This window comes from Mesoplodon densirostris, chromosome 12 (genome assembly GCF_025265405.1).
Source record: "Mesoplodon densirostris isolate mMesDen1 chromosome 12, mMesDen1 primary haplotype, whole genome shotgun sequence".
In the NCBI taxonomy this organism is placed as follows: domain Eukaryota; kingdom Metazoa; phylum Chordata; class Mammalia; order Artiodactyla; family Ziphiidae; genus Mesoplodon; species Mesoplodon densirostris.
Genome location: NC_082672.1, coordinates 13,934,486 through 14,006,574, shown reverse-complemented (window position 1 = coordinate 14,006,574; position 72,089 = coordinate 13,934,486). Strand labels below are relative to the sequence as shown.

At 37.0% G+C, this 72,089-nt stretch overlaps 1 protein-coding gene across 3 annotated transcripts; it reads right to left on the bottom strand.

Moving 5' to 3' along the window:
- Nucleotides 1-61,999: 61,999 nt before the first annotated feature.
- FBXO5 (F-box protein 5) lies at nucleotides 62,000-71,816 on the bottom strand. 3 transcript variants are annotated; one of them, XM_060114349.1, is made up of 6 exons: nucleotides 71,499-71,575; nucleotides 68,444-68,603; nucleotides 65,864-66,581; nucleotides 64,570-64,660; nucleotides 63,434-63,616; nucleotides 62,000-62,722 (listed from the first exon to the last, which is right to left on the bottom strand). In XM_060114349.1, the coding sequence occupies exons 2-6, from the start codon at nucleotides 68,451-68,453 to the stop codon at nucleotides 62,471-62,473; spliced, it is 1,254 nt and encodes a 417-aa protein (XP_059970332.1). In that variant the 5' UTR covers nucleotides 68,454-68,603; nucleotides 71,499-71,575; the 3' UTR covers nucleotides 62,000-62,470. The 3 variants fall into 3 exon arrangements, with proteins under 3 accessions (XP_059970332.1, XP_059970331.1, XP_059970333.1); XM_060114348.1 differs by lacking the exon at nucleotides 68,444-68,603 and having other exon boundaries at nucleotides 71,499-71,815; XM_060114350.1 differs by lacking the exons at nucleotides 63,434-63,616; nucleotides 68,444-68,603 and having other exon boundaries at nucleotides 71,499-71,816.
- Between the last annotated feature and the right edge of the window lie 273 nt (nucleotides 71,817-72,089).

Below are 72,089 nucleotides of genomic sequence, written 5' to 3'. Positions count from 1 at the left end.
TGTTTTTAATATTGAAATTCTGAGCATTTTGGCAATAATTTTGGCCAATAATAAAGGGGGAACTTGAGGACTAAGGATCTTCTTGGAGTTCATCTAACTCCACTGCATCTATATCACGTATAAGTAAAAAACACCCTGTTTTTTATGAACTTCAGATTCTGTGGGATTTGAGTTTTATAAGTTGCCTCTACTTTCACGTTAAGATTTTTCAACTCCTTTGAAAATTCATCTGTCTCTGAATGTTGCCTCTGTGACTTTTTCCTTTTGAGGTTTGCTACAGTACTTTTTAATACTACTGAATACTATAATGGTTATAGTTTTAAGCAGTGATCTGTTAAAAGGAAATACATCTTTCCCCAACTCCTTTCTATATCTTTGTTTACTGACATTTGTTTCATCAGTCTTTAGTTAAGTCAAACTATTAATACCTCTAATCCTTATTGCACATCATCTTGCACAAACACCAGCCTTCTACTGGGACTCTTCTTTGTTCTATAGTAATCAATATAACTACCCTACCTTATCCTATACTAGCAGAAATAGAAGAACTCACAATCCCCCAAAATACCCCTGATAGAATTGAACGGTCCCTACAGCTATTGCCATTTCTAAATCAAGTGTGCTCAAAAATGGCCATGGTGGCTGAGATTCTTTGATTTAGTTTCCCATCCCCCCAAAAGAATTCATACCTCCCTCCCTTTGGGGTTGCCCTCACTGGCCAGGATGCCTCCTTTCCTCTCCTTGTTAGTCTCATGTTATATCTCCTTCCAGCCTTTTGTTTATGCAGAACTGTAAGTTTCCTCCCTCCCTCCCTCCCTCTCTCCCTGCCTTCCTTCCTTCCTTTCTTCCTTCCTTTTCTTCCTCTCTCCCTCCCTTTCTTTATTTTTTTTCTTTCTATTAAAGCGATAGTGACCATATTGCACACACATTCTGTACCTTCCTTTTTCCATCAAAACATTCCCTTAGCCCTCCACTGAGAGTACTATTTTAATGACTGGTGTTTCACCATTTAAACTTTACACACTCCTTTTCCCCCACTTTAAATCCCTATACATTTGCTCCCTCGTTGCTCCCTCCTGCCTCTCTCTGAAAATGATGCTTCTTCCCTCTTTCTCTTCAAGTAGAAACTTTTACTCTTAATTCCATAGTCTCCAAATTTCTTCATTGCTTGGCCTTAATCCCTCTTTTTCTTTCTACTCTTGGATCCCTCAATCTCTGCAACACCTGACTCTTTGTCTAATAATCTTGGGTGTCTTCCCATCGATAAAAAAACAACTCAAAAACTTGCTTTGACTTTGCTGTCCCCTCAAAGTGTTGCTCTGTCTTTTTCTCATCACCTCCACTTCACTGATCTCATTTTATGATAACCCCAACTACTCTTTAACCTCTTTAAATCAAACTTTTGTCTCCACTCAATTTAAACTGCACTCAAAGGCACCCAGAAACTTCCTAGTTGGCCCAGGAGCCTACACTGACCCCCAGTGGCTTTTTAACAGCTCCCCTTTTCCTCAATAACCTTCAAAATATTGTGGTACTTTGCCCTTTGGGATCATTTTCCTAGCTCTCTGGCCACTCCCTCACTGCCTTTATTTATCTCTTCTTCTCTACTGGGGCCCATTTTTAACTTCTACTCCATTCTGTTTATACTTGGTTCTTTTCTGTAGCAACCAAGTAACATATCATGGAAATTCTGGGACTTGAATTCTAGTCTTCCCATCTGGGAAGTGCTCTGTTTACTATTACCTCCTACTTGTTACCAATAATTGTTGGAATGACAAGTAAAATCTGTATGAGTTGACTAGTACATATCTGTAATTAAATACCTTCCAATTTCATTAAATTTAAATTTAAGTAAAAGAGGAGAGAGAGAGAGAGAGAGAGCAAGAGAGCCAGCGAGAATGCCTTAAGTCTGGCAACTATAACTAAAAAAAGAAAAATTCTGAGACTCAAAGAGATTATTCAATGCAAAATTTTAAATGTGTGAGGGAAATAAGGACATTAATAAGAACTACCAAAAATCCATTAGTAAATAAATTCCAAGATATGCTTGTTTTTGTAATATACAAATGAAATAATTAGTGGTTCCCTTAATAATTTATAGATTTGCAAAAGTCTACCCTAAGAAAAAGTGGGAGAGAAAATTAATTTAAAATAAAATAAGTAGTTTGGAGTCAAGTAAAAATTGTGAAATAAACTAGATCTCTCTTAGGCTTGCTCCAGCAGGCAAAACAGGCTTTAATTCAATCCCTAGTTGGATCTGTATTATGAAGTAGGTAGAGTGCATGGCAACTAGGTCGTAGGGAAAATCTGCCTCACCATCCCCTGAGGCAGTTTGTTGTTCTCACATGACATTGTTACCCTTTGGAGCAAAGGTTAGCATCATTGTTATACCAAAATTATATGGCATCCTATTAAAGGGATCCTTTAGCCACATCTGTCATGAAAACAATTCACTCTATTTTTTCTGCCTCTCCTCATTTGAAGTCCTGTACCTAAACAAGTATCTCAGGTCCTAGAGGGGACCTCTCACATTCATTAATTAATTGACTCATTCAACAAACACTTGCAGTGCTTCATATGTACCAGATGCTAGACTATGCTATAATAGAAAGATGAAGAGCTGGCTGATAGATGGAAGTCTAAACAAGTGATTCAAACATTTTAGATGACCTAACTCTCTTTTGGCATTCTCCTGCCACCAGACCCGCTGTGCTCTGCCTGCCTAGGCGATACTGATCCCAAACTTCTAACCCTCCTGCAAAACAGATCTTTCAGTATCTTAAAGCCCTTACATAATGTGTGTCCATAAGTATTGGAGCCAAACTGAATATGTATCCATTTGCTGATATTCCCTGGAGTATGTTACTTCCTCAAAGCAATGAAAATCTAGGAGAATAATAACATGAATAATAACTTCACAACCAGAGATTCTCTAACAGGCAAGAACAGCCCAGTAAGCTGCAGAGGTCATCAAGCATGGCTTTTTTTCTCCCATTTTCTCCTCTGTCTTCAATCCTAGTTCCTGGCACTTGTTTTTCCTTCTCCTTATTTTGATTCCTAATGTCGTCATGTGTTTTATTACTAACCACAGTATGTCCACTCAAGTATGCCAACTTCCTGGGCAAGACACAAATTTGAAACTTTTTCCCATCCTGCTGCTTTTAACACTCTATGATGATACCATAGGGTATACTCTGCCAATATTTAGTTCTGTCTCTACCTCAAGTTTATTTAATTTAAATACTGAATTTTTTTTCTGACAAATATAAGTGTTTCAAGTTCATTAGAAAAAAATTTGAAAATTAACAAAAGTAGGGGAAAAATGACCGTTCTACTTAATTTTCCTACATATTCATAAATACTATTAAAATTTGATACACCTGCTTGTAAACCTTAAAAAGCTTATATGTTGTTTGGTATATCATTTCTTTACTTAACATAATAAGTATGCTTTCCCATATCATTAAGTAATCTTTTAAATGAAATTTTAATACGATAAAATTCTATGTGATAGGTACTGCATAATTAGTTAATTCCATTTCCTAATTAATGTTTATTAAATTTTCTATTACAAATAATTCTGTGATGAACATCCTTTAGATATATTTTTGCATAAATATAACCCCATCAACCTTGGTTGCCCACCTGCTAATATTTTCTTCTTCTTTAATAAAAGATTCCTTCACAGCAATAGGCACATTGAAAATACCCCCCATCACAGGTTGTGTAGCAGCTTGGGATGGTCATTGGACCCAATGCTGGGCAACTGGATATAAGCAGACTTGTGCTAGGTAGGATGGCCAGATAAAAGCAACCCAAATCAGGATGTCACATGCCTTTTATCCCTCACATTTCTCCTTTCTTTCTGCCTGGAATACTGGTATGATGCCTAGAGATGCATCAGCTAGCTTACAAACCTGATGGAGGAGGCCACACCATAATAAAAGTGAAGCCCAATCCTTGATGGATGTCCTTGAACTAGCTCTTGACAGGGTATTCCCATACACCTCTTACCTGAGAAACATCAACATTTTCTAATTTAATTTTGCTAAAAATTCCCCCACATAACTGTTTTTATTATTCTCCTTGAATGAGGGCTCAATAGAATACAAATATTTTTATAGAGTTTACCATTTAAAAATGTGTTCACTTACTACTCAATTATAAGACAAAGAACTCAAATAAAATATGGTCAAGGGCTTCCCTGGTGGCGCAGTGGTTGAGAGTCCGCCTGCCGTTGCAGGGGACACGGGTTCGTGTCCCGGTCCGGGAGGATCCCACATGCCGCAGAGCGGCTGGACCCGTGAACCATGGCTGCTGAGGCTGCACGTCCGCAGCCTGTGCTCCGCAACGGGAGAGGCCACAACAGTGAGAAGCCCGTGTACCGCAAAAAAAAAATATATATATATATATATATATATATATATATATATATATATATATATGGTCAAAAGATTTGAATAGACAAAAGAAAGAAAGAAAGAAGAAAAGAAAAATGAGATATACAAATGGCTAGTAACCACATAAGAAGATGGAAGATATTCAATATCATTAGGAAAACAGAAAATAAAATCACAATGAAATACATAAAAATTACTAATAAATTCTCATCTATTAGCATGGCTATAATTAAAACGACAAACAATAACATGTGTTGGCAAAGACGTGGAGAACTAGAACCCTCTTGCATTACTGATAGGAACTGAAATGGCATAGCCACTCTGTGAAACACTTTGGCAGTTTCTTATAAAGTTAACATAAATTATCCTCTGACCCAGCAATTCCAATCCCAAGAGAAATGAAAACATACATTCTCAAAAAGACATGTGCACTAATGTTCATAGAAGCATTATTCATAACATCCCCAAAGTGGAAATTATCCAAATGTCCATCAGCTGGTGCATGAATAAACAAAATATACGCATCCATGAAATAAAACAATGCAGCGACAAAAAGAAGAGAGGCACTGATACATGTCACAATATGGATGAACCCCTTGAACTGTATGCTAAGTGAAAGAAGCCAGATGCAATAGTTTATAAACTGTATAAGTATATTTATAGGAAATGTCTAGAAAAGGCAAATTTATAGAGACAAGATAAATTGGTGGTTGCCAAGAGCTGGTGGTAGGAGCTGGGGTTAACTGCAAAAGGGCACGAGTGCACTTTTGGGGATGGTGGAAATGTTTTAAAACTAGATTGTGGCGGTGATCATACAACTATAAATGTACTACAATCATTAATCTATACAGTACACTTACATTAAGTGACTTTTAAGGCATATAAATTATACCTCAATAAATCTGTTTTTTAAAACATATCCCAATATTTTCACTAAAAGTTTATTATTTCAGTTACATTTATTTGTTGTTATTGTTAAAACAATGAAGCCTAATGGTCTAGATAAAATAGGCTTAAGACACTTTGAAAATTTGTCTTAAGCATAAAAAAACTATACGTGCAAAAGAAAAATCTCATATTGCAAAAGTGAATGATGCGGCTTCCCTGGTGGCGCAGTGGTTGAGGGTCCGCCTGCCAAGGCGGGGGACGCGGGTTCGTGCCCCGGTCCGGGAGGATCCCACATGCCGCGGAGCGACTGGGCCCGTGGGCCGTGGCCGCTGGACCTGCGCGTCCAGAGCCTGTTCTCCATGGAGGGAGAGGCCATGTCAGTGGGAGGCCCGTGTACCGCAAAAAAAAAAAGTGAATGATGCAGAATAGAATGAAAGAAAGAGCCCCCAAAATGTATATGGGACAAAACGTAAAGGAAGACTTCAGTTTAGGTGACTACCTTCTGGAAATCTGTAAAGATATTTTGAAACCTTCCCAAATGGGCAGATGGCCTAAAACCTAGGTCCAAAAACAGAGCCATTTATTTAATTATTTAATCATTTTTCTTTATTTCCTTATTTAATTATTTAGCTATGCATCAGGTAGTGTTCAGCAATTTCCAACATTTGTACCCTATTAATTCACTGCTTTATGAGACATTAAAAACCTCCACTGTGCAAATGAGAAAACCGAGTCTCAGAGAGGCTCAGTCACCTCCCCAGAAGCTAGTAACTGCAAAGCAGAGCCTCATGGCAAATCCAGCATAATTCCAGAGCCAAAACCCAACTTGTTAACCTTTACAGTGTACTATTTCGCTCAATCACCATGACGATCCTGGAATTCCAGTGCCCAGAAAAGCAAAAAGCCCTTAGAAAGTAACCAATTTATATTTATCAAATGGATTTGTCTTCATACATATGAAGGTAATTATACTGTGTTCTTACAATCTTGTAGGAATAGGCTAAAACCATTAACAGTAATTTTTGTTTTAAAGATACATGGTTCTCCCATTCTCAGTTATTAACACTAATGGGAGTATTTTATAGTATGGGTCCTTCAGAAGTCATTCTGTTTTGTTGTTTTTAGCTAAAGCAACGTTCCAAAATTTAGGTCCTGACTAACTGGTACCCATTTATTTAAATTTATTTATTTTTGGCTGCGTTGGGTCTTCGTGGTGGTGTGTGGGCTTCTCCTTGCAGTGGCTTATCTTGTTGCGCAGCACGGGCTCTAGGCATGTGGGCTTCAGTAGTTGTGGTGCACGGGTTCAGTAGCTCCACAGTATGTGGAATCTTCCCTGACCAGGGCTCGAACCCTTGTCCCCTGCATTGGCAGGTAGATTCTTAACTACTGTGCCACCAGGGAAGTCCCCTGTGGCTGGTTTCTTATTACCAAGGCATTGATCTCTGGTTGTCAACTTTATTTTTCATGGCATAGAGAATTTCCCTAGAGGATATGTCTTAATATCTTGTCTACTCCAACTGCGTTACTTCTGAACATGGCTGGTTATAACTCAAAATGAAGCCAGACTATGGAGTACAGAACCAACATAGGTGTAACCACAAGTCAAAATGTCAGGTGTCAAGGAACTCACATAGCATATGCTGTGTGTCTGACCCAGTTTATTGTTGTTGTTTGAGTTTTTCTGTTTTTGTTAGGGGATAAGAGGAAGCTTTGATTAAAGCTCTTAAATTGTGAGCTAATTCTGGATGACAAAAAAATATGGCAAAACAGGAGTAAATGTTCAGAAATGAGCTGGAAATACCTGCTTGGGGTATGTTATAGAGGATGTTGAATGGTATAGAATTCTGACTTTTTCTACATGTGTAATAAAGATATAAGTCAGAAGTTATTGTGTAAAACGTAGTAGTAATTATTGTTTATTTTTACATAGAGAAGTATTTTACTCCAGAGAACATGGAGTCAAATTATTTAGAAAAATGAAATCTCCGAATTAATATTGAAGACATAACAATAAACACAGAGTTTTGATTTTTGAAAGATTTATCTATTACAAAATTAATTCACCAACTTATTTCTACATACATATTCCACAGCCACACTGTTTTCCTCTATCCAGAGTTTGTGGATAAAGTTTGGGTACCTAGAACACGAATAGCTTCAGTTGTCATATGCAATGGAACATTTCAGAATTTCATTTTTATTGGACTTTTTATGCAGAATTCACATGGTGTTGCATAAAAAATTCTGCCTCTGTGCATTTTCAATGTATTATTCTTGTCAGTTGAAGAATATTTTTATTCTCCAGGTTTAGGTATGAATTCATTTTTCCAGAGTTCATTTATCTTGATTTCTCTATCTAGTCTCATCTAAGTAGAGTTCTCTGCATTGCCCTAACGATTTAGGATATCATTCTCCAAGTGTATGAAGTGTGAGTCATTCTACTGCTAAGCTTTCTTCGGCTTTCTGGTAAATTATCAGGCACACTTAGCACACCAATTAATTGTTCTGTGTTCCAATATCTTTTGTAATTTATGAAGACTGAACCAACTTTAGCATACTATTAAAATAATGACCATTACAAAATCATGATTGTAGTTATGATTTCTAATATCTATGACTATTATAGTCACATTGGCCTTTACAAGAACACTCTGGCTCATTGCTAAGAGTTTCTTCTATCTGCCAAGAGCTTATTAATACATTAATATATTAACAAACTTAAAACAACTTATTAAGTACTTACTTTCTGCCAAGCCTTTGGCTAGAGCAAAGAGAATTCAAAAACAAAAAAGATACAAACATTTACCTAAGAAAGGATAAAATATAGTAAGATAAAAGGTCTTTTCTTAAATAATTATGTGAGCTAAACAGAAATCACCACTTGATTTTTTTCTCTCTTCTTTGCTATAGACGTAGGAAATTACTTGTTGTTTATTTTCCATGCAGAAATACTATAAGAAACTAGAGGCCATTGTCTGAATTCATTAGTCTTGTTGATCTAATTAATATATATATATAAAAGAGTGACTTACAACTAGAATTTAGAATTTTAGAATTTCAAAATGACTTTTACATGAATTATCTCATTTGTTCTTTACAAACCCTATAAGTTAAAAAAAAAAAAGCAAACCCACAGGTCTTTTCCTACCTACTTTACTAGTGAGACAAAAGTACTCACAGGGGCCAATATTACTTGTTTGAAGATATGCAAGTATAAGCCCCCAAGTCCTTTTATTTCTGATTGAGGTTTTTGTTCCAAGAGATTATATAGGAGTTGGTAGTTATACATGACAGACCTTTAATAAATATATGTTGAATGAATAATATACTTTTGATACTTAATGCCACATGTGATCAAAATCCAGTATGCTAACGTGAGATCTGCCTAGTTGAAAGGTTTTTCATCCACGACTCATAAAAGTAAGTCAAATCAGGTGCAATAAAGTGTCAGGGTTTCAGTGGAAAAATCTTTAAATTGTACTGTAAATCCAGATTAAATTAATATCTCATTAGAAAATCATATTAGATTCATCTCACAATAACAAAAATACATAAATATTTATGGAAAGTGCTCATAAAAGATATCATACAACAGAATCTTGCCATACCATTGTTTCTTCTTTTTCCTTTGTAATTTATAATGAGAGGAACTTTCGTATCATAATGCTAGGTTTTAGAAAATTGGAAATATATTTCCAGTATTTATACACTGTCCACAATGTATAAAATATCATCTGGCTCTATAGTCAATCTCCTAGGATTTTTATTTAGCATAGCTTCTGCATCTGTTAATTCCCAGTCGGTGACTCAGAATTCTTTCTCCTTCTACCAGATATCAATTACCAAGTCCTGTTTATTTCCCAGTCCTGTCAGGTCTTCTCCTATTAAACCGAAGAATCTGAGAAGCTGTGGAATGAATTACAATTAATGTCTTAGAGGAACTGTGTTAAGATTAATGAAATTATAGACTATGAAGTACTTTGAACTTTCACAAGAAAGGCGCTACAATAAATTTAGTCTTATTCATCCCACTAAAGTGGCATCATTTTACACTTTGTCAGAAATTAGAATGTGGTATAAAATCTTCCCATGAAATCCAGCTAATTGCCCCTAAAAGAATGAGTATCATGTTCATTTCTTATGACTGGGATATATCCATATACTGAGTTTTAACAACTCAGAATCTTCACTTGGTCACAAAATGTAATGGCCTGTGTCATAATAGGGACTTTATAAGTGTATGTAATGGATGGAGTATTATGTATTCAAAAGCATTGTGCCCATGGCTAAGGTTGGTTATTGAGCAATGACCCAGGATGCTCATCTCTACAACGAGGGGAAGTGTAAAGAACTGCAGTATGTAGATAAAGATATAGAAGGTGACCACTTCTTCTATCAGTCAACCCTGGCCATTTAGGGGACACTCCTTGAGTACTGGAGAGTTCTAAATCTTCTTTGTGGCACAGAAATGTTTGTAGAGAATTTTCAACAGTCTAATGATTCACTTCTATCTCTCAAAACACCCAAGACCCTCAGTTTATCATTGTTTCCAGGCCTTGTAATCCCTAAAATGACCATCCACTTATAAAGTAGTAGTTTTCTCCATTTATTTAGAAAGCAAAAATTCTCTGGGATAATTTACCAAAAGCTTCACATCCTCAAAAGGGCAACCTATTAATGACATATTTGGCAAAAACCAATTAATGCAAGGAAGGTGCATAATTTCAAATAAGCACATTACATTGATAATATAATAGTTTAAATGATGGGTCTCAAAAGATTACTTGAGTACCCCAAAGCAGGACCAGTGAGACAGTCCCAAACCATATTAACTCTTCTGAGAGCTGCTTTCTCTGTATCTCTGTCTAGAGATTGTCCTGCTCCAAACACCAACGCAAGGTAAAGAGTATCTTTAAAACAGGCTGATGTGATGAGATGCATGCTTTTACATTACTGCATTTGGTTGCCCTCAAAGTCTGCAGCAAACCTAGGAGTTTTTACCATCACATCCTTTTCTCTCAATGTGAATTTCACATGAAACTTCCATCCAAACCCACTGGACATAGTTTAATTCATTTTCTCTCAAATTTCTTACTTCACCTTCAATTTTATTATTACCATCTCTTTCCCACTAACATTTTTTTCCACTGCTCTACATTCAAATGTTTAAATTCCATTTATTACATTAGTCTCAAAGAGGATTTCTCTGCTTGCTAGCATGTTATAGTGGGTACTTTAGTCATTCCTTCTTCTATAGAGTCATAGTGCTTTGAACCTACATTTTTTTAGCTCTTAGGTTTCCACACTTTGATTATTTATTTACATATGTTTTCTAATTAGACTATGAGTTCCTTGGGTTCAGGAACTGGGTCTTAATTGTGCCATTCAGCCGTGAATCAACATTTCTTTCTATATTTAAAAGTTCTTTGAGACAAAAGGTACTCACAGTGCTAATCGGACAGTTTCTACCATAAGCCTCTACTGCAGGGAAGAAAAGTATACCCAATTTGTATTCAATTTATCATTGATATTATTAGAAAGCTGTTGTATTATGAAACAACTGTTTGGTGGCTTAATTATAGATATTTCACTTTCTATAATATAACTTTTCTAGGCTTTCCTCAAGATTTTCTAACAAAATTTCAATATCTGAAATAATGTCTTCCTTCATATATCTCCATTAAAATTTTTTTCTTTGTACATTAATACAAAACACTTAATAGCTGGCCACAGTTACAAACTCAGAGTCTGTTAGAATTTTAATAATATTTTCGTTGTGATGGTCAGACTATTCTGCCTTTAGGTGACTAATTTCGTTTATTCTTTTTTGACTTTTCACTGTTGCAAGGAAAGTTCTTATCAAATTCATTATGTGTCTTCTGAAAATGCCTCTAATATTACCCAGTTTATTACTTATTTTTTTTTACAACAAATAGCTTTACATTTTGCTCTGCTACAGCAAACTGATTGTCGTTCATGTGAAATTTGTCATGTATCTTCTTCCAGTTTCTGTTTCCTTCTCTGTCCCTGTCTCTTGGTCTCTCTCTCTAGCTCTTCCAGACATAGGGCTAGCTTCTGCAACTCTTGATTTTACACCAGTAACATGTCTTTATTTTAAATTTAAAAATATGTCTATACTTATTTTCTAACTAGAAAAATAATTTAATTATATTATAACTAAAATGTTAATAAGTATTCCCATTATATTACCAATTAAATAGATATCACTGTAACTTGTGCTGTCTGAATTAAAACCTCAAATAAAACATCACTGGAATGGAAGCAGTCTATTGTTCCTGACTGGATGGATGATGTGTTGATTTGTAATACTAGGAGGAATGCTTACCGCCTTCTTACACACACTTCCATGCAATAATATCTATATGATGCAACAAGGAAAGTAAAATGTAATCCTACCAAAACAACACAGTTGTATTTAACAGAAAAACACTTTACACTCCTTCAGATTTTAAACTTAAAAGCAAATTAGTTAAAATTAAATAAAATTTAAAACTCAGTTCCTCTGTCACACTGGCCACATTTTCAAGTGTTCAATAGCCTCAGGCGGCAAGTGGCTCCCCAACTGAACAGTGCAGATCTAGATAGTACATTTCCCAAGATTGTGGATCAATTTAATATTTCTATTGTCCACAGTTCCCAGTGTATAAACAATTATGGATTAAATTTGATATCCTAATATCATATATGATATTGTCATATATGATTGCCGCATGCTATATATAATTAAGGATGAGGTAAATGTTTACAAATGCTACAAGTCCATAAAGAAAACTTCACAAAAGAATTGAGACTTTACCTGGCATTAAATATTTAAAGGTAGAAGTGAACAGAGAAAGGGCATTCTAAGCAGCTGAGTAACAAGCCAAAACAAAGCACAGATGGGAGATGGTGCAGTGAAAGAATGAATGTAAGAAAAATCCAGATAGTTAGACTGAAGTCAGAAGCAGAAAGTCTTCAGGGCCCAGAGTGGACTTTACCCAAGAAGTAATGTGGAGCCTCTGAAAACTGTAAACAGTAAAGTTATTATGAAAGACATATTTTAAGAAGATTCATCTGGCAATGGAGTGGACAGTGTTTGGATGAAGACACATTAGAAGCGTATCACTGTAATTAAATTCTGGTGAAAAGGATCTGAATTATGGCAGTTGGTAAAATCTACTGGAGCAGAATTTGGCAATAACTTATTCTTTTATTCTTCATACATTCTTGAATAGACCATGTAATTACAAAGGAATTGGTAAATATACAAACTAAGCAAAAATGATTGAGATAGGAGAACCAGTATCTAAATATATGCATCCTAGAAAAGTAAACATTACCATTAACTGCTAAAGAAGAATATGTAATTCTGCCAACCATTCAGTGTACATTTTTTATTCTTAATAATACCACATGAGACTAAACAAATAAAATATGGCAACTAATCTTCCTAATTAATGTATCTGATTTAAAAAATTTTAACTATACTTTCCTCTCTTCTATAATGATTTCCATAAATATTTAAAGATTCAAATGAAAAGATTGCATTCAATTAAAAAGTGAATTCAATTTAAAATATTGAAAAAATACAGACATGTAAGTTATTTTACATCTGGTGAAATAAAATAGTATATAGTATTATAAATGGATAAACATAAAGCAATATACATATGTGTAAAAAATAGTACATAATACACGTGTAAAAATTCTCTATGTATGGACTAATAGATAGGAAGCTGCACCCAAATGCCAACACCATTTGTGTTTAAATATGTTGGAACCAGAAGGAATTTTTTTCATCTTTTTCTTTTTTTCCAAAATGTCTATAATGACAGTGGTTATATTTTGTAACCAAATGTAAATACATGCATTTAAAAAGAAAGTTCTAAATAATTTTTCTAAGTTCACCTTGCTCCTGATTCATCTGGGATCAGTTTAAATCAACTTGTCTACAAAATGCCTATTGTCTCACAGATCTAAGTGCTTAACATGGAATTCAAAAATTGAAGAACAAGGTTCTTATATATCAACTGAGGTTTTAAATAGCATTTATTTGTATTTAGATAATTAATTGGCAAATGAGAGGAGCACAGAAAAGAATACACTGAATTACTTAGATAAAGCAATAACATACATAAAAATTGTCAAAAGAATAACACAGGAAACTGGTTTCATTAAATCCATGCTTTATACGTTGAATGAAACACCACTTGTTCTGATGGTAATGAATGTTGTATTTACATCTCAATAGTTTGAAGCACAAATATCCAATGCTTTGTACAGTTTTTAAGGACTCATTCATATTCTTTAAAGTACTTCCTTCGTAAGAGGTAAATTATGTAATAGTAGAACACATTTGTGTTTGCTACAAAAACTCAATGCAACAATTTAATAATCTTCAAAAGATATTTATCTACTCGAGTGAATTAACTAAGCACTCAATGGAAATTGCTTTAGTTCTCCACAGAGATTTACCCATGTGGTGTGTACTCTGTGCAGATTTCACAAATGCTTCTGGGAGATGCGGACTGCACTCTTGATGCACTGAATGAAGACTCTGTTGTACGGATGGAAATTTACAGATGAAGACTCCATAAAAGTAATAAGCAAGGGAAAATAAAATACTGAAATGCCTTGATTATATGCCTCTTTTAGTCACTGTTGTATATTTTCCTTGGGCAATAACTCTTGAAAGAATATGAGGGCCAAATTGAAATTTTAAAGTATATGACTAAAAAACACACAAGCAAAGTCAAAAGACAGATGACGGACTTCAAGAATTAATTAGTAATGTATGTTATAATAAAGGTCTTTATCCCTAATACATAAATAACCCTTAAAATATGAGAAAAAGCATTAAAACAATGCAATGTGAATCAAAATCTTAACAGGAATTTTTAATGGAAGATATCAATATGATTTTACATATATATATATATATATATATATATATATATATATATATATATATATATATATATTTCTTTCCTGTGAATGTCTAAGAAATAGCCAAAACTTTCCTGAAAAAAAAATAAAGTTGGAAAACTTGCACTGTCATAAATTAACATTTGTAATAAATTAACAATATTAAAACAGGATAGTATTGGTGAAAAGCTATAGACTAATGGAACAAAATAGTCTAGAAAGAGACCCACACATATACGAACACTTGATTTTTGTCAAAAGTGTAGTTACAAAGCAATAGGGAAAGGATGGTGTTTTTCAATAAATGGTGCTGTTTTAAATATAAATTGAATAGGAAAAACCCTTGACCTCTAGATAATAATTTACATAAAAATCAATTCCATAAGTAAAAGAGAAAATAATAAATCTTCTGAAAAATATTATAAAAGAATATATATATGATCCTGGGGTTAGCAGACATTTCTTAATTAAAACACAGAAACCATAAAATAAGAGATGGATAAATTGATTCATTAAAATTAAGTATTTCTGCTCACCAAGTGATAACATTAAGGAAGTGAAAAATTAATCCGTAGTCTGGGAATAGATATCTGCAATTCATATATTAACAAAGGACTGATTTATATATATAAAAACACTTACAAGTCAATAAGAAAGAAGTATAAAATTCTACAGGACAATAGAATAGCTGGATGGACAAAAATAAAAAAGGGAAATGTGCTCACACTTATTTGTCAGGAGGTAAATGAAAATTAAAATCAGTTTAACTAGAGTGGCTAAAACTATCAATAAAATGACTGATAATAACATTTGTAAAATGCTGGAACCCTCATACCTGGCTGGTGGGAGTATAAATTTGTACAACCACTTTAAAAAAGTGCTTACTCCTATCTACCAAATCTGAATATATGCAGGAGCATATATCCTATGACCCAGCAAATCTACAGTCCACTCCTAGATAAATAACCAGTAGAAATGCATATACACATTAAAAGATATGGACAAGGATGTTTGCACAGCCCCAAACTGAAAAAAAAAGACCAAATATCTATAAGCAGTAGAATGGATAAATAAATTGTGGTGTGTTCATTCAATAGAAAACTATACAACAATGACAATGGATAGAAATGTTGGTACTGAGACAACATAATGAATCTTACAATCCTAATATTATTCAAAAGAAGCCAGGTACAAAAACAATACATACTGCATGGTTCCATTTATTAAAGCCCAAAATAAGCAAAAGTAACTATGAGTATTAGAGGTCATGAGAGTCATCACTCCTGGGTTGGTAAGAAGCTGTAATTTGTATATGACAGAGAGGCTTTTGAAATGTTGGTAATTTTAATTCCTGATCTAGGTGTTCATCATGTGAGCTTATTCACTTTATAGTAAAGTTGTAAATCTATTATAACTTGTACATTTTTCTGATTATGTCTCATGTCAATAAAATTTACTTTTGAAAGCAATTATGGTTCATTATTAACCACCTTCTTCAGTGCCCACATCCACACACTTTCTTTTTTTCATATATCTAACTCCAAAAATGGCATATCTAATCTCATTCAAATACCTACGCCCAACTGAAAATGAATCATCCTCTTTTCAGCGAAAGACACCAAAATCATGTCCAGTTTCTGAATTGTGCTCTGAGTTTAAGATCTCTGTGGGCTGTGAATTTCTCTTGGTGGGTTTCAAATATGGCTCCTCATGGTCCAGAAAATGATAAATGGTCCAGTGAAATGATGAATATGATAATCCCAACAAGCTCACAATACACAGGAAAGGAGAAACAATATCATTATCACCAAAAGACCTTCCATTTGAAAAATAGAGAAGGAGAAGGACCATGGAGAGGTGAAATGACTTCCTGCTCTGTGTTAGAATGAAGTCCTCAGGGGACAGCCTGATTTTGAGGACCTTCCTGTCACACCTCAAGGAAACAGGAGGAAGACTCCCTTTCTGGAAGTACATTGCTTTGGCACCTCTCTTCCTGTTGGCATATTTTGAAGGGATGATGATTACCTTTGCTTAGGAGCATTTATGGTTCTCTTTTCAGACACTGACACTTTCTGGCAATAAACTCCCTTAAAATTCTAATTCACTGCTAAACCTTTATTCATCCCACAAATATTTACTATAAGTGTACTGTTTTCCACGTCTGATTCTAGATGCTTGGGGGTACATCAGGGTGCACAACAAACACAAATACTTAGCCTCAAGGAAGTTGTGTTCTAGTGGGAATAGGCTGACAACAAAGAACACAATAATTAGTAAATATGTACTTCAGAAGGTATTTATTGCTGGTAATAAAGAAGTTGAGCATGGTCTGCTAGGGAAAGGAGGACCAGGACCAGAGGACAGAGAAATAGTGGGAGGAGGAATGGCAAAATTTTAATACTCATATGGTCAGGGGAGGCCAATTTGCAAAAGTATGATTTGAGCAAAGACTTGAGGGAGAGAGTCGGCCAAGCAGATACCTAATGCAAGAGAATTCAAAGGGGTGGAAAACAAAGAAAATTCCCTCAGGGGTAGCTTGCCTGACAAGTCTAAGGAATATAAACTGAAAGGTTTTTTTCTGTTTTTGTTTCTAATTCTCACTCAATGGACTATTAAAATTATTCCTTCTTTTCTGAATTTCAGACTTTACTTTGCAATTGTTTAGTATATGTCTTATTTTATGTTTCACATCCAACGCAGGTTTACTTCTGAAAACATCTGGTCTTTTATTAGAATTGGAAAAGGATCTATTTTTTTTTTTTTTGGACCATGTATTCTATTACATATAGCATAGTAGTTAACAAAATGGATTTTGGTGTCAAAAAGACTTGGCTTTGAATCTTGGCTCTCCCATGTGCTAACTGGGTATCTTCTAGCAATTTACTTAATCCCTTTTAACCTTAGTTGTTCTATAGAATAGGAATTATAATAGGATCTTACTTATAATCACGTTGTATTAAATGAAATAATCATGTAAAGATTTTAGCACATTATTTGTCACATAGGAAGGATTCAAAAAGTTTAACTATTAAGTATTATTATTATTAATCAGAAGAATTGCTTTGGGGGGCTTCCCTGGTGGCGCAGTGGTTGACAGTCTGCCTGCCCATGCAGGGGACAGGGGCTTGTGACCCACCCCGGGAAGCTCCCACATGATGTGGAGCGGCTGGGCCCGTGAGCCATGGCCACTGAGCCTGCGCATCCGGAGCCTGTGCTCCACAACGGGAGAGGCCACAACAGTGAGAGGCCCACATACCGCAAAAAAAAAAAAAAAAAAGAAAAAAAAGAAAAAAAAGAATTGCTTTTAGGAAGATGAAAATAATTGTAAAATCCCATAAATATTTTAAATATAGACTTCTTTATAATTCATAACTTCTGGTGTTATTAAATTCTACAAGTAATTTTAGCATCATTTATTTATAGTTTTAGATGTAAGAAAGAGAAATCCAGAGACATACTGAGCCATTCAGGAAACCAACTGTTGAGTAAAAAATATATATAAATACACTCGATATGAAGTATCATTCAAATGTACCTCTGTGCTTTACCTATAACAATAGTCAATAAATCTATCAAAAGTTTATAAGTAACATATGCCAGGCAATGAGCTTTATGTTACAAAAGATCTGGATTAAGGATCCAACTTCTGTTCAATAACAAGAGCACTGTTGCCCATTCTGTTGACAATGAAATATTATGCAATTAGCATAAAGGCTATTTGAGTGGAGGGAATGGTGAGCTGCATAATGAGAAGCTAATTACAGGGAGAGATCCTGGCTGCAGATATTTGTAGAATATTTCTTTTCTGACAAAATGCAGAATATTTCTGTGACATTTATGGGAATCAGCTGATTTCTAGGATGAATTGGGGCAGCAAAAGGTTGTTATCCTAAATCCAGAGGAAGTACCCCCTGTCCCCATTATTTCATGCTTAAATTTCATGTTCCTTCTTTTTTTTTTTTTTTGCAGTACGCAGGCCTCTCACTGTTGTGGCCTCTCCCGTTGCGGAGCACAGGCTCCAGACATGCAGGCTCAGTGGCCATGGCTCACGGGCCCAGCCGCTACGCAGCATGTGGGATCTTCCCGGACCAGGGCACGAACCCGTGTCCCCTGCATCGGCAGGCGGACTCTCAGCCACTGCGCCACCAGGGAAGCCCTCATGTTCCTTCTTAATCAACCAAACTATAAACGATTTTGTCACCTGTGTGTCCAAGTAGAGCTGAGAAGCATTGATATGAAGCTATTTTCCACCTGAAAGAGTCGGTAATTTGTGGACTCTTGATGAACTGTTTTCTGACTCTCAAAGTTCGTAATAAACAATTTCTTGCCCATGAGATGAAAAGGTTGAAGCAGAAACTGAGTAACACAGCTTGTATTTTCTCCCCTGTATTCAATGACTCAGTCTCTGCTCAGTGAGTAAAATATCTCAAAAGGTGTGACTACAGCCATACTTCCTCCCCTGTCCTGACTCTACCCTGTCCAGCTTCCAAGAAGGTCACACAGTCTAACCAGGAGTGTTAGACTAGAAGAGACAGATCTTGAATACCAAAGAGAATAGGGAGCCCTGTGAAATGTTTATGTTATTTTTAGTAAGTCTAGATCCCAGTCAAGTAGGTTTAGAAGCTGACTGTGGGGGCTTCCCTGGTGGCGCAGTGGTTGAGAGTCCGCCTGCCGATGCAGGGGACACGGGTTCGTGCCCCGGTTTGGGAAGATCCCACGTGCCGCAGAGCGGCTGTGCCCGTGAATCACGGCCACTGAGCCTGCGCGTCCGGAGCCTGTGCTCCGCAATGGGAGAGGCCACAGCAGTGAGAGGCCCACGTACCGCAAAAATAAGTAAATAAATAAGTAAAATAAGAAGCTGATTGTGATGTGTAGGATTATAGCTGATTATTATACATTCCAAGCCAAAACTCAAGTGCCAAAGTCTAACACATAGTTTGGCAACAGACAGAAGACATGAAGTTCAGCCTGCCCCATAATAACTCATGAAAAATATAAGTCTAAAATGTATTGTAATAACCATAATATAAATTCACTTTTATGCAGTACTTTACAGAATGCAAATTGCCTTCATATATATGATTACTTTCCCCACTACCTTGTAAATTATCTCAAGAGCAAGAGATTTTAATTCATTCATGCTGTAACCTTTAGGCCTCCCAAGTTCCATGGATGCCCTCTGGCAAGTTCCTGCGTTACCAATTGTAGACAGGAAGCCCCCTTCCTCCTAAGTGTGGGTACCAGCTCTACAAAGCTCTTCAATTAACTTCTAAATTTAATAATCCCAGTCTTTTCTTTTTTATCCCAGCCATGGGGGTGAACCTACTTCCTGCAGTTACTACCTCTGTGAATCCCTGGTCCTACTTATTTGAATTTTCGGTTCTCTAGTATCTGATTGAAAATTCTTCATAGCAAATCCTGTTAAATTAACTGGTGTGGTTTCTCTTTCTTGACTGAATCCTGACTAATAGAGGAGTGAGGATTCAAAAAATGTCCAGAAGACAGGAATAGTGAATTGGCTGAGTTCATCACTTTGAAAGTTTACCTGTGCCCTTTACATACAGATCTTTGTACACAAATGGTTTTTTTTTTTAATTTTGTATTCTTTAAATATACTTTTCCATTGGGGTCTTGCTGTCAAGTTGCATCAACTCCCATATCCCACTCCTCCAACTAGTGAATGCATTAGGGCTTCTAATAATGATAATTAGGAATTTTCTGACATTGGCTGATTTTCTTGTAAATAGATGTCTTTTTCTTTTTTTTTCTTTTTTTTTTTTTTTTTTTTTTTTTTTGCTGTACACGGGCCTCTTGCTGCTGTGACCTCTCCCGTTGTGGAGCACAGGCTCCGGATGCGCAGACTCAGCGGCCATGGCTCACGGGCCTAGCCGCTCCATGGCACGTGGGATCTTCCCGGACCGGGGCACAAACCCATGTCCCCTGCATCGGCAGGGAAACTCTCAACCACTGCGCCACCAGGGAAGCCCTAAATAGATGTCTTTGACTTCAATTTTTACTCCCTTGTTTTGTGAGTGACACTGCAGAGCTGATAGAAGAAAGAGAAATAAGTGAAGGAACTAAGACAAACATTTCCTTTAACGTATTTCCTTGATGAAAAGGAAAAGAAATACTTAAAATTGAGAGCCCAAGCCTGGTCATCAACGGCTCTGTGGGAGAAATGGTCAGGTGGATTGGTTTTCCACTTTTTAGGGTTTTATTAAGCACTCTGAAAAACTTAGGTCTCTTTGTGTTGAAATGGAAAAATCACATCCAATGTTGAGGCAGCTCTTTAAATAAAGTGTTTCAAAGATTCTGAAAAAATGTTTCTAAGGAGTCAATTTCTGAAGCTAGCTGATTTAGTTTGTTTTGACCTAAAAACAAGCAGCCACTATAGAGACTAAGATACCACAGCACACACTGTTTTTAAGAACCCCATTTTGTTGCTAAGTCAAATAATTCCCAACTGTTATCCATCAACAATCTCCTAGTCAAACCCATGACCAAATAGAAAGGCCTAGCATTGTCATTTTTATAGTCCTTCTTGGAATATTCCTTCCCTTACTATTACAACCAACTACTCTTTTTAGAAAGATTTTCCTTTTTACTGACATTTTAAAATAAAGTCTTGAAATATCTTCAAATCACTACTTTCGAAAAAGAGAACAGACCTCTGGAAAACTTCTTCAAACCTCCAGGTCCAAGTCGAGCACCATCTTTCTCTCGTTCAGTAAGTACTTATGATCACCCACTATGTGCCAGGCCCCATGTCACTGTGCTAAACACTGGAAATAGAAAGACAACCTAGATCCAGAGCCTGCCCTCAAAGAGCTGTTTCTTAAGATGAATAAACATCTATAATATAATACAAGGTTGGATATGGTAACTAGCAAAAGAAGGAAACAGACCGAGATCAATGAAAGTTCAGAAAAGGGCAAGATTAATCTCAATTGCAGAGGGTCAGAATGGAAGAGATGAGATTTGGATTTGATTCAATGCTGATGAATTTCATCACATAGCTGGGTGGGTGGCATGTGAACTGTTAGCAGGACGGATTAGAACTAAATGAATTAAAACTTGAATAAGATATACCCACAAAATAGGAACCAAACTTAGGGAAATGAACTTAGCTATATATTCTCATACTTAGAGTATGGTCCAGCAGTAAGTCCATCAGAATTACCTGGGTGCTTCTAAAACTTGAGATGCCTAAGACCAATTCCCAACACTTCTGATTTATTAACTCGGGTGAATGAGTGCAAAAATCTACTTAAACGATACTGCAGATGATCCATATGTATCATAAATTTGACAGTCTTGATCCAGGGTCATGATGGTAGGTAACAGTGGTAGTGCAGAGAAGCAGCTGGAGTTAGGGACATCAAATATGAGAAAATCAGATGTTCTGAAAGGCAGGTGGACAAACAGAACTCAGCACAGGGTCAGGAAACCCGGGATAGATGAGGTCCAGAGAGGTTGGCCGCAAGGAAGGCATTCTGTCCCCTCTATTTGGGATTTAATTCCTTTATCTTTCTTTCTTTCTTTCTTTCTTTCTTTCTTTCTTTCTTTCTTTCTTTCTTTCTTTCTTTTTGTCATACGGGATCCTAGTTCCCAGACCAGGGATTGAACCCACACCTCCTGCAGTGGAAGCCCAGAGTCTTAACCACTGGACTGCCAGGGAAGTCCCTCTATCTGGGATTTAGAGCTAAGGACTCTGTTCTAGGTGAAAATATAGGGAGAAAGCCAATTGGAAAGAGCAAAGTAAAGCCCACAGTTTTAAAGTGTTCTAGGTAGTGTATCAAAAAAGGACTTGGGCACTGGACAACACACCCAGGATTTAGTTACTAGAAATGGGGGACAAGATAAGAAAGGCAGAAGACTAGTTACTAGAAGTAAACTCAGAAGCCCATTTTCTTAAGTAAGGTTTTAGTTCTGGTTCATTATCAGAATTCCCTAAGGAGTTTTATAATAATATATATCCCTAAGCCTTACATTGGATCTACAAAATCAGAATCTCTGAGTGTGGAGCCCAGAAATATAAATTTTTATAAAAGATTTCTAGGTAATTCTGATATTATTCAGGTTTGTGGAGCACTGAACAAGGACTCCTCATCCTTCTCTTCTCTGACCACGAACACCATAACAGCCCTTGCCAATCAAAGGTCATGACTGAGCCTGTCACTGAGATCCAGTGGTAGATGCTGAGAAGAAAAAGGCATGTGAACTGGCTGGCTGACACGAGGACTTGCCGTCAGTAGATTTCCAGCACAGAAAGTCATCAAAGTTTGCTGTTGTTGTTTTGTTTTATAACAGTATTTAAAATAGTTCTCTGGCATAAAGATACTTAAAATGGTAAACATTTCTTTGGCCTGTTCTCTTGCTCCATCTCAACAAGTGAAGATCATATTCAGTTACTGCTGAGCCTTCTCCATGTTTGAGATTTTTTTTCAAGGAGTGACCATTGACAAAGAGCAGTGTTGAATGATGCTAACTTAAACCAAACAGCGTTGGCAGCATTAAAATATTTGCTTGTTCCATAGCTCCACATCACATTATGCTATATTAAAAACAAAATTTGCCTTTAATTTCAGTTTTAATTTTATCTCTATCTGAAACACAAATGGCATTGATAAATCACACAGAAGCAAAGTCCGAGCTAGAAAGGCAGTAACCAAGCTCAGCTTCATAGCAAATGAAACCTCTCTTAATAAGAAAAGAGCAGTAGAATCACAAGACAATGTTTCAAAAATCAGGAAATTTATGCTAAATAGTGTCCAATTCCATGGGGCACAACACAGCTGACATTGAGCCAGGCCACCTGATTCCTTCCTCCTTTGGTAAAGACCATGTCATATGAACCAGCTGCCATGGATATGGTTCAGAAATCTGTCCCTAAAAAGAACTCTGGGCCATCTGTGCTTGTAGTTCTATTAATAGAATGTTCTCCAAATCATAAAACTTCATCCAGTAACTCACATCAAGACCTTCTCCAACATGAGATTTGAAGAACAGAACTCACTGACATTCTTGTGTTCCACTGGGAAGGCACCTGATTTGAAGGGAAGGGGGGTCAGGGGTGTGGTGGCAACCAAATAACATTGTGAACTCCTGAAAAACAAGAGTGTAACTTTTCACTTTCATTTTGCTAGAGTCAGGCACTGTGCTGACAAAAAAAAAATTGTATTGAAGCAACTTGTAAGTGCCAAGCACAGTATAAGAAGTTTTACAAGGTTATCTCATGATGGAAAGAATAGTTTTCATGATCCTGAAGAAAGATGAGGAAACTTAGGCTCATTGGTTGAGTAATTTACCCAAGCTGACACAGATAGTGAGTGGCAGATCCAAGATTTAGACACAGAGAAACTTGATTCCACACCTCTCTTTGGCAAATTTCATCATTTCACACTTTTTTTTCTTTTTTTTTCTTTTGGTTTTTTTCATTCTGGTGTAGAACTTCCGCTTTGATTGTGATTTGTTTTCCTTGAGCAAACTTCTGATACAAGTTCTCTATGGCTCATGAGAGACAGGTGAATGACTAATGAAATGAGGCTGAAGTAGGAGGGAGATTTTTAGAAAATTTGTATTTAGGAGATTGAAAGACTTAAACTTGTAGAAACAACAAAAGAGGATTTGAGACACAAGACAGAGTCAAACCAGGCAGGAAATATATGTTTGATAAACTTCAGAGAAATGGCAGAATACACTAAAGAAGAGAAATAAAAAGAATGCTTATTATATTTAGTTTTTTTTTAAAGAAAACCTTTACTAAAGCCATCATTTTCTCTTAAGACCATGCAGTTAGTGGATGTCAGAAACATTGCAAAGATACCTAAAGACATTGATGCAAAAGGTAATAGCATCCTCAAACTTAACATGCTGGTGAGGAAAGAAATGTAAGTACATCAAGGGTGACCCTGACCATATGTCCTTATCGTATTTGTCCACTGCAGCTCTGCTCTCAAGAACAGCATCAAATAAGAGACATGATTAATGAAGATGACAAAGATAATTTGAAACGCAATCTGAACCCAAGTATATGGCATATGACACACACACTCACACACACACATAATACTGCCAAGAACAGAAAAGAGGAAGTTACTAAAATATGTTAAAATTTTTTGATGTAGAAGTTGGGATACAAGTCAAGTGAACAAATTATCTAAGAAAAATGGTAATACAGTTTATTCAGTCATTTTATTTATGTGCCAGATAGTGTTAAATGTTCGAGATAAATGATATTCAATATATGTTCAATCTTAGATAAGTAACAGTTTAGTGAAGAAAATAAAAATTTATTTAAAAATGCCTTATGTGAGGCAAAGAATTAGAAAAGACTTCTAAGAATGTGTACATGATTATGTAAAATGGGAAATTAGACTAATGAGAATCTTGAAGTACATTTTGAATAATAATTTTTTGAAAAGAGCAAGCAATCAGGAAAAAAGGGAGAAAATGCAGACTTTAAAAGATAATTTTAGGGCTTCCCTGGTGGCGCAGTGGTTCAGAGTCCGCCTGCCGATGCAGGAGACGCGGGTTCGTGCCCTGGTCCGGGATGATCCCACATGCCGCTGAGTGGCTGGGCCCGTGATCCATGGCCGCTGAGCCTGCGCGTCCAGAGCCTGTGCTCCGCAACGGGAGAGGCCACAAGTGAGAGGCCCGCGTACCACAAAAAAAAAAAAAAAAAGATAATTTTATAACATAGGATAAGGGTCATCAAGCTGTTCCTGGGGCCAAATTTCTGCGGAGTAGCCAGCTATGCATTATGATAACACATTAATGGGAACTCTGGTTCCCCTGAAGAAAACCTTTTCCATGGCCCTCTAGAATCACAAGAGGAAACTTAAAACCTTGTTTAGTACTATTGTGGTCAGTACAAGGTTATTTTACAGTTTTGCCTTGTTTTATTTGTCAGTATTAAAATCAAGAACAGTCCTTGAGATACGTGCTTCTAATTCCTCTTATTTGTGTAGAAATACTGAGTACAAGAGAAAGAACTTCCAAAAACAGCAAGAGAAACCCTACAAAACAGTATTGTAAAGTAGTGGCAATGGGAGAATAACGTGCTCAGATGTCAAAGACCTAATAAGTAGTAGAAAAAATTCTCACCTTTAAAGGAAAAATGAGACACTATATCAGTGATTATGGGGGGCTGAAGGAAGGGGGAAATGCCTCAGAACCATCTGGGTAGTTTTACAAAACCACACCATAGGCATGCGTGTGCAAGCACGCATGAACCATGAATCAGATATCTTACTAGAGTGACACGTTCCCATGATTGTGCATCAGGGCCATGATGAACCACTATTATTGATGGGAATATATCTTATCCCTCAAGTGTGCTAGGGATGATAAAGACATTTAAATGATCATAAAGAGTGCAAGTAATAGAAGAAATTAAGGCAAACAGAGATGCTTGTGGAATATGCTAACATAGTGGGAGAATTAGTCCTTATCTACCTGAGAGTAGGGTGTAAGAAAGATGATACCCTAGTACTTAACCTCTAAATGTGCTACATGGAAAAATCTCCTTGAGCCAATTTAAAAGGAGCGCAAGAACAAGTCTTCAAAGTAAATTTCATATAATCATTTGTGAAAATACAGTCTCCAAATTACAGAAATTATAAATTTTTGGAATCAGTAAGAGAGATGATCAGAAAAAAAGTGAGAACAGAGAATTAGGAGAGGAAACAAACATTGTGCTTATGAGACACTGGAATATGCAATCTATTTAGTGTCTGAAGACATTTTATTTTACTTATTGCTGGAGAAAATACTGTGTATATTACTTTATAGCAAAGTTCTACATGATTGAATTATATAATAGAAGTAGGCATTAATTATTACGCACAAATGTTACTATTTCTCATTTGAGTTTGGTCATTTCCAGTTAGAAACTGCATAATGTCTGCTATCAGGACTAATCTTTATTCACTGATAGAAACAGTGAACTAGAGGAATTTTTCATTCTAGCCTATTTATACTATGGGCTTATTCCTTTACCATCTGAAATATTCAAACTTGTATATTTTATTAGGTCCTGTTTCTTCAAAGTGAAAACAAACATTCAAACACCAAAATTGTTAACAGCATACTCATCTTTGGTCTTTGTTTACTGAAATCACCTGCATATATTTTTGTAATTGCCAACAGTGTTTTTTGTTTTTTTTCCCAACATTACATTTTTTTAAAATAATTATTTATTTAATTTATTTTTTTGGCTGCGTCAGGTCTTAGTTGCGGCATGTGGAATCTTCATTGAGGCATGCGGGATCTTTCATTGCGGCATGAGCTCTTTGTTGTGGTGCGTGGGCTTCTCTCTAGTTGTGGTGTGTGGGGTTTTTTTCTACTCTAGTTGTGGCACACGGGTTCCAGGGTACATGGACTCTGTAGTTGTGGTTCATGGGCTCTCTCGTTGAGACGCACGAGCTCAGTAGTTGTGGCGCGAGGGCTTAGTTACCCCATGGCATGTGGGATCTTAGTTCCCCGCCCACGGATTGAACCCGTGTCCCCTGCATTGGAAGGCAAATTCTTTACCACTGGACCACCAGGGAAGTGCTCTCCAACATTGGTTTTGATTTTATTTTCTCAACTACTGTTTTCTTTTGTCCCCTTGAAGAAATTATTTGGGAGAATGGGTGGCTTCATGATTAAATTTTTGCAGACCTTTTGATAACATATGATTATGGTAGAACCTAGCCTCCAGTTATCTTCTGAACCAGCAGCCTTCCCAAATTTGCACAAACACAGCCCTCAGTGACCTTTGGAATGCTGAAACTGCATGAATCATTACTATAGGAAAATTGGACTAAGGCATCTGTGCAGTCCAATGTTCAGAGGATGGATTCCATCTTGGTGCATACATAAGCAGTGAAGTTATGTATAGATCCAGCTATTTTATCAAGTCAAGTAAAATTTTCCTACGATTTAGTAGTTGTGGTAAGTATACGACTTTATTTGAAACTCTGTGTAGCTTACAAAGATCAAGAGGATGACTTATTCAAAATTGCCTGTATACAAAAAAAAGTGTACAAAATCTATTGTAGTTTTGCCACTCAAAATGAAGGTTCATATGATATATTGCACTTCACACAGAAGACTACTTCAAGATTGCTTTTCCATGCTTGCTATTTTAACCTCCATTACTAATAATGAATGACCTTTTCTAGATGCCATCTGTCCATTTGCATGCGAAGACAGATATTCCCTGACCTTTCATGAGAAATAACCTACTTAATTTGAATCATACTGAAGTTGGTAAAATAGGTTGGCTTTAAACAGATGAAGATGTTTTTCTGAAGAAAGTATGAAAAAAATGACTCCAATACTGGAGTATAGTTTATCCCATCTAAAGTAACAGTATAATATTATTTGTTTCTAAATAGTAGAGGAGTAATCTAAAGTTTTCCCAAATTATTGACGTATCAACTGATAAAAGATGTAATATGAATACCTTAAGACAGGGGTCCCCACCCCCTGGGCCGTGGACTAGTAGCGGTCTGTGGCCTGTTAAGAACCGGGCCACACAGCAGGAGGTGAGTGGCAGGCGAGAGAGCGAAGCTTCATCTGACGCTCCCCATCTCTCCCCATTGCTCACATTACCACCTGAAATATCCACCACCCTTCCCATGGAAAAATTGTCTTCCACGAAGCAGGTCCCTGGTGCCAAAAATGTTGGGACCGCTGCCTTAAAAAGTCAGTTCAGAAATTGTATGTAGTTCTCTCTACGTATAAATCTCATCCCCCACGAATCATCTCAGATATCACCTATGTGACGGCTTTGCAAATTTCAAAGCATCCTTAGCACTTCCAGGGAGCTCTGTCCTCTATCTCTAAACCAAACTTGTTGCATTTTGTTTGTACTGATAGAATGGCATATTTAGGATCTGTGTCAGTAGCAAACACTGGAACCCTAAAACCTGGAGGGTGAAAGTTGTATCGGATCTATCACTTTACAGGTACTAGCATAGTACCTGGATATAGTAGGTGGTCTATATATTTTTTAAATAAATAAAAGTATATTAAATTTATGACTTAGCATTAGATACAATTGCTTACTTTTTACATGACATCCACTAATGATGAAGTTGAAGTTTCGAAATCTTAAATTTAGAAAATTATTCTAATGGATCTTTTATTGAATACAATATGGAGAATTTTATGAGAGTTTTTCATCAGTGTTCAAGTAGGAGAAAAGTCATGTGCCTGAGGAAAATGCCATTGAGAAGCTTCTTAAAAGCTTTGGATTTCTGAGTTGCTTTTCCCTTAGACTTCCCAGAATCCTTATGCCAATGAAATGTACACTCCACTAGTATCATCAGAGCTAATAGAACATTGTGCTGGAATTGATTTGTCAAGTACGTTCTAAACTGCCCTAAGTTTCAGTTATGTTAGGGGAAAAAAATGACTTCACAGACACTGTGGACTATGGAGTAAAATTCAGAAGATTACTTCGCTCAATGAAATGTGAATTTTATGATTGTCCCTTTCCCTGAGCTTATCCTTGCTTATGACGCATTGTATATCCCGATGTTGTATTCATGAGACTGTCAGCTGGTAACTCTTGCATGAGTTGTTTGCATCAAGTACAATGACAAAAGCGCTTTCATTGTCTTTTTGTTAAAAGCTGATGCAAAGGCAATAAATCAAGCAAATCACTGCATTAGCATCATCAGTCCAAATTGTTCATATGTGGATGGAATAAATTCTTTCCTTATTCCAAATATTTTCCAAATATTTAATTCTGGATAGTAAAATAAAATTTGAATATTTTCAACCTCTTTTTCTTTTATTCTTATTCTTTCATTTTGACCAGGCTTAGGAAAGCAGAAAAGCAATTTTCTAATTTTACTTCAAATAGTCCCTCAGGACTCATTTCTCCAACAAAACTGTCCAAATCACTGTTAAACCTATAGCTAACAGAAACAAAGACAAAATTAGTGAGCGAAACAATAGCCAAACCTATAACACAATTTTTTTTTTTAGGTACTTCCTTATTAAGTTCTGTTTGTGACATATTGATCTAGAAATTAAATCTATTTAGAAAGAAGCTTGAGATTTTACCTTGATTAATGGACTAATTAGATGTAAGGTAATACAATGGAAATTATTATAAACAGGGCCTCTGGAGACAATAAACATAACTTTGTAAGGATTTCTTACTTTGTGAGGGAGGTAAGGATGCCACAGTTGAGAGGAAAAAACTCCCCTCTCTGTTCTCTTTCTACTAGCAAATATATATATATATATATATATATATATATATATATATATACACGGTATATGTGTGCATGTGTATATATATATATATATACAGTAAGAAGTAATGGTGAATAAAAGGAAGGGCTAAATGAAGGAATGATTAGTTTAGCTTAATGGACTTGCATAATCTTCCTATAGGGTTAAAACTGTTAAATAAGTTGCTTCTTAAGAAACTGATTGGATAAACTTGTTTAATGTTAGACTTTCCTATGTAGTATTTTAACATATCTCAGAAACGCTGACTTTAAATCTGAATTCAACTGTGTTAATAAACATCATATTTATAAGTCACTACGTGGGAACCTTAAGTTGTCACATCCCATTCAATTTCTCTTTTTTTCTTCTGTTACCAAATGGAAAGACAGAACATATGCCAAGATAATCTAGGCCAAAAAGAAGTTCTCTCTAGGAAACAAAGCTGAAGAGGGGAAAAATAGAGTTTCCAAACGAGCATCTGATTAAATGAAAGCAGCCAGTGCAAACAGAAGTACAGAGGATAACATAATGGTTATTTTGAACCAGGGAGTATTGACCACAGGGAGAAAAAGGATTTACGCTTATCTGCCAAAGTCTAAAGTTTTCTAGGTAACCGCATACCCAGTTTTAGCAGTGACTTTCAGATCTCGCAGAACTATATAATTTATCTTTTGGCTGAAGTTAATCAAATAAACTAGGAGGTCTTTGAGGACCAGGTTGACCCTGACCTGGATGTATTCATTCTCCATAGCTCGTTCAATGAGGAAACTATTTCCGTCTTAGGCAGCCTTAAAAATAACAGAAGGAACATTTTCACAAGAACCTATACATTCGGTGGGGGGGGAGGGGATAACCATTTTCAGATGGCTTTTCTCTCCAACACTTGACTACACTCATTATGTTTTGACGTTACTTTCAAGCTGGCCAGCATTTATAGGGACAAGGAAAGGAGGGCTAAAGGGACTGGTCACAAACACCACTGATTAGGAGGGAAGGATAGTATATAAAAATAAAGTGAGATTAACATATCTAGATTAAGGGATTAGGGATATCCAAGTCTGATCTGGAGGATCACAAGAAAAATTGTCCTGAGTTAGTGTCAAAATGTACAGGGAAGCACCTCACCGGACTACAGCTAATGATGACATCTGGAAAAACCATGCCCTGAATAATCTGACCCCAAAAAAGGTGAATAACTTTAAAAAAACAAGTTGTTCCTTTTTTAGTGTCATCTATGCATTATTAGTGATTCACCCTTAAATGACTCAGTTTAAGATGAATAGTGTTTGGATTCAATTATGTGAACTATAATGTATTCAACTACAATTATCCACCTATTTATCTTAGTTTGTGGTTAATCTCCTAAAACCTCACTTAGGCATGATCATAAATGTTTAATCATTCATAATAAATTGTTTATTTTTAATTTTTTAAGGTTTTATGAAAGCTGTATAGGCACATATTTAGTCAAACAGTTCTATAAAGTTATTCAAGCACATATTTTAAGGAGTCAAGCAGTTCTTCATGACTTACCCCCCCCCAAAAAAAAAACCCTAAAACATAAAAACCCCATAACTTCCTTACACCCCTCACCTCCATCACATCTTCCAGGCAACAATTTTAATTCTTTTGATTGCTTACCTCTGTATAACCTCCTTTGACTGCCACTCCCTGAGTTTTCAGTTTTAGGTATAATCTATAGATTTGTCACTATGGAAGCTGAGAACTTATTTCTTTTTCTCCACCACTACCTACCCCATAGGCATGGTTCTTTTTTTTTCCATTCTCCCAATATTGTACATCAACGCTGTAATTGGTTAAATACTTAGTACCAAGCCATGTAGTATACTATGGTGACTTGTACATTTTTCTCCCAGGAGTCTTTTATTATTTGTCTCCTTGGTTTACTATGTACCTATAATTAGCAATAATTCACCTTCCATTTGTCCCCTATTGTGTAACCTGTCTCATTAAGTTGAAACATATTAGATATACTCTATTAGATTCAACTTTGAAAGGCAAGTTTCCTGAAGCTTCCTGACTTAGTCCCATGACAACTGCTTGCCCTCTGGGTCTGTTGCACAAATCATCATCCTGAGAGCTTCTGAACCATAATCCTGGGGACTCCATGAATGTCTCTTGTGCATTTCATGTCTCGTTTTCTTCTGCTTTAAATGTCCTCTCATCTTAGTGGAATGTATCTTTCAGTAGCTTCCAGATAAGGGATGCATGGACCTTGATTCATTGTTGTCTTGCTTCAAGTATTTCTAAGAGAAATTCAATTACATTTTGCTTCTTGATCCTTTTAAGTGTTTTTCTTCTTGGAAGTAATTAGAATCTTCTTGTTCCAAATGTTCTGAAATTCCACAAAGATATATGTATGTGGTTCTGTTTCATTTATTTTACAGTGCATCTCTGTGGACATTTTCAATATGGAAACTTAGGTCATTCAGCTCTAGGAAATTTTCTTGAACTATGTTTGAAAATTTCTTCCTTTTGTTTTTTCTGTTCACTCTTCCTAGTTTTGTTTTACAGTTATGATTAATCATCTAGTTTTCATATCCATTTGCTCCTAGTTTATATAGCTGGTTTTTTTTAATCTATTTTGTGGGATTTTACTTTATCTTTTAAAATAGTTTACTGTTTTCATTTCTGCTATTATATATTTAATTCCCATGGGCTCTTTCTCATTCTCTGACTACTCTTTGTATAGTATTCTGTTCTTATTTCATGGATATATTATCTGTCTTTTTGTTTTTTTCACCTTCTTTCATCATTTTTTTCCCAACTCTCTTAGTTTATGGTTTGTTTTTATTGTTGATGTTGGTTTGGGCTAGCTGATGTGGTTTTATTATTGTTTATCTGTTCTTGTCTTTTATATAGGATGTCTTAAGATGTCTGATGAGTCTGGATTATCAGGTCATATATAAAAGTAGAATAAAAAGACCTGATTGGGAGTTTTGCACAAGAATGAGACTTTGACTTGTGAACTTCACTCTGAGTTCTGTGCTGTGGTGGAGGGGAGTCTTGAGGGGAATCAGGACTCCCTGCAATACAACTACTTCATGGAGACCATCATGGTTTCTACAACCAAGGGGACACTAACACTGTAAGGCAGGAGAGAAAGGGATGCTTCTACTGGCAAAGGACTTCTTGGCAGAATTTAGGATTTGATTTGCTCAGTTTCATCAGAATCTGCTTGCATTTTATCACCCCAAATTTGTGGCATTCCAACCTTTTACAGTCAATGACCTAATTTTAACTTAAGAAACCCAATGAGAGTGGGGATTCATTTTGCATTATTCTTCAGCCAAGTGCAGGATTAGACCGTGTGTTTGCCTTTCAGAATTATCCATCCTGCAGCTTTAGGAAACAGGAATTTCTTTTAGGGAAGACATAGAAGTCCTGGCCTTTTACTAAGCCCTTGATCCTGAACACAAATTTTCTTTCTCCAAATTGGTTCTTCTTAGAAACCACCAACAAAACACTGTACTTCTTATGTTCACTAAAAAGTTCTATGGCAACAAGTACATGGTCAACCAAAACCTTATCTTCTATAAGCATTTGATCATAGATGACTCAAGGTGATAATTGAAGTAACTCTTACCCCTTAATGCCACAACCTTGAAAGAGGGATGTAAACAGTTTTGGGGGAAGGTGAACTCAATTAATTAGAGCCTCTTTCAAGTGGTATACTTTAAGGGATAATAGAGAAAGTGGGTGTATGGGAGATGACAGCAAAGATTGCAGGACTTTTGCTTCCTGGTTAAAATATTTATGACATTTATTTTTAAAACTCTTAGGGCTTCCCTGGTGGCACATGGTTGAGAGTCCACCTGCCGATGCAGGGGACACGGGTTCATGCCCCGGTCTGGGAAGATCCCACATGCCACGGAGCGGCTGGGCCCGTGAGCTATGGACACTGAGCCTGCATGTCCGGAGCCTGTGCTCTGCAATGGGAGAGGCCACAACAGTGAGAGGCCCATGTACCACAAACAAACAAACAAACAAACAAACAAAAAAACTCTTAAAAGCATTCACATTTATATGAGTTTATATATGGGTCATGCAGTCCTTATACAATTAATAATAATGCTTGAGTTAATATAAGAATTGCATTTAAATTCTGAACAAATTTTGCCAAATTTTTATGAACTGCTGTATAGGTTACTCATTATTTCCAAAGACAATTTAAATTTCTTTTTACTAATGTTGCAACAACTTATTATTCTTCTGAAAATATTATTTCTGCTTGATTTAAACTTTGATTTTTTTCACTTGTTTTATCATTTCATATGTCTTATCTGTCAAAATTCTAGGAAGGACAAATTAACCTATTGATTTTTTTTCTGCTCCACCCCTGCCCACCACATTCTCCCATAATGTCTTCCAAAATCGTTTCTGTTTTTTAATTAATTAATTTATTTATTTATTTATTTTTTGGCTGTGCACAGGCTTTCTCTAGTTGCAGTGAGCAGGGACTACTCTTTGCTGCAGTGTGCAGGCGTCTCATTGCAGTGGCCTCTCTTGTTGCTGAGCATGGGCTGTAGGTGCTCAGGCTCAGTAGTTGTGGCTCATGGGCTTAGTTGCTTCATGGCATGTGGGATCTTTACGGACCAGGGCTCGAACCCGTGTCCCCTGCATTGGCAGGTAGATTCTTAACCACTGTGCCACCAGGGAAGCCCCCAAAATAGGTTTTGAAGACAGTAAAATTATTTAGTTAAACACATCTGTAATAAAGTCATTGAGATGTGTTTATGAGTTTGAATCAAATACTGAAGTTTTCTATTCTGGCTAAACTAATATTTGGTGAGATGGGCAATAAGATCTGCATTTATTATAACCCTCAAATAGCTTAATATTAAATTTTAAATTTGTTATTAATTAATTAGCTTTAATTAAGTTCATTTAATTTTTTCTTCAGGAAAATAAAATGCAGAATTATCCACACCAGAACCATAATGGAATTCATTCAGTATCTATTACCACACTCTGTGTTTCCACTTGAAAGATCATTTAGAAGCTATGATAGATTGCTTTTCTGTTGATAATTTGCTTTTTAATCCATCTGTACTAAAATTAAAACTCAATGAGTTTTTAAGTTGTAGGTGACTATTAAAATATTTGCTCAGCTCTAGAGAGATTTTATTTTGGTTTATTATTATGTATGGCTTCTGTTGGGATTATTATCCCTCGTGCTAAGGCCTTCACTGAACTTGCTTGCTGTTGTGTACTAAGGGCCTATAGACATGCCTGCACCAGATTCATCACTCAATACTTGTGAAAAAAAGGAAGGTCAGAAGGTATTTCCCTTTTATGCAGATTTTTCTCAGAATATGGTAAGCTCTTGCCAACCTAAGACTGTGTTTTCATAGAGTGTTTTTAAGTTTATCAATGTATTTCCAAATGCACTTTTTAAATATAAGTTTTACAGTAACTTTTTTTTGATAAGCCTGGGAAGAGAACCAGGGGTGTGAGCTGGATGGTTGCCATTACTATTGTCAACTGGCTGGGACAGGAATTCACCCATCACCACTGGGGGGACAGAGCCAAACATGGGCGTCAGTTTGCAGGCACACTTTCCCCTGGTTTGTGCCTGGGTCATACCCCCTCCAGTATTCCTCTTTCAAAACTGACCACCCCCCTCTGTTGTCAGAATCTTTAGCACAGTCAACATCACCGCTTAGGCTGCAGTCCTAGTGATCTCTCCCTCCTTTTACCCTGGAAGACAATCTTTCTCTTGTGATAGTTGCCTACATCTGAGCTCATCCATTGAGTGTTGCCTTTATTAGTATAACTCAAATTTGTGCAGGGACCTCACTGCTCCTTCTAAGACCGCTTGCATTATAGTATCTGTGGTGATTTATACCTAAGAATACCTACATTTTAAATATATTAATATATATTGCAACCAGGACTTTTATGCCTGGAACTGTGCTGGGTAGTTCATATGTATTTTCTCATACCAAACCATGTGGGGTACTCTGTACCTTAAAAGTAGTAATTAATCCTATATTTATTGAAAGAGGAAGGTGTTCAGAATTTTTTATTAAGTGAAAAATTCAAGTTTAATTCAGTATATGAAGTTGGATTTTCCCCCCAAATTTCTTGAGATATAACTGCCATATAAGATTGTGTAAGTATAAGGTATACAGAGGTATGACTTGATACCTGTCTATATTGCAGAATGATTACCACAGTAAGGTTAGTTAACACCTCCATCACCTCATATAATTACCTTTTTTTAAACCTACGCTCTTAACAACTTTGAAGTATAGAATATAGTATTGTTAACTATAGTCACCATGCTGTACATTATATCCCCTGGACTTATTCATCTTATACCTGGAAGGTTATGCCCTTTGATTAACATTTCCCCATTGATCACACACACACACACACACACACACACACACACACACACACACACACACACACAAATCCTGCCCACGACCCCTGGCAACCACCATTCTGCTATCTATTTCTATGCGTTCAGCTTTTTGTAGATTCCACACATAAGTGAGATCATGCAGTATTTATTTTTCTGTCTGACTTATTTCACTTAGCATAATGTTCTCAAGGTTGATCCATGTTGTTACAAATGGCAGAATTTTCTTTTTATGGCTGAACAATATTCCGTTGCATCTATACCACATTTTCTTTATCTACGCATCCATCGATGGACACTTAGGTTGTTTCCGTGTCTTGGCTATTGTGAATAATGCTGCAATGAATGGGAGAGTGCAGAAATTTCTTCAAGATAGTGACTTTATGTTTTTCAGAAATACGCCCAGTGTGAGATTGCTATATCGTAACGTAGTTCTATTTTCAATTTATTGAGTAAAATCCATAATATTTTCCATAGTGGCTGTACCAATTTATATTCCCACCAACAGTGCACAAGGGCTCTCTTTTCTCCACATCCTCACCAACAGTTATCTTTTATCTTTTTTGATAATAACTATTCTAACAGGCATAAGGTGATATCTCATTGTGGTTTTGGTTTTTATTTACCTGATGATTAATGATGTTGAGCATATTTCACATACCTGTTGTCCATTTGTATGTCTCCTTTGGAAAAAATGTCTATTCGGGTCCTCTGCTGATTTTCTAATTAGATTATTTGTGGTTTTGATTTTTTGTTGTTGTTCTGTTTTGTTTGCTATTGAGTCATACAAGTCCCTTATACATTTTGGATATTAACCCTTTATCAGATATGAGGTTTGCAAGTCTTTTCTCTCATTCTATAGGTTTCCTTTTCATTTTATTGACTGTTTCTTTCTCTGCACAGGTTTTTAGTTTGGTATTGGCCCACTTGGGTTTTCTTGCTCTTGTTGCTTGTGCTTTTGGTATCATATCCAAAAACACAAGGTCACCAGCATCAATATCAAGGAGCTTCCCCTTTGTTTTCTTCTAGGAGTTTTACAGTTTCAGGTCTTACATTTAATTCTTTAACCCTGTTGAGTGAAATATCTTTGCAACAGGAAACTAATGGCACCATGAAACAGGGAAGGCAGCAAAGGCCTGTGGGCTTTGTGCTGCTGCCTTTACTGGATGCTACTGGTCTTTGTTCCCTGACCCAATGGGTCAATGATCATGAACATTGTTCTGGCACAGTGCTGCTAAAAAAAATTATGGAAAAATGTAAATGTCCTGAATAACTTGTGCCAGTAACTCCTAAAACCCCTGAGGAGGTTCACCAACTCGTTGATAAATGTAAAACCCCTGTGGAGGCTTCCCGGGCGTTGCTTAGTGCTTAGTCATACCAACATGCTAAGGCTCAGGCATTTTGCTCCAGAGGCCTAGGGGCTTCTCCAAAGACCCTATACATATGGCACTAGTGGAGGCAAACCTCCATCCTGGGATTGTCAACCAGGACATCCAGGGAAGATGTGGCCAATTATGAAGTGGCCTTACAGGGACATCCATCGCAAACTTTCTTGGTAACAACACATAGGGTCAAGGAAATGGGAGAAAATCAGGAAGCAGAAACTGAGATAAACTTCCCACCTGGCTCTGCATTCCCAGTTGAGTTCTTGGCCATGTCTTGCTCTGCGTACTAGAGTCTCTGGACCAAACATGAGTTTACCTGAGTTTAACCATGGGGTTTTGTACTACATGCCTTCCCCCAGCAGCAGCACAATATATTTTCCTGGAGTGCCAACTTTTGACATCCTATTTGGCTCTTTTAGAAACCAAGGTCCTAACCAGACCCCACCCGGTACTGTTCTGTACCCAAGTTCCTAAAATGCCCTGGGTTAGACATGCCTCATGACAGTTCAGCACAGTCACTGATACCTCTTTTGTAAAATGGAAATGGTACCTTCAGGGGAGGGTGAAACCTGACCTCAAAGCCTTTTCCAGATTACTGAAGGACGTGGCTTCCAACATGATCAGTCCCTTGCCTGAGAACCTTGTGGAACTGGTAGCAGTGCCTCCACTTCCTCCTCCTCTGGCTACTTGGGAAGTCCCTTAGGACCAACTGTCTGAGATGGACAGGGAGTTGCCATCCTTCATCAGTGGCAGTGCCACCACTGAAAAGGATGCAGCTCACGGGAGGGTCACGGCATTTTACCCAGCCTAAGGCACGTCTCTATTGAGAAGGGTACTCCCAGCTCAACCTAATTGGCAGAACTCATAGCTGTTCACCTATCCCTTAAGGAGGCCATAAAAAAGGGGTCTTTCTCAGACCCACATTTTACTAGGCTCCTGGGCTTTTGCTAACATCCTTGTGGTTCCGTCTGGCCATTGCCTTCATTTTCAGAAATGAATAATTAAAACACAGACCAAATACCAATGCAGATGATATCTAGGCTGTCCATCACTCTGCTCTTCCAGGATACTTTTTTAAATGCTATGCTGAATCTTACATTCTACTGGCATTCCATCTATCTGCATTACACAACAATAAAATTTATGAATAGCTGAAAAAGAACCCCGAAGTCTTCTTTATTTGCATCACAGTTAAAATATGTAATTAGAACTCAGTGATCTGATACTACAATGAAGCTACATGGGAAATGACAAAATCCAGATGTGTGACTCCAAATGCTATCTTGGGGGTAAATAAGTCTGTCTTCAAGATTGTGGCAGAAATTATGAAGAATAAGTACAGCCCTGTTAATAACTATTTTACTCCCTTCAGCAGCTGCTCTTTAGAACTGGATGCTTCATGTTGCCAAAAGACAACAGGCACTGGAGTGGAGATAAACAATTCTATGTACATTTATTTTTCCTAGCACACAGAGTTAGGAAAAATGACCCAGAAAATCCTGGAATTAGCTATTTTTATTGTTTAAATGTTAATAAAATTATTGTCATAATTATTATATATGTTATTGTAAAAAAATTTAGAAGACAAGGGATATTTTTTAAATTGTCCATAATCCCAGCAACAACTGACCACCACACTTTCTGTATTTTTTGCTACTCTTCTATGTATAATTCAAACGTTTAAAAAAAAAATACTTCTTTGCACAAGTAACCTGATTCCAGGAAAAAAGTGGGTTTCTTACAACTTCTTGACATTCTTTGCTACTGTGACTGAAGTAGCATGATCTTTGGGGAATTCAGCACTTATCTGAGGCAGTTGTAGTTGTGATGTACCTTATCGGGGTGATTACTTATCTTAATAATTCCTCATTTTCTCTCCTCTTGCCTTTACAGGAAAGAAAAGGTTAATAATGTACATTCTAAAGTGATTTTTAATGGTAAATACCACAACTTCTTCTTTTCCTCCTTTTATTTTACCTCTTTTCTAGTGGTTCTCAAATATGATGCCATGGCGTCATTTAAAAGGGCAAAGTGAACTTATTTACAAAACAGAAATAAAGTCACAGATGTAGAAAACAAACTTATGGTTACCAGGGGGGAAAGCGGGGGCCAGAGGTATAAATTGGCAGACTGGGATTGACAAATACACATTACTATATATAAAATAGATAACTAATAAGGACCTACTGTATAGCATGGGAAACTCTACTCAATACTCTGTAACGACGTATATGGGAAAAGAATCTAAAAAGGAGCGGATGTATGTATATGTATAACTGATACACTTGGCTGTACAGCAGAAACTAATGCAACATTGTAAATTAACTCTAATAAAAATCTTTTTAAAATGAATAAAAGGGCAAAGCATGTAAATTGTTACTATTAAGGGTTAAATTATGAATGCTTATAAATGACTCACATTTCAATAAGTGAAAGTGGATAAACTACACTTTCCATCAACTTAAGATTCTATGGTCCTTTCTGAATAGTAGTGACAGGAGGGCTGGAGTTGAAAGGGACACAGTGGATTTGAACATATCCTTGGACAGACCCATGTCCTCCACCAGGAGTAACATCTCAGAGGGGAGACTGGCACACCTTCCCATTTGGTCTTTGTTAGGGCAAATACAAATTAAAAATAAAAGGCTGAAAATAAGGGAAGAGACTTCCCCTTCTCCCTATTTTTTCAGCATTTACTTTAGAAAACTTGTCGTTGTAAATCTTTTTCTATCCTTTTGAGATGTACATAAATCCTTTTCAAAGGCTAAATAAGCCTCTGTCCAGTTTTATAGCCCAGGGATGTTTTCCTTTAGGACCTCTTCAAAATATAATCATCAAGGAAGATAATGCTCCCATCTCAGTTGCTGTGAGAAAGAAAAAGCCTAACTTCCCGTGGGATCCTCACTCCAAGTTGCAAAACTATGTCCTGTCATAAAGATCAGAGAAATGTATTTTTTCTTTGGATGGAGCAATTAGCAAACACAGGTGTCCACCTCATCAAGTGAATTTAGGATGAGCTATGTGCCAAATGGTACTGTCAGCTCCTCTCACCTGAGGACTAGTTATTGTTTATCTTAAGATCATGTATGGAATGTGTTATATCTGCCTGACCGTGTAAAAGGATACAATTTCTTCCTGTCTTTGCAATCTCTTTAGTGGATTGTGTGTGATGTGCATCACGTTCTGATTTAATGCTTATTCGATAATTCAACTGCTTTCTTTCTCTCCTACCTTCATGGAGAGAACCAAGTGTTATTGGCTGAAGTATGTCCCCCTAAAATTTACATGTTGAAGTCCTAGCCCTCAGGACTTCAGGATGTGCCTGTATTTGGATATAGGGTCTTTAAAGTGGTAATTAATATGGAATAAGAACATTAGGATGGGCTGTAATCCAATTTGACTGGTGTCTTTATAAGAAGAGGAAATTTGGACACAGACACACACAGAGACAAGACCATGTAAAGACACAGGAAGAAGATAGCCATCTACAATCCAAGGAGAAAAGCCTCAGAAAGCATCAACCCTGCTGAAGCCTTGATCTCAAACTTCAGCCTCCAAGAACTGTGCATTAATAAATCTCTGTTGTTTAAGCTGCCCAGGCTTTGTTACAGCAGGCTTAACAAACTAATATAGCAGAATTTGTTTTTAATTCTATCTCCCCGACACCTGCCCATCTTACTTCCTTCCCTTATTTTTGCCTGCCATAAATATTTCCTGAACCCATAGTGTTTGTATACAGCATGTTCTGAGTTAGTTCTAGAGATGCAAAGATGAATAAAACACAGCTTTTCTCTCACAGAACTAAAGACTACAGGAAGGGGGGAGGAAATAAAGGAAGACCTGTGGCGTGTAATGGGTGAAGCTTCAATCTTCATTCATGTTGTTTTCCACCATATCTTCAGTGCCCAGCTCCCGACATAATCCAGAGTAGACACTGAATAAATATTGGTTGAATGTATGAGGGGATATGCAGAGAAGGAGCCTCCAAATTGGACCTGTGGGTCAGAAAGGACTTTTAAGAGAAGTCAGAAAGAGAAAGACAAATACCGTATGCTAACACATATATATGGAATTTAAGGGGGAAAAATGTCATAAAGAACCTAGGGGTAAAACAGGAATAAAGACACAGACCTACTTGAGAATGGACTTGAGGATATGGGGAAGGGTAAGGATAAGCTGTGACAAAGCGAGAGAGAGGCATGGACATATATACACTATCAAACGTAAGGTAGATAACTAGTGGGAAGCAGCCACATAGCACAGGGAGATCAGCTCAGTGCTTTGTGACTGCCTGGAGGAGTGGGATAGGGAGGGTGGGAGGGAGGGAAACGCAAGAGGGAAGGGATATGGGAACAGATGTATATGTATAACTGATTCACTTTGTTATAAAGCAGAAACTAATACACCATTGTGAAGCAATTATACTCCAATAAAGTTGTAAAAAAAAAAAAAAGAGAGAAGGCGATAGTTAAGCTGAGTTTTAAAAGATAACTAGGAGTAAACTTTTTCCAAGTAGGAAAAAAAGTTCAGGCTGAGGGAATGATATGTTTTAACCACAATATGTACGAATTGGCAGAATACAATGAAGGAATTTTATGTTGCAATTACAGCAAAGAATACTAGTGTCAGAATGAAAAAGAAATGATTGACGATGACTCTCTTCTTGACTAGTCCTTGACCTTGAGCTCTGTCCTTGGCCCTGTTAGCCAGGTTTTAGCAAGAATTCTGTTGAGTCAGTTTAGTGAAGACCCCCACCCTTGGTGTGTCATCACCTTCCATATCTGATCCAATTTCTCATCTCCATCCTCAATATTTTCTCACCCTGGCCTGCCTTCAGCAAGATTCCAGTAGAGTCTGTTTAGCAAGAATCCCTGTAACAGACTTAGTTTCCTCAGTAATTTTCCATCCACTGACCCCGCCACCCTGCTCCTTGGCCATCAATCCCTTCTTGTCCTTGTATTTGGAGTTCAGCCCCGTCTCTCTCCCCTACTCCAATACCTTCATTGTTGTATTAAATAATGGCTTCCTTACCATCTTTATGAGTGTCATGAATAATTTATCTTTAACAAAGTTAAGGAAAAAAAGATTTCAGAACAAGTTTGGCCTATTACGATTTTCCATATTATAAACTTGTACCACTAGATGCATTTTTATTTAAAACAATTATAGCTTCCTTGCAAATTGAATCTTCTAGCATTATGATAGATTATGATATGACTTGCATTATCTCAAGTAATTTTTTGCCTTAAAATTTATTTTGGCGGATTTTAATAAAGCAATATCAGATTTTTATTTTACAGTAGAATGTGTCTTGGATTTTTTAATTTATTTTGAATACCTGAAGCTTTGTATACACAATTTTGGACATGTGTTTCAGTGAATTTGTTTCAGGTTGTTTCTAATCTTTTCTTCCCCACTAGATAATACCTGCCTTGAATGAGGAACTGTGACTTACTGCACAAGACCTTCAAAAGATTTTCAAAAAAAACTTATGATATACATTTCTTGTTAAATTACTACAATATTTTAAGTTTGAATACTTTCATATATCAAAAAAGAAAAATTTGCTTTTATGAAATGAAAAACTGGTATCATGATATTATCAATTCATCACAATTTTCAAGACTTTGAAAAGATAAATCATTCATCATAGCATTAAAAAAAATTAAGGTTGGAACACAGAAACTGAAGTTTTAAAGTACAGTAGTGTGGTCTATATTAAAAGTCACAGACTAAAAGTAAGCTACTAAGACTATACAAGTTAAGACCATTGAAAAGAAAAGTAACAATCGAGACTTGTTTACACATAAAAGTTTACTTAATAGATGTACGTTTTCATAATAAAACCATTCAACACTCACTAAAGGCTTGCTCCATAATTTTTATTGAAAATTACTCCTCAAAGTTTTGTAAAATTTGCTTAAGCTATTTTGATCAATTAGTTATTAAATGATGTAGACACTGAATATTATTTGGATATAAAAACATGCATGCAAATTCTCTTAAAATGGCAATGGAAAATTTAGTTATTACCACTGCTTAATCGGACCAGGGAGAATTAAGTTACAAGTCACAATTTCTTCTCCAATGGCTCTATGGGGTTGGGGGAAAAGTAAAGGATACTGACAGGAGGTCAAATCAGAGGGCAGAGATCACTTCCTGTTCATCTCCATAGTCACAAATTGATCTGATGGGTGTCTGACTCTTCAAATACTTAATTTAATTACTTGAGTTTAAGTGATTCATGAGATACATCAAGCAGTATTTCAACCAGCTCATGCACCATGAGATATAGATTAGTCATTAAATAGCTCTGCAGGATATCTCTTCCTCTATGCCATATCAAATTCTTAACCTTAGATTTGTCATTAGATTATCCTTCCTGCTTCTCCGATCATAAGGACAACTGTTAACCTTTACTGAAAACTAAAAATAGCATAACTTTTTAAAAAAGAGAGAGATCAATAAGATGTGATATGAGGCTGTAAATTTTTGAATGAAAGCAAGAGTCAAGTTTTAAAATGCTTATTTCTTTAGATAGATAGATATAACTCAATTTGGACCATCTATAATTTATAAATGATAGGTTATTCCATTTTAATTAATATTTAATATTATCAGTGCATTACAGTTCCCAAAATTTTCTGTCAATGCACTCAGGATTCCTCTCCCATAAGCAGTATGGTGTAGTGAAAAGCCCCTGGGTTTTGAAACCAAACTGCCAAGGTTTGAATTCCTCCCACTTTCAAGCTTGGTGATGTTAAGCAGGTAGCTTAATCTTTTTTGAACCTAAGTAGATCCATATAGAAATTGGCACTAAAAATGGAACCTATTTCATAAAGTTGTTTTTCAAGATTAAAAAAGATAATATCATGGGCTTCCCTGGTGGCGCAGTGGTTGAGAGTCCACCTGCCGATTCAGGGGACACGGGTTCGTGCCCCGGTCTGGGAGGATCCCACATGCCGCGGAGCGGCTGGGCCCGTGAGCCATGACCGCTGAGCCTGCACGTCCGGAGCCTGTGCTCCGCAACGGGAGAGGCCACAACAGTGAGAGGCCCACGTACCGCAAAAAAAAAAAAAAAAAGATAAAGTCTCTAAAGTGCCTATGACACATGACAATACATTTAATCATTATTTCACCTTAGTTTTTAGAAGGGGCCAACAAAATGAGAAGAAATACCATGCTCAAGATTATGCTGCACATATTCATTTTTGGATTATCAATACTCTATTTGAAGCTGTGTAGTTATATACACTGATTATATATATATATATAATATACATATAATATATATAATCTTATTACTATCTTATTAAATATATATATTTAATCTTAGTACTTTCCACTTTTAAATTTTAGAAATATGATAAGAAAAATACATAAATATTAAGCACAGTCTAAAGACTGGGCTTATAAAAATAGCTTAAAATTCCTTTAATTTGGGGGGAGTTAAATTATACAATAATAATTACAGTTATAAATGAGCATGTGAACCTAGCAATGGTTTATGTGAGATTATTTTTCTAACCCAAGCTTTTTTTAGCAACCTTTATAAATCATGAAATATTCATTTGATTAACATCATTGTATGAGGGGAAAAAGGTAGTTGACTGGTATTTGAGCACGTAGACGAACGTAAAAGAAATCACTGACTTTATCAGGATCTATCATGCAGTAGTTTTATTCAAGCTTATCTGAGTTAAAAAATAGAATGAAAAAAATAGGAATTAACCTGCAAGAAACTTGAATTATTTAGGCTAAAGAATACACGACTTAATAGTATAACTCAATATATACTTCAGTATATTATACTTCAGTATAATATATACTTCAGTATATTATATTATTATCCCTAGGTGAATTACCATATATCTAAGGAAGACAGGAAATAGGAAAGGCATTTCAATAGAAGTTTATGAAAGTATGGTAGATATTTTAGTTATTGCTACAAGTTAATCAATGGAAAGATTACTGAAATTGGTTCCTTGTAATAAAAAATAATAATAATTTATTGTTATATATATAAATGAGCCAAAGACAGCCTCTGTGGATTGGCACCTAGGTTTCTTTTTAACTGTAGAGTGAGACCTGTTAGTTCAGAAGCTCATGAGCATCGAACTCAAACTTTTATGCACCCAATTATTTTTAAAACAGCACAAAAAAGCAGATTTTTCAGCCATTTAGAGCCTTCCTACTTTGTCTATCCTGAAAAACCTCATCAGCCATCTGCTGGCCGTTGATAAGATTGAGACTTGTGGTTATAAAACCCCAAGTTGCTGTGGCCTTTCTGACCCAGGGACTCTCCACGGTGCGGCTGAGCCACATCACCTAGAAGCCGAAGTTTCTTCTCTGATCCCCCCACCTCCCCCAGGAGCTCCCTTGCCCTCCTCACTTCTGGATGGTGGCCCCCTTTGTGAGCCTCTGGACAGCCTCCTGCTGTGTGGCACTTTCCCCTCTCATGCAATCTTCTCCAAGCACTGCCCAATAAAGTTTGTTATGCGGTCATATCTTTTTCCTTTGATTAGTACCCAAATCTCTTCAACCGTGGCACCATTATCAGTCTAAAGCTGTCAAAAGCTTACTTTAAAGGAATCTACTTTCTGCTTTTAGTGGCCTGCCTTTAAGGCTGGTGAAGAGTTTTAGGAGCCAGCCTCTGAAGAAGGAATTGGTAGTGCTGCTTGGAGAAATGACTGCTGAGCATTTATAAGAAGGCAGTACAAGTAATATGTGCCACCCTGGAAGCAGAGACCCCTGGTGTGGGACAGAAGTGGTTAGCACTAGTCTGTCCAACTGGGATATGGAATATGCTTTGTACTTGTCTGTAACGTCTAGGTTAGACTCTCATAGCAGATCAGAAAAGAAAAAAACTCTCAGCCTGGCTACCTCTTCTTATTTCCTGCAGGAATGTCTTCATGGAGGTATAATAGAAAATTGTATTATCAGCTATTGTCAAGTACTGATGTAAGAAAAATACACTACTTTAAAAATTCTGTATATTTGTATATATTTGTATTTGTATAACCACATAAGCAGTGTCAGTTTTGTTTTGCATTGCACTCATATGGAGACAACCATGATAAATTTAGTGCCATAAAAATAAGATAATTCTCCTAAGAAAGTCTTATGATTCTGCTTATTAGCTGAGAGCTCATTGATAGTTGTTTTTTTCTTAGTTCAGGTTTTATCTTATTTTATTTTTTTGGTCATATCTGCTTCCACCCAATGCAGGACTCTTGTTCTTGTATCAGAATTGCAATGATTTTGTGGTCTTATTGCATTTGTCTTTTCTTAACTGCATTAGAGCACTTTGCTCAGATCACCACTGTAGCACTGACCACATGTATTATAGTTAATTGCTAGCCTCCACTAGGCAGTGATTTTCTTGGGTACAGAGAACGCATTACATCCATTTCAGTATTCCCATCACACAAATAATATCATCACATTGCATATGTGCCAGGCACACAGATAACACCAACACATTTTTAGTGATTTGCTTCATTGAATTATTGTGAGCTACCTCAAATCCTTTTGGCAACCAGCAAAGTAAACCATAAATAGTAATTTTAAGTCAGATATCAGAAAGAGTGTCAGTGCCTCTTGACATTGGAATAGAATAAATATTGGACTGTCATTCTTCTAGGAAAGGATAATTTTCTATGATATTTTTATAAATAAGAATTTCATAAAGGATATTAAACATTGTCAGTACAGATTCAGTCTCTCAACAAAATATGCTGAACATATAATATGTGTAAATCACTATTGTAAGCACTGGGGGGGAAATGGTGAAGATGGTAGAAGCTCAAGGAATAGTGAGGAAGAAAAATTTATCATATCAGGGTTCTATCAATTGGCCCCAGCTTTCCTGTACTTCTTGGGAGTATGATAACATAGAAGAATGGTAGTGAATATGAACATGTCCTTAGTCTGTCCTTTAACAGAATCTCTTTAAACACCAAAAGGAAGTTGAAATAAGTGTCATCTACGTAAATGTAGGCAAAGGTGGAATAGAAGCTCAAATCTATTTCCTATAATGTTCCTTGAAAAGAAAAACTCATTTTGATAGCCATTAGCCCATGGCAAAAGGCAAAGTTAAGGGCTGGGTTGTGTAGAAAGCCTTTATTTGGGCACCATATTTGACTTGCTCCAGAGATTTGTAGAAAGGTAGTGGGAATTCAGAATTCCAGGGCTCTAGTCTGGAGTCCCTCTGTGACTTCAGGACAGTCACCTTTTCCTGGTATTTTAGGTGAAGCTCTAGTTAGAGTGAAAGTGATGTAATAAATCCTAATATTTGCTAACCTACTTCTTTCTCTACCTTACCAAATATTAAATGGTTATTTTCCATCTATGTTTCCCTATATAGGAAATATGGATCCAGTAATATTAAGCTAGTAAACAAATTTACACTGAAAATAGAACAAGTACAGTAATTTTAGTTAACTTAATGGCTATTATAATTCAGAAAATTAAATTTGATGCTGAAATAATATTCTTTCTTCTTTTAAAGCAATGGACAATAGATAGGGAATGCCATCTTGGAATAGTATTTAGATGGGAAGAGGTTTAAATAGGCTCACAAGATAGCCAGATTCCTGTGGCCTTTTCAGACATACTTTAATAGATTAAGACTCACATTGTTTTTAGGCTATTAAATTTAGTTTAAGGGACTTCCCTGGTGGTCCAGTGGCTAAGATTCCACGCTCCCAATGCAGGGGGCCCTGGTTCCATCACTGATCAGGGAATTAGATCCCACATGCTGTAACTAAGACCCGGTGCAGCCAAATAAATATTTTTTTAAAAATTTAGTTTAAAAATTAAGTGATTCTATTCCCAAATTTAAAATAAGTCCTTTTCTATGGAAGACAGCACTTTTTTTTTTTTTAAACAGCATTTTGGTTACTATTGTCAAATCATAGGGATGAAACAAACTGAAAACCCTACGATTCTAATTCTCTGACTTCTTTACTACCATCCAGTAGCTTCCCAGTGGACTTGAGTAAAATCCAAACTCCTAACTGTAGCCACAAATCTTGCAGGGACTCAGCCTCAGCCCCTTGTCTTCCTGTCCTCTCCCTGTCCTGTTCTCTGGGCACTCAGGCCTTCTTGTCTACCAGGAGTATCCTGAGTTCAGGCCCAACTGAGTGCCTCTGTACTTGCTATTTACCCTGTCTCTCAAGCTTTTCTCCTAGATTTTGTATGGCTGTTTCCTTCTCATCACTAAAATTTCATCATCAACTTTGCCACCTCCAAAGAGACTTCCCTAACTCCCAATTAAAATGATAAATTCCCAACTTGGCCACTATCTTTCCTACTGCCTTATTTTGTAGTCTTCATAGCACTTCTTAGTATTTGAAATTTTTATTGTATTAGTTTATTTATTTACTGTCTATTTCCTCTAGTATAAAATAAGGTCTAAGAGACCAGAAATCTTGTCTATTTTGTACATTGGTTGCTATTTAATAAATACTTGTTGAATGAATGAATGAATATGATTCCATTCTGCTTTAAAATATCTCCAAAGAAGGATCACATTTTAACTGTCTAGTTGAACTAACTGTAAAGAGTGTCTTTCCCTTTTAGCTATTCAAAAATACTTATCTTTGGGCTTCCCTGGTGGTGCAGTGGTTGAGAGTCCGCCTGCTGATGCAGGGGACACGGGTTTGTGCCCCGGTCCAGGAAGATCCCATATGCCACGGAGCGGCTAGGCCCGTGAGCCATGGCCGCTGAGCCTGTGCGTCCGGAGCCTGTGCTCCGCAGCGGGAGAGGCCACAACAGTGAGAGGCCCGTGTACCGCAAAAAAACAAAACAAAACAAAAACAAACAAAAAAAACCTTATCTTTTAGCTAGTACTGATTTTTCCTTGTTCTGTTCTTCTTAGAAAATATATCACATATTTGAATTTTTTTCCCAGACAAGAGATTTTAGTTCCTTTAGGCTTTTCTGTTGGGTCTTATGCATTAATATTCTACCAATGTGGACGTCTGGTTCTCCCCTGAAACCTACTCAAGTTTTCTACATTGCTGTGAATTTTTGAAGCTTGGAAAAGTAGCCATTATATGAATAATGTTCTGGTCAGTGTTGAATGCATATGAATCATCATTTAATTCACAAAAGGGGTGGATTGATGGCTAACAGCAATTTGTTTCCTTTATCTTTCCCTAATGAAAATTAAAATCTTATTACTACAGTACCCATGCATGTAGAAAAGTTAAAGTTATATTCTTTGCAGTAATAAGTTCCTATTTTCATCATTTTTGAAAAGAAATAAAGATGGCTTAATGATTCCAGACTTTTAAAATATAGCTAAATAACCTTTAAAAATGTGAGTAATCATAAACAAATGTTTTCTTCAGATCCTAATTGGCAATTAATCCATTTTTGTCCTTCCTTCTTTGTCATGCATTTCAATAATATTACAATTTGTTGAGTGGCCTCTGATATCTGGGCTGCACAAATCCAATCAGTGGCATTTCACATTATAGAGTTGCTCGTGATGTGCCAGATTCTACCTCACCTTTGAAGCACAGTCTCTTTAAGAATCCAAAAAAGATCAGGTCCCACTTAACACATCTGGTTAGAAAGTTATTTGTTCTGCATGTAGAAAGGATATTGTCACGTAGTAATAAGATCTCGGATATTAGCCATATTCCTTCTGATTTTAAGTAGACTATTTATAAAAGAATGTTTTTTGAGAATGCTAGCTCATTCATCCTGCTATTTTGCCAAAAATGAAAATCTGTCCTGCTTTTAATTCTTTTATCAAAGTCTTTACTGTGTAACACTTTTTCAGTGACCAGAATCTGAAGATTTATGAATATAAAAACGTATAAGGCACCTGTCCCTTTGCCACGAAGGAAAAAAATCTTTCAAGTATGCAAAAAAAATGACAGTCTCTGAGGTATCTTAATATCTAAATATTATTTAATGACATCTTACTGGTTTCATTGCTTTTTTCCTCTTGTTTGCATGGAGAGTGTTTGTGCACAGGATTTCTGAGTAGAATCAAATGAGAAAAGAGAATGATCTCCAAACCCAATCTCCCTGGTTCTATTTATTTGGACTACCACTGCCAGGTTTACCTTCTTTGTACACGGCCATCAACATCAATCTGTCTCTCATACTCTCTGTGGCTACCTAAACCATTTGGTTGGTTTCCAGATTCTTTCATAATTTGGTCTTGTTCTATTCAATTTAATTTTCCAGTAAACTCCCAAGACATTCTCCAGTGATGTGCTTTGTCCAAAAATTGTCGTTCCTATGAACACACCTTACTGCTTCTTGCTCTCTTGTTCTCATTCATACTCTGCCCTCTCTTGCCTAGACGATGTTCCTTTTCCTCATCATCACAGTGTCCTTCCTTAAAATTGCAGGCCAAATTATATCTCTTCCCTTGAAACCTTCCCTAACCTCCAGCCTTCCCGCTCCTGACAACCCAACACCCTCTACCCAGATCATGTCTCCATTGGTCTTCCTTTTCTTGGAATCTCAGAATAGTTCAAAATTCAGCATTTAAATTCATGCACACTGTTTTTTATGTCATACATATTACTCATATTGCTCAAATTTGGCTCTAAGCTCCTAAAAACCAAAACACCAAGTCAAACTTTTTAATGAAAGAAACTTTGTGAATCATTTCTTTATTACTATGTTATTCCTAGTTTACTAACAATTTTTAATAGTATTGGACTATATACAGATATGATTAAATACTAAAAAGAAAAAAAATCTACCGAGATATTCCAGTGTTATCACTCTGGGTCATAATTTTTTAAAGTAATTACAAAGATGTGTTTTTACTATAATAAATTATATTTTGGTACCTATAAACTTTTGAAAAGATGTGAGAAGGTACTACATATTCTATAGAAGTTATGCACATTTACATATAAAAATACATATAAATAATATACCATTAAAATGATATCTATAGATGTATACATGTATTATATATATATATATATATATATGCACATATGTCTGTATATGGTATATGGTATACTAGGCAGAGATGTTTTTACAATATATTTCCATGTAACTGAAACTTATATTGCTGAAGATTTCCTTGCCTTTTCATAGACAGAAGTTTTATAACCTAACATGAGACATCTGTCACAGAGAAAGACAGTTCCATAAGTTTTAGCTTGGCTATTCACCTCCACCTTGGATTTAGGAAACACATTTTGATGATTCATATATACAGCATAAAGGTATCATTGACAATAAAATGACTTCAGGCTATATAAACCCATAAATAAAGGGAAATCAAAACTTTCATACAAGTAATCCATGCAAGAAATCATTTTGTAAATTTGAAGGCACCTATCCTATATTGGCATGATGGTTACAAGTCCCTAAAGAGAAAAAATACATAAGTTTGCAGTTTCCATTTTTTAACACATTCAGAGTTCCCCTTCCCTTCCTTCCAAGACACATGTTTCGGAGTTTTATGGTGCCCAGCATTAATTTTCTTCCAGTTCCTTGCTTTCTGAAACATGCCCAATAAGAAGCTATTAATCAGTTAGTGGAATCAATCATTTGTTTTCCGCAATTAACCATATTGACTAGAACAGGGATTCTCAGTCCTTAATGTGCATATAAATCACTTGGGGATTTTATTAAACTGTGGAATCGGATTCAGTAGGTCCGAGCGAAGATTGGCGTTTCTAACAAGCTTTCAGTTGCTGATGCAGCTGGGCAGTCTACACAGGAGGCTTATCAAGGCTCCAGAATCCTTAGCCATAGGTATTTGTTTCTGTTCAGTCTCACACATAGGCATTCAACAAACACGTATTGAACATGAACTCTGAACCAGCCATTGTGCCCTCCAAAGAGTAAATTTAAGGGCAAGCAGCCTTTTTCAAAGCTTTTTTCTTTATATTTGGCGTATTACATTTCCATTATGGGAAATAGGGTGCAAAATGCCCCAGGGAAAAATGTGAATGGGGAATACTGGCTAGACTTGCTTGAGAGTAATTAATTCCCTCATTTAGGTTAATTTTTGGCTAAGCACCATTTAAATCCTGGGGGCCACCATCCTCATAAGTTTTACTAAAGTGAATGTCTTATATTCTACCCAATAACTGTAAAAATGTAGCCTGACAGTTCAGTTATGAGGATCAACAAAAGGTTCATTTTCTTCATCCCTTCAACTCTTTCAACTTTTTCCCTAAGTAGGAAAACCCCATGGAAAGAAGATAGTTTTTGAAATCAAACACGTTTGGGTTTAGATACAACATATTATGCTTACTTGTGTGATCCTAGGCAATTTACTTCAATTGTCTGAGCCTCTGTTTTCTTACCTGTAAACATGGGTTAATAAAAATTATCTTACATTCATTTAAAGCATACTCTTGAACACCTCTGATGTACTGGGCACTGTTCTAGTTCTTCGGATGGGAGAATGGACAAATGAACATAGACTTCCTCCTCATGTGTCCACTGGGTGCATATAATGCTTATAAATAGGATCTGACTGTCAAAAATGGTATAATGGTATAATTAGCATTCCTTAGTAGCTTTCAACTCCTTGGTGTTTTCTAGTTAACTCCTAGGTAAGTATTGGGTTGGCCAAAAAGTTCGTTTGGGTTTTTGGTAACAGCTTATGCAAAAACCCGAATTAACTTTTTAGCCAACCCAATAGAACTGCCATTTTCACAAACTTTCATAGCAGTTCTCACTTACTCATGCTTACTATAAGCCAGGCAAGGTTCTAAGTGCTTTACGTATCTATCCACACTCATTTAACCCTATGAGGCAGGTTGTTATTTTCCTTTTACAAGGATAAGAACAGCAATGCTTAGAAAGGAAATTAAAGAATTTACCAAGACCATGAGCTGGTAAATAGCAGAGCTGGGATCTGAATTCACATAGTTTGGCTTCAGAGACAAGGTCTTAACCACAACACCTTGGAGTAATAAAATTAGAACCATTCTAAATAAGTCCCCAAATTTTCACTTCATGTATTAAAACTGCCCATTCCAAACTGTATGTTAGCTAGGTTTAGTATGCCCTCTGGTGGAAAACCAAAGAAGGAGAGACAAGGAACTTGAAGTGCAACAGGAAGAGACAGGAACTAGTCCACTGACATTCTAGGCTCTAGAAAAGTTTGCAAGCTCATGAAAATGGCTGGAAAATCTACCAGGAAGAAGACATAAGAATACTGAGCAAGACTAAATAGTCAACACGATGTAGCTGTCTCACACACTGGCTACACACAGCAGAGTCTCTACAGGGGCAACTGTGTAAAGGAATCTTGTAAAATCTCAAAGAATGAATATCAGAATTACAGTTTTTACTAGAAATCATTTTAATTAAAAAAAGTATTTGTCAGAACGTCAAAAAAACATGATCATGTAGCTATTGTACACTGCCTTCTCAGGAAAGCATTGTGAGCAGGCAATGTGGTATTCCCCTCTGTAGTGCTAGAATTTTCAGGATTCATGAATTCCTAGGATGTGCCTTCTTAAGGCCCTAAGGGCTGATTCAGTGCTCCCAAGCAAAAGCTGGTGTAAAATAAAACATTGTTTCTTTGCTTCTCAGACTATACACTCAAGTGGTTAAAGGCAATAAGTCTTAAATGTAAGCTGGTTGGTGGACCTTGAAGACTGCACAGCATTTTGTATGAAGTCACCAACACTGATACTTTTCCTGTGCTGAGGCAGCTGAGGAGGGGAGGGAAGTACTGGCCCCTCTTATGCTTCTCTTCACTCTTCCTCTCAGTCCCAGCAAGATAAGCACCTTTGTTCCATGGAGGCCAGGAACCCCTCAGGAAGACTCTTACTCCTGGTAAGAAACAGTCACTCTCAATTAGGCTCTTTGGCTGAGGATTGTCCTCTCCGCTCCTTATTTGGGTCTCTCAGGAAGATGGCAGTGACATTAGAGATTGCTGTACATCCATCTTCTGAGAATCCAGGACTTTATGTACATGTTAATTTATCTAGAGAGAAAGAACATGACCTATTTTACCCTGGGACTAGAAAATTGACCCTTCAGTTGGCTGATGGACTGGCATTACTGTATCTACTCTTTTATCTTCCTACAATCCATCTTCCACTCATTTTAGTGCTTCTAGTGCATCCTCTGGAATGAGAAAACTCATCCTTAAAAGTATAAAGTATTTTTTAGAATTTTTACTTTAAATTAAAAAAATACTTTAAAAAATATAGTACTAGTCCTTAAAAATAACTACGTAACTGTGTTCTGAAGTTCAGTCAACAATATACATGTTGTTTTGGGTTGTCACAATCTCTAATATCACTTCAGAGTTTCCTTTCCTGCCACCCTATTCTGAAGGCTTTAAAAAATAATTTTCTACGGACTCTTCCTAGCTCTTGGCATGAAATAGAAATGTTTTTTTCTGTCATGTAAAGAAAATAGGTGATGAGCATTACTTTTCTTCACAGTAGTAAAGGAACTTCGGAGGACATCAGTGTTTCCATGCTGAATTCACACAGTCATTTGCTTGTGTACCTCTCTCTCAGCACTTATTACTTTTTCAGAAACCATATAAGCTCCTTCACCAATCCATCTCTGAATCAATCACAGGACATAGTAGAAATTTTGCACATTTGAAAAAGGGAAAGAGGAGGGAACAAGAAAAGAGGTCATTCTTATCACCATCATGATTATTTTCAATATTTCCTTTGTTCTGAGCCTCTTGTTAGAAGTCATTTTTCCTTTCATTCTATTATCATATTTTGTTTACTTCATATTTATTTCATTTTGCTTTCTAGTATGGTTAATTTAGTATTTCTTTTTCTCTTTCTCTCTACCCCCTAGACTTTTTCAACTGGATTTCTTATCTGAGCCATAGAATACAGAAAATTATTTGAGTGATTATTTTCTTAATTTCTTCAAGGAAGGCTCTTAACTGGTACCATTCTAGATGCCTAAAAGAAATGTTAATGTAATAGATGCCTTAGGTCATTAAAGTTCAGTTCTTTCCTGCAGCCCTGGCTGGGAAAGGCTATGCATTTGCATTTGACATCACCCACAGTACTACACTGTACTCCATTACAGTAAGTGGTTTTTTTAATAAACAAATAAATGAATGATTGTAAACTTCTAAGTGTGAGTCATTTGAAGTTTCATTCAGTTCATGCTTTAACAAAATTATTTTCTAGTAAGGTTACTTTCTTTGCTCATCTGCTGAGGATGAAAAACCTTTTAAATTCTCAAGAGTTAACATAGGTAATGGAAAATTTAACATGAGATTTTTCTAACCTTATCAAAAAGATAGAATTATTTAGGAAGGGGCCTATTTAGACTATCATAAACATCCAGATATTTCTAAGCATTCATATTTTGGCCATAATAAAAAAATTACAACACATATATTTGTTTACTATGTATCAGATATTGCATTAACACTTTACCTATATTTTCTCACTTAATTGTTATGTTAATAATATCAAGTAAGTGTTATTACCTTCTCTTTATAAATATGAAAACTGAAGCTCATAGAGGTTAAAAACTTGCTCAAGGGCTTCCCTGGTGGCGCAGTGGTTGAGAGTCCGCCTGTCGATGCGGGGAGCACGGGTTCGTGCCCCGGTCCGGGAAGATCCCACATGCCGCGGAGCGGCTGGGCCCGTGAGCCATGGCTGCTGAGCCTGCGCGTCCGGAACCTGTGGTCCGCAGCAGGAGAGGCCACAACAATGAGAGGCCCGCGTACCGCAAAAAACAAAACAAAACAAAACAAAACTTACTCAATGTTAAATAGTAAGTAAAAGGGTTAGGATTCCAAACCAGAAATGTCTGACGTTACAAAATGTCTGCTCTTTCTATTTTGGGACACTAGTATCCCACGGATGATTTAGACAAATAAAAATTCAGGTTTATCTAATATATGACTGTGTGCCTGCTTCTGTTAATGGGTTGAGTTATCTTTTGAATATTGGCAACATAGAAAGAATTACATTAATGAAATGCAGTGGATGTTTAACCATCAGTGCTTAAAAAAAGAAAGGGGATAGTTTCCTTCCCCTTCCCTTTCATCCTAATGACCCACCACTTCTTTTCACTAACTTTGTCTATTTTATAATCCTTTTGAAACCAAATGATAAAGTGTAGCTGGACATTCTCATCTATGTCCAATATATAAAATGATATTGGACCCAAAACTAAGCCCTCATAACCAAAACAAAAAAGGCATTAGCAAAACAGTATTTTACACACCTCAAATTATAGGTCCTCTATGGCCCTCAAAGCTCAGGAAGAAAGGAAAGCCTTATTCCTGAGGAAAGGGAGTAGAGAAGAATTTGTAAAGGGTCACAGCTGTTTCCGCCACTAACGTGGAGGCAAAGTCCAAGTTCAGTTGCACCCATTGACTCCCAGAGATGTCAGCCTGAACCCACACAGTCAGTTCTTTCATTCATTTCTTCCATAATTATTTAGTAAGCATTTTCTGGGTGATGGGGAGACAGGACCTGGCCTGCGCTGGTAAGAGCAGTTCCCTGTTAGTTTGGGAGTGAGGAGGGGCAGGGGTCAGATAAGGAGCAAGTTGCTGCAAAACCATGAGTGTTGGGGGCTCGGAGAAAAAGCATCCAAGTCTATTTAGATGACCTTTAATCCTTCATTTTCTAGCAAATACCCTCTTCTCTCTATACCTAGAATAAACTCATTTTTAGGAAGTATGGTAGATCTTGGTACTAGGGTACCAGATTGTGACATGTTTAGGTTATGAGGCCAGAAAATGTTCTTCTGTTATTGTTTGTTGTGTGATCTTAGACCAACGTTGTCCAATAGAGACATAATGTCAGCTGCATATGTAATTTAGCATTTTCTAGTTGCCACACTAAAAATAATGAAAAGAAACAGGTAAAATTAATTTTTGTAGTATCTTATTTAACTAAATATCCAATATATCATTATTTCAATGCATAGTCAATATAAAAATTATACATGAGATTTTGCTTCTCTTCATTCTAAGTCTTCAATAGCTGGGGTGTATTTTACATTTACAGCACATCTCTGTTTGGATTTGAATGAGCCACATTCAAGTGTTTGGCAGCCTCATGTTGCTACTGCATTGGACCGTGCAGATCTCAACTTTGAATATAAACATGGATAAAAATGTTGAAGATAAGCAAGGCTTCTGTTCTTAATACCTGAGACCAAAATGTAAATAGTTTATATTTACCTATCTTAGCTAAACACTATGTTGTGGGCTTTGTGTTATAATCTGACAGTACAAATTGAATAGAAAAGCAGTAATATTGTTTCATCCTTTTTTATATTAAATTTCAGATGAATGAACAAATTCAAAAGTATGGTGTTGTAAGAGCACCATCTTGTGGCATTGTGCTGTTTATATTGTTGAAACAGAACTTGGGGAAAGGGAACAATGCCAAGCAATCCGGATAAGATTATGATTTTAAGAGATTAAATTTCTTAAATTTTAAGTAATAGTAGAGGAACGACCATTGTCCTCTCTCATCGGCAATCTTTCAGGCAGACCCTCGAGTTGTATGAACTGGGCTTAACAAACTTCCCAGCTAGACAGAGGACATGGAAATGCTAAACTCTGGGAGTCAGATAACACTCCAGCATGAACCTTGGTAAAGGCAAGCAAGGCTTTAGTTCTAATATGTGAATACAGTATTTACTCCAGTGAAATATGACAAGGAGAATGCTCACAAAAGACCAATGCATATGAACACATTGAGATTTTAGCAGAAACCCTAGAATATAATCATCATCATAAGCGATAACAGATCTACTATGGAGCTGCCAAACCTGAACTTTCTTCATTAAAGTCCTCAATGAAGTAGCCTTTGCCACTAAATGGTCACTTCAACGAATCAGAAATACCAGTTGGTCCCAGCACCGCGTTAGGGGGCCAGGAGTGACTCTGAGAAGTCAGACTGCTCACTGGCTTGACCAGAGAAGCCATGTAAAGGAAGTCATGTTGGAGACTAGCTCCCAGCAGAGACCACGTGTGACCAGGTTCAGCTCAAGTGCCCTTCTGAATGTAGGCATGTGTTCTTGTCACAACTTGAACCACCTAAGGAATCTTTTGACATAAAATTTATTTAGATTCAATCCATAAAACATATAGGGTGTCCCTGGATGCCAGAATACAAACAAAGAAGTTTTAGGAAGCTTTAAGCCAGTACTATGATTTTCTGTAAAAAAAAAAAAAAAGAATCATTAAAAAAAATACCATATGTATCACAGTCACCATGAAAATAGTAACATCTATAAGTTACTCATTATATTCCTTCTGTAGCAGACTTAAAATAGTCCATTTTGGTGATCATACTAGTCCCAAACCTATTTTGGTCTGGGAGTATGTATTCTTTATTCAGGGACATTCTACACAGATGCAAGATGGCTTAGGCTCCTGTACTTAACATTAGTGTTGATTCCAGGCCGATAAATTATACATCTCAGAGTCCTGGGGAAGACTTGACCTTCTTAATATTAATTAGTGTAGCTAACTGAAGGGTGTGAGGAAAGACTTCTGTTCATCTTTCTCTTGTCCAAGGCTCCTAGAAAGGCGTGCCCACTTTGTATGAGTTGTCTATTATTGCATAAGGAATCTTCCTCAAACTTTGGGGCTAAAAACAAAAAAACAGTTATGATCTGGGGTGGGCGCAGGAATTTGGGAGCAGCTTAGTTGGGTGACTCAGTTTGTACTCAAGATGTTGACAGGGACTGAAGTCTGAAGGCTGGACTGGAGCTGGAGGACCTGCATTCAAGAAGACTCACAGACTTGGCAATTGGGAGGAAGCCATTTGGCACTTTACAGAGACCTCAGTTCCCCACAGTGTGGGCCTTTCTATAAGTTGCTCACAATTGACTTTGCCCCAGTGGGTGATGAGAGAGAGAAAGGGAGGTAGGAATCACCATGTCTTTTATAACCTAGTCTTAGAAGTGACACGCCATCACTTCTATTGTATTCTATTAGTCATGTAGACCAAACCTGAGACAGTGTAGAAGGAGATTACACACAGTTGTAAATACCAAGAGGTTGGCAAGACTGGGGGATATTTTAAAGGCTATTCTATTCAACATTTTGCTGGAGGTCTAAGACAGTATAATATGGCAAGAAAAAGAAATAAAAGGCATATAGACTGTAATGGAAGAAATAAAACTGCCTTTACTTTCAGAAGACACAGATCATCTACATAGAAAATCCGATAACTAATTGAGTTTAGCAAGGTTGTAAGCTACAAGTTCAATCAATTACATTTCAATATATTAACAATAAATAATCAAAAATTGAAATTAAAGACACCATTTACAATAGCATTAAAACATAAAACATTTAGGAATAAATCTGACATAAGTTGTGCAAGACATGACGCTTAAAAGACAAAACATCGCTAAGAGAAATTTTAAAAAATGTAAATAAATGGAATAACTACTGCGTACACAGGTTGGAAAACTCATTGTTGAGATGACAAGTCTCTCCTCCTAATCTAATCCAATAGATTAATAGGTTCATTGCAATCTCAATCAAAATCCCATTATGTATAGTTGTAGAAATTGTCAATTATAAAATTTATGTAGAAATGCAAAGGACCTACGATAAACAACTTAGAAAATATTTTTTTGTGAAATAAAAGAAAAAAGGACTGTCACTACTTCATTTTAAGACTTATAAAGCTAGTTATCAAGGCAGTATGGTTTTGGAGTTCAAGAGACAAATAGGTCAATTAAACAGAATAGAGTCCTGAAATAGTCCCCCATGTTTATGTAAAACTGATTTTTGACCAAGATGAAAAGTCGTTTCAGTAAAGAAAGGATATGTCAACAAATGATGCTGGAACAAGCAGACACTCATTTCAGTCGATACCTCCCACTATGTTCCAAATGTAAACTGCAAGTGGATCATAGACCTAAATGTTAAACTTAAAACTATAAAGCTTCTAGAAGAAAACATAGAAGATATATATGCTCTTAGGTTAGGCAAATTTCTGAGATGTAACACCAAAAGCATGCTGTATTAAAGACAAATAATTGATAATTTATACTTGATCAAAAATAAACTCTTCCAAAGACACTAGGAAAATGAAAGACAGGACACACCCTGATAAAGCACTTGTACTCAGAGTATATACTCACATATCAATAACACACACACACACAAATCATTTGATAGACACTTGCCCAAGGAAAATGTATGATGGCAAATAACAATGCCAAACATCATTAGTCATTAGGGAGATGTAAATTAAAACCATGACATACTGCTACATATATATTAAAATGGCTAAAATTAAAGACAGACTATACCAAGTGCTGATGACCACATGAAATAAATGGGATGCTCCTACACTGCTGGTGAGAATGTAAAATGGTACAGCCACTTTGGAAACATTTTGGTATTTTCTTAAAAAGTTAAACATACACTGACCATATAATCCAAAAATTCCACTACTAGATATTTACCAAGAGAAATGAAAGAACACCACTTGCAAAGACTCATATACAAATGATTACAGCACCTTCACTTCTAATAGCAAAAAACTGGGCAAAAAATTCAATGTCCAACTACCAGGGTGAACACACATATGAACAAACTGGAATATCCAATAGTATATTGCTTATTAAGAAATAGGGATGAACTACTGGTACACACAAGATGGCTGAATCTCAAAGTAATGTTCTTTGAAAGTAGTCAAATAACACATAATTATTTCATTTATACCAAATTCTAGGAAAGGCAAACTAATCTACAGTGACAGATCAGTGATTGCCTGGGGACTAACAGGAGGGATTATGAATAAGCAGGAAAAGCCCGGTGGATGATGGTAATATTCATTACCTTCGTTCTAGCGATGATGGCTTCATGCACGCATGTCAAAACATCAAATTATACACTTTAATATTTTTGTCTGTCAATTATATTATACAACAAAGCTTAAGCAAACCTGTGTTAATTTTATTGGAGGTTCTACTCCATTAGACAAGACACACCCACAAACCCATTTGAGATAAATCCTCTACCTTAGGTTTCTGCTGAGATCAAGGGCAAAGCCCTTAAGCTTCTGTGAGGACCTACTGACTGAGAGAACCTCTGTGGCCCACCTTTAAGTCTATGCCTTTGGTAGATCTGAATTAAAACTCTTTTAATTCCTCCATATCCGTAATTGAAACCAAAATATATTCAACTTTAGAATTAAGGAATAAAAAAAAAAAAGTCCTTATCCTGGGCTCTTATTAGCACAAATACTCTGATTGCAGTCAAAGACATTTTATTCTACATACTATTTTTAATCTTTCTAGTATAGTTTTATATATTTCTTTTGTGGCTGTTTAAGCCATACAGTTTAACTGGCTTAGCGATGAATGAACTAATACACCAGTATTCCTCAGAGTGTTTTATGGTCTTCCTGTATTGAACCATCCTGAGATGCTTATTTCAAGACCCAACTACACAACTACTAGGATACTGGGTGGGGAGAAAACTGGAATAGAGCCTGGAACAGAGCCTGATAGTCTCACAAGGTCCTCAGATAAGGAGACAAAGACCCACTCAATGCCTTCACACATACCAGGCAGTGTCCTACAGCTTCTTACTTCAGCTGTTTCTAGGTTTAAAATGTTTAAATAAAAGATTCACATTATTTATTAAGTTTGTAACACTTTTATTCATAACAGGAAAAAAAATATTTACATGTATATACAAAAGAGACATTTATTTTCTTACTCTGGCACATAAAAAAATACAGAAATATTTACATATGTACAAAATATTAAAACATACAAACCTTACGAACAATGAAAAAGCAAGATTTCACAAAAGAATCTTTTTTGGGAAATACACACACTGAAAAAGAGGTTCAAGAAAGCTGACAAAACATTTAAATTAACAGACACCAGAAGCTGATATTTCAATAGGTATTATTAATTTGGTAAAGCAAATAAAATGTCTCAAATGCTAATGGATGGTAAAGAAGATTTACATTTAAGATTGTCCAGGTAAAATTACATGGTCCTCCTTTACCATAAAATTGAGACAATTTTATTTTACCTTTGAATCACAATCATCGGAAAAAGTTTTTCTTAAAATATTTAAATTTTCTGATTTATATTGAGAATTTTGAATTTTTTCACATTAAATTATAAAATATTTTAAGAGTTTGTGTATCCTCTCTTCTCACTGGGGGAAAAAAATCCCATGTACTACACTGATTTCAACATAAAATTGAACATCACAGTACATTTTTTATTTTTTTAAGTTAAAACCTAACATTTTCTAACTAACCTTCAAGATCACTTACAACTGATTTATTAAGAGATCACAGTCGTCGTAAATTCTTCTTGCTTTTCTTAGTACCAGGCAAAGGACCCATTTTATAACTGGCTTTTAGGGGCTTGCCATTTGAACAGTCCTCAGTGGTATGATAATTACACAGGCACCTTGTGCAATAATCAAATCCACAGCCTTCTCGTTTACAGGTTGCCCGTTGTAAATAACAATCGTATTTTGCAGGTGAATTACAGCGAATACAGGCTTTGAGGCTTTCATTCTTTTTCAAAGTTCTGGCAACCTAGAAAGAAGAAAATCCATAAACAAATTTTAGTAAGGACTGAATGTAACTTAGTTAGTCAAAACAAGGGCACCTCTGTGCCTTCCCCAATACATGTATAAAGCGCTAATGTCACAACTCCCACCTTTAAGGAGCTTACTGTTCAACGGCTAAGAAACCATTGTCAATTGACCCAGTGGCTATTTCCTAATGCTACAAACATACACTTATTCATAAATGCTACTCACACAACAATGCAGAACTTAAATGTCACCTTTTCTGTGAAATCTTCCTGGAGTCACTCAGGGGTTGGTTGCTCTTTCACCTCTAGTTCTCCTTTTTTAAAAACACCTATCACATGGCATTTATCTTTATATTGCTATGAAGGTTACCATGTTTCCATATCTATGCGGTGCCTGATAAAATTGACTTTGTGCTTAGCTCTCTTCCTCAGTTATTAAAGGCAGTAATTGTGAAACGTAGTATTTAACAGTTTTATAAAAAAACTTCAAAATCAAGGTTTTTCCTTATTCTCTTAGTGTTTCCAAATTAGATCTCAACAATATTGAATTGTCATAAACAATGCCAAAAGATATTATTTTCGGCATAGAAAGACATCTCTGTGTACTTCCCTAATCTGATTAGTTGAGTTATAAATGGTTTTCTTATAATAAATCCTTTTAACAACAAATGTCCCATATGTTTCTAATTTATTAATAAACAAAAAATTACCTCAGAGAATTCACTGTGTCGACTGTAAGTAGAACCTTTCTGATCACCTGGATCAGGTAACTTGGTTCGAGCGTCTTTTTTGGGGAGAGTCTGGGTGGCTGACTTTTGCACGGATACTAATGGGGTTCTGAATAAAACATATTCTCTGGTTGAAGCATGTGGTGAAAACTTTATGTTCTTTTCCTAATTAAAAAAAAAAAAGGTTTTAATAGGATTAAAAAAAATTCTCCTATATTCTCAACAATCAGGAATTTTTATTATGTTTGTACATGTTGTACATGTAAAAGGGGCAAATGAGAATATAAAGGATTTATTCCTGCATCCAAATTACCTGCATGTGCTTAAACACAGCCACCCACAACTATTCACACATTTAAGGCCTACCAACTAAGCTGTTGAGCGAAACTGCAAATCAGAAATTGTGAGAAAGCGCTTTACACCCTTAGTATGTAGCATTTAATACATGGTTTATAAAGCACTACCACCAGAACAAAAGGTCATTCTCCCCATCCACCAGTAGATGGCAACAGTCACTGTTTAAGGGTCCCCTCAGTGCTATGAATGGATCCAAAACAATCTTTTGGAATAGAAAAGTTTCTGTTAACACCAGCTTATACATAAAGAAACTGAACTTGGAGAATTTAGCAATGCTTGTCTAAAGCTACACAGCTAGTAAGCAGCAGCACCAAAATTTGGACCTAAGTCTGCCAACTCCTAGGCCTGAAATTTTAATCATGTGTCGATCTTTATTCTCAGAAGCATCTCCAAAGTTACTAAGTATTTCGTAAAGTAAATGAATTCCTTTCCTGCATTAAGAATCTTCAATATGTAGATAATTACTGTTTATTTGTTAACAGCTAAACTACAAATGGCAACCAAGATTAGCTATATGGTCAACTCTCACTGAGATCTGAGTAGTTTTCCCTTTATCTTCGGACATTTCCTTTCATGGAGAACCCAAGAAATAAACGACTGGGGTGGGATCCCATCCCCTTTATCTTTGAATTATTTTAATGAGTTACGAATGTAAAGGATTTCCAGATCATCTGTTATCCTTGCTATTTCCCCCTCCAATTTCAAAGGTAAAGAGCACTAGCTGTCATATTTTAAAATTAAAACAACTGCAAAAGACTTACGGTAATTCTTTGTATTGCTTTATTGTACAATTGCAATGCCCCCTTATCATCTTCTAGGATCTTCTTCCAAGTTGTGCTCACTTTAGACACACTGGAAAAGTAAATGATTATAAAGGAAACAATTAAAGCACCACAAAGAGCTAAGATGACTATATGACAGAAACATTAACAGTGTAAAAAAGAAATTTCTATTAGCAGTGCTTCTCAAACCCGGCTATACATTAGAATTGCTTGAGGCATGCACTTAAGATTTAAGGATGGCCCATGTCTAGTCACTTGCGTTTAACTGATCTAAAATGGGGGCCAGGGAGCTGTATTTTTTTAAAAGCTCTCCATCAAGTAATTCTAAGTGGATCCAGGCTAAAGAACCACTACACTTCGTACTTCATTTTCTCACAATATCCACAAATATCAAATAAGAAGCCCCACTATATATATGGCACCATCTTGGTTATTTATTAACATTAGACAAATTTCAAAGAACTTGAGGACACACCGCTATTAGTAGAAATTAATTTAAAAAATCCATTTTGCTAACAAAAATGTTGTGAGGTTGATTATTCCTCAAGAAGCTAGCCAATAATAAAAATCAGTCCTTACTTATGTCTGTTTTGTTTCACCTATCTTTCATGGAGCAGTGTAAAGTAACACAAAGAGTACCTCTAAAAAATTTTTCAAAAAGCCAAAAATGAACCCAGTTGAGCTGGAAGCAATCTAATCCAATAGTCTGGATAATCATCTTAATTCTCAGTTACCTCATCCTAACAGGTTTTCTTTGGTGGAATGCGAAAGGGTGGTCAGTATAAGGTTTCTAAGAAATAGTAATAATCAGACCCATTTGTGGGTTTCTGTATTTTCATCACTCTCACATTTGAAAATGGCCTAAAAAGAACAGAAATTATTTCACTTTCAAGTGTGACAAAAATCATAATGCCTATTGGACCTGTACACCAGACCTAGGCTCTTGTTTTACAGTTAAGACTAAAACATGGTGCTTACGTATGAACAATTTCAGAACCAAAAGGAACAAAGATCCCAATCTCACAGAAATAGTTTTCTAATAGCATAAATATGAAATTTGAAATAACTGGATTAAATGCATACTTTGAAAATTATTTCTTTCCTCCTAGTGACACATAAGTAATAAAATACCAGCAACCAGACAAAAGTCATCACTTCAATTAAAAACAGTGCAAGACTACCCTACTATGTCTTTGCATGAGCTGGTGGTACTGAGCCATCTAACAAAAATGTTCATGGATTATATTAATGACCACAAAGCAACAATACTTACTTGATTAAGTCCATATCACTGAGCTGTGTCAAAATATTTGCTAAGAGATGTCTGAGTCCCCTTCGAAAGAGTTCACTGAGAATATCTACACAGTCTAGGCCCATTTTCCTGCCAATTATATTCTGTAGTCTAAAATTTCCACTGGATATAAATTCCTTCAGCTTCTCCCAATCTATTTTAGGATTTCGTTTACAATTTTTTTTTAATGTTGAACAAACCACTTTTTCAAAATGAAGAGCCGGCAGCAAGTTTTTGTTGGGATATTGGTCTGGGCTTTGTGTCCGTAGCAGGCAAGATTGTGGACTGTCACTGAAATTTTCCACCAGGGGAAGGCTACTGTCTTCACGTTCACTGAGGCCACTTTGCTGGGAAAATGAAGAGTAGCCACTGTCTTCATAAGGTCCACTGGTCTCTAGTTCTTCTATGTCATTTGAACTATTAAGTGTTTGCTCTACATGTAGATTTTCCTTATTATGCAAGGGCTTGCTCTCAGTTTCAAGTTCTACAATCCTGGGGCTCACAATCGGTGACCCAATATCTGATAACCTTTCATAGTCTTTAATGAAGTCTTTATAAGAACCTTCCAAATTCGCAGTAGTGTAGGAACCTTGTCTTCTACTGTCATCAGGCTTTACCGGTTTAATTCCAGAATGAACATGGTTATAGTTAAAATCACACTTCATTTTGACAGAGACAGTGGAACTTTCTTCTTTACAACCTACAAAAAGAACATAACATATTTACTTCCTAATGGCAAAATTTCCACATATCCCTACTTCTAAATTTGGGATATAGAGACTTAATTACTTTGCATTCTCTCAGCACTGTGTACTGCCTATGTAGCTGTGAAATTATCCAAGTTTAATATGAGAAAACATTACTTATAAAAGTATATACATCTTATTCTTGAGGGGGTACCTTCAGTACAGACTGCTTTTAAATCTGTCTGACTCTACCATCTGACTTTCAGAGTCATATCTGAGTAGAAAGTAGTGACAAAAGGGACTATTTAATAAATATCTGTGCTTATGGAACAAGTAAGGAAATGTGATGCCCCATGAGTGGGGTATGAGATAAGAAATATCCTTATAGAAATCAAATACTTCTAGAGAAATATGGTCAAGACAATGGAGGAGGGGAATGCCAAAATAGTTTTGATAAAAAGTAGCAAAAAAATTTGTATATTTAAATGTTAGTTTAGCAATTATTATACGCCTTACAATAATGAATCAAGAAATCTATAGGTAGCTTGGAGAAAGGACTGAAAAGGCAAGAAATTTAATCATTTGAAGGTGAACCATACTACTGAGTTTTGGGGCCAGATAATTTTGCTGGGGACTGTCCTGTGCACTATAGGATGTTTAGCAACTTTTAGCCATTTGATGCCATTAGCAGCCGCTATTACCCAGTCAGGACAATAAAAAATGTCTCCAGTAACCACTTATTGGAGTGTGGGGAAGCCAGCAGAGGCCAAATTTCCCCCATTCCTTAGGTGAGAACCACTGCTTTAAAGGATGATTAGGATTTCTGTCAGGTAGTAGAGACTGGGAAGGGATGGGTTCAAGAAAATTGCTTAGCATTTCTGAAGGCAGAGTATATGGATGGTATGTGCTTCTAATGTACTCCCCCATCTACTATACCCCCTGCAAACCAAGCACAGTTAGGTAAAAATTTACCCTATAAGTAAATGTAGGTACACAGGTACAGCATCTGTTCATATTAATTTTACTGTTTTTACTTAGAACCTCTAAGTACTAAAGGACACCTTGATAGCAAGTAACCTTGTAGGTAGAGACTCTCTTTTAATTAAGTTTAAACTAAGAGTTCAGGGGCATAAAAGTAAAAAAACCCCCAATTAACCCTACCTCTAGAACAAATTATTCTGAGTGGTTCTCTTCTACTCAGAAGAGTAAAAAATTCCAAGAGATTTTTATTTTTGCCTCAAGTAAAGAATTAAGTATGATTTACACAAGACTACATTTTATCTGACAGGATAAAAAAGAAGCCACCAACAAAGACACACCTTTTACTTTGTTTAGTTGCCTAAAGGGAAGAGGCCTGAAACTGTATTTCAGAAACTAAAAATTCTTTTCAAAAGCATTCTTCCTCTGCTATCTTTAGAACTTAGTTACTGGGAGACTATCCTATAGAACCCCTTTCATTCAACATTGTTCTTTAGATATGGACAGTTCTTTAAATTTAAAGCTAATAATGATTCAACTATCTTACTAAGTGTTTAGAAGTTAATTTCCAGTGTGTTTCCAAACACTTGATTCTCACAACCTTTTGAGGTAGAATGGAGAGGCATTATTATTTACAGTTAAGAACACTGAAGCTTATCTAAGTAACTTGCCTAAGATTTGACAGGTAGTTAAGAGGGACAGATTATTCTTCTTCACTGTAAATTCACTGTTCCTTCCACTATCTCACCTGGGAAGTAAGATGAAGAGCATTAAAAAAAGCATAAAAGTATAGACTTATGGACTTTGGGTTATAATTTAATACTACATTATTTACGCTGTTGCTCAAATTTTTCCAGCTTTTGCCATTCTAAGTTCATGTTCATTTGACATTCCTTACTTTTTGGCATTAAACAAGATGCTCCAGGATCATCTTGTATTTTTCCTGTTCCAGCCAGAAAATCTGTTATTTCTCCAAGGAACTTTGGTTCCTTTCATTGGTTCCAAAATCTGGATGCTGGTTGTAGATTTAGAGTGTGAAGTTTATACTGCAAAATAAACTGAATACCATCTTTTATTTAAAAAAGGAAGCTGAAAGACTGTAAAAAGCTAATTCCATGTCTTTTAACTAGTTCAGTGCTTCCCCATGACCAAGCCAAATGCCCCTAAACAATATGGGAAATATAATTGATCTGATATTATCCTGGAAGGAAAAAAAAGTATCACACGGTTCTGTGACCTCTTGACTCAGATAGATGAGGGGTAAGTCTAGTTCTGCCACTTCATTCATTTATGCAATGCCTCTTTAGTGACAGGGTGTGGAGTAGAAAAGAAACTAGTCATGCAAGATCTTTTGGAGGTGAAATCCTAACATCTGAAAGCCTTGTGAAAAACCCAACAGAGGTGGACACTGGAAGGACAAGTGTTGAGCTTTCAAGGAGGAGGAAGGCCTGCAGGGCTGTGACTTAGTGAGCTAGGGGAAGAACTGATTGAAAATGAAAGCTGGAGAGGTACAGAATGCTCTATAGGATTTTTAGGGTAGACTGGCTTTTATTTAGTGTGTAAAAAAGAGCCTTTGAGGGGTTCTAAGTAGAGACATTTGGTTTACGTTAAAAAAAAAAAAAAGATTGGCAACTGTGGAAAATGGATTGTAGGAAGATTCAAGTGAAAGCAGGGAGGCTAGTTGGAGGTGCCTATCACAGGGGTTCAGAGAGTTGGGTACCTGAGACTAGGATGGCCGCAGCGGAAACAAAGATTACCGGATAGGTGTGAGATCTTTTTAGACGGGTAAAGTCAACAGAGGTTGGGGGTGTACTGTATTAGATGTGGATGATGAAGAAAAGGGGAGTAAAGAATACCCTGAGTTTTAAATCTTGAGCATCTCAGGTACAAAAAACAAACAACAAAACACTTCCTCATTTATAAAATGCAGGTAAGAAAACCAACCAAACTGGATTAAATGTATGGAAGGGTCCCTGTCACTTACAGTTTAATAAATAGAACTTATTTTCACCATATTAGTTTTGTAAGCCAAATCCCTTCATATTCTTCATACTGTAAATCATGAACATTTTAAAAGTAGCAAAATGCATTCTACACAAATCTATGCATTTCAGATTATTATATACTTTCCCTAGGAATCATATCCGACTTCAAATGAATATCCTTGCTCAGCCTTTTGACTAGTTTTGTGACCTAGCACACTGAATTAGTCTTTCAGTTTCTTGAAAATGTAAATACTGTCTACAAAGAGTTGATAACATTCTTAAAACCTCTTAGTTACCCACTCAACAATCCAATCACGAGAAAGTGGTATGATAGTTAACCGTACAAAGTTTGACCTTCCATTTGACCTTCCAATGTAGATGTGACACGTCATATTACAATAGTTAAAAAGATTACAGTGCTTGGAATCAGAAATCTTTACTGCTATCCCAATGCTAAATAATCAAGTTCTACAATCTCCAATACCTATAAGATAACCAGCATGGGCCCAACACTAATCAGGCATGGCTATTCCTTCAAAATTTAAGAGCCCCAAGGCCTGCCGCCATCAACTGCAAATCAGCCATAACCCCTGAGAGAAAATTTTAGAAAAGCCTACTTTCAGAAGTAATGGAATGCAATCGATTTTTAATTTCATTTCCTCAAATTTGTAAATATGGAAAAAAAAATCCAGGGACCAGTAAATATTCTCGTGAGGGGCAAGGTAGTAAAGACAAGTGGAATGAAGCAACCAAAGAGATCCCTTCTTAGAGCCACCAAGCTTCAGAATTTCAGAGGGGCTCAAGATTCAGGGTTTTCTAGAAACAGACTTAACCTGTTCAAATATTTTTTAAGTTTTCCACATTCCTTTTCTAAAGAAAGGGGCACTTTTCAGTGATGACCAAATATACAATATCAAGTTGCTAATTTCTAAAATTCTTGGTCAGTTCTGAGGTGAAATGAATGCATCTGGATCTCTTTTGGAAGACAGCAACAAAGAGGAGAAAGAAGTCAGCGTTTGTGTGCCTTCCATTCCACCCAAGAGTTGGAATAAAAGACTGGTTCCTCAGGAGCGCGGGGAAAAAAGATAACTGATTCTTCACTTCTCAAATCTGCTTCCCAAATGCTTCAAGACCGTCTCAATTTGGACAAATTCAGGGTTCTGTATTAAAAAGTGCCTTTCTTCCTCCCTCCTTCTGACTCCAGGCCTTGAGACTGAGTCACTGGGTAAAGGGAAAAAAGGAGAAACTGAACATTTTTGGTTGGACGTCCCAGCAGAGCCTGGCCCGATGAGGGGGGCCCTGCATTTGGCGGGATTGGGAGGGGACCCTGGAAATCCCGAGGGGTCGGCGGGGTGGCCCTCAGGGCGCGGGCCGGCGGAGGAGGCGGGAGATAACAGCGAGCACGATCTCCCGCGCCCGCCAGGAAGGCTGAGGTGACGAAAACCGGGGGGAACTGACTTCCGACCCGGGGGTGAGGGGCATACGGGGAAACGGGGCATAGAAGCGGGGGTCAGGCTCCTGGTCGGACGCTGCGGGCCACCGGCTCGCGGGCCCTGTCAGAGCCGCAGCCCCGGGGTGGGGGAGGGGAAGGAGGGGCGTCTGGCGCCCGGGCCGGCGGGGTGGAGGTCCGTGGCCCTGCGCGAGGAGAGAGGGCCACCGGGGAGGCAGCGACCCGCACCTCCTCGGGAGCCGGCGCCCAGCTACGCGTGCATGGCGGGACCCGGGCCCGCCGTCCCGCCTCTGCACCTCTGCTTCCCCTCCCCGGACCTCTGCCTTCTCCCTCCCGGTCCCGGGACCCCCCGCCGCCGCCGCCGCCGCCGCTGCTGGCCGCCCGAGGCCCAGCGACGGGCCCCACGGCCGGATTCGGGCGCGCGTCGGGTCCGGGGCGCTGTCCCCCGTCTTCCGCCCCAACCATTGGGCTCCCCTCCTGGAAGGCGCACCCCGCTCGCACTCTCTCCTCTCACTCACCGTCCGAGGGGCGAGGGCGCCCGGCGGCTGTCAGAACGCCGTAGCTGCAGCGGCAGGAACCGGAGGGCGGCCGTGGGGAGCAGCTGCAGGGGCACCGGCTCATGCCACAGCAAGTGGGGTCCGCCTCAGGTGAGGGAGCTGCGCCCGCGGCAGAGAAACGGGTCACCCGCTTCTCAGAGCTCTAGCTTCTAAAAGGCGCCAGCTGGTACTTTTAAAATCTTTGAATTTGGTGCCCAAATCCGCACGGCCCAATGGGGCGCGCCGCTCGCACGCGCGCTCCAATGGGAAGGCGGCGGGAGGGGGTGTCCTCACCCATGCCCAATTGGAGGCTGCTGAGGCGGGGCCGAGCCGCCAGACCCAACCTCCTTCTTCCCCGGCGGCTCCGCGCGTCCGGAAAGATGCTGAGGCCGGGGGCGGGACCTCGGAGCGCAGGGAGGCCTCTACCGGGCCGCACGTGGAGGGAGCCTACCACGCATGCGCGCTCCCGCCACGCTTCCCTTTGCTGTCTGGAGAACGGGCCTCCTGCGGGTCCTAATTTCATCCTGAAGGCAGCTTCGGCTTCTGTCTGAAGATCTCCGATGGGTAGAAAGG

Coding starts and splice junctions, on each gene's coding strand:
- FBXO5 (XM_060114348.1), bottom strand. CDS start 71,601: ATGAGCCGGTGCCCCTGCAGCTGCTCCCCACGGCCGCCCTCCGGTTCC. Junction 64,661..65,863: donor AGTGATATGGACTTAATCAA/GTAAGTATTGTT, acceptor TTACTTTTCCAG/TGTGTCTAAAGTGAGCACAA. Junction 63,617..64,569: donor AAGCAATACAAAGAATTACC/GTAAGTCTTTTG, acceptor TTTTTTAATTAG/GAAAAGAACATAAAGTTTTC.